This window comes from Schistocerca gregaria, chromosome 8 (assembly GCF_023897955.1).
Source record: "Schistocerca gregaria isolate iqSchGreg1 chromosome 8, iqSchGreg1.2, whole genome shotgun sequence".
Lineage (NCBI taxonomy): Eukaryota > Metazoa > Arthropoda > Insecta > Orthoptera > Acrididae > Schistocerca > Schistocerca gregaria.
The window spans coordinates 116,099,731-116,171,819 of NC_064927.1; the positions used below are offsets into that span (position 1 = coordinate 116,099,731).

General features: G+C 40.4%; 1 protein-coding gene across 1 annotated transcript; it reads right to left on the reverse strand.

Moving 5' to 3' along the window:
• Positions 1-10,192: 10,192 nt before the first annotated feature.
• On the reverse strand, positions 10,193-45,217 carry LOC126285307 (zinc finger SWIM domain-containing protein 7-like). The gene is made up of 3 exons (XM_049984603.1): positions 44,899-45,217; positions 11,989-12,116; positions 10,193-11,905 (listed from the first exon to the last, which is right to left on the reverse strand). Exons 1-3 carry the CDS (start codon positions 44,996-44,998, stop codon positions 11,681-11,683), a joined length of 453 nt encoding a protein of 150 aa, XP_049840560.1. The 5' UTR covers positions 44,999-45,217; the 3' UTR covers positions 10,193-11,680.
• Positions 45,218-72,089: the final 26,872 nt, after the last annotated feature.

A 72,089-nucleotide genomic window follows, 5' to 3' on the forward strand; every position in this document is an offset into this window, starting at 1 on the left:
GTTTTTTGTAAACCTTAACACTTTTTGTTGTGGTTGGCAGGAGAGCCAACACCGTATTGCTAAAGGAGGCCAAAATGCACACACTGCGGCCGATTTAAAGGCTACCACCTAGCAAGTGTGGTGTCTGGCGGTGACACCACACTTTTTTAAAGCATGGCAAACATTATGTGGCCTTTCCTTAACACCCATCAGACTGATAAACCAGTGTTTGCGTACATGAGTGACGATATTAAAAAAAGTGATTCTTGCATTAGTGTAAACTAAAACTGTTGGGTAATTTAACTATAGTCAGTGTAATAAAAGTTGAATTCAGTTATCTTAAGAACTGTGTGCCTACAAAAAATATTGACCTTATTTTTGTTTGTGAAAAATAGATTGAAAAACTATATTTTTCTGAAAAGGTTTCTCATGGGGAAATGCTGACATTATGTAGGTATGTAAAATACTGACGTCATGTAGGCATGTAAAATCTGTGATAATTAAAATGGTATCAGGTATAATTCCAAATTCACCATCCGTTTTCAGCATTGTAATAAATTTACCATGTTTAATACCAATAAATTCAATGGAAGAGAAAAAAAAATTATGTGAGGAAGATGACATATCTTGTACTTAGTTTACTGTGAAAATTGTAGATTGTGATGACATCCAGGCAGATTTTGTCAATGAAACTGTGTCTGATAACACTGAAGAATTTCTAAAGCTTGGTAAAGAACCTAGGAAATTTGACAATTTCTTTTCCCCTCATTTAAAAATGAAACACACAAAAATTTGGGCATGTACCCAGAAGCTGCTTCTATTGAGCCATGGCCAAGCAGCTGTGGAAAGAAGTTTTAGCATTAACAAAAAAATAGAAGTCACAAATCTTAAAGAAGTATTTACGTAGCTTTGAGAATCATTTCTAATCATATAAGCAACTTAGATGGAGATATAACAGTAGTTGTTATTGGTAAAGATTTGTGTAATTCTCTTTTGATGAAAAGACATCATTACAATCAATATCTTCAAGATGTAAAAAACTAAGGAAACACTAAACAAAAAAAGAAGAATGGGATTGATGACCTTGATGAACATGAATTTAAAAAGCAAAGAAAATATATACAACATTGCGTAGATGACCATACTGCAGATGAAATCGCTGACCAAGCAGAGAAACAATGTGATATGACTGTTAACAAAATCAAATAGTTTGAGGATGTCTGCAAAAGGAAAAACAAATGAAATGCAGAAATTAGAAGAAAAAAATAATTTCAAAGTGACAAATTAGCTTTGATACATTGTTTTATGAAGCACATACACCACTGGTCATTAAAACTGCTACGCCACGAAGATGATGTGCTACAATGCGAAATTTAACTGACAGGAGGAAGATGCAGTGATATAAAAATGATTAGCTTTTCAGAGCATTCACACAAGGTTGACGCCGATGGTGACACCTACAACTTGCTGACATGAGGGAAGTTTCAAATTGATTTCTCATATGCAAACAGCAGTTGACCAGCATTGCCTGGTAAAATGTTGTTGTGATGCCTCATGTAAAGAGGAGAAATGCGTACCATCACATTTCCGACTTTGATAAAGGTCGGATTGTAGCCTATCGTGATTGCGGTTTATCATATCACAACATTGGTGCTCGCATTGGTCGAGCTAAAATGACTGTTAGCAGAATATGGAATCGGTGGGTTCAGGAGGGTAATACGGAACGCTGTGCTGGATCCCAACGGCCTCGTATCACTAGCAGTCAAGATGACAGGCATCTTATCCGCATGGCTGTAACGGATCGTGCAGCTACATCTCGATCCCTGCGTAAATAGGTGTGGATGTTTGCAAGACAAGAACCATCTGCACAAACAGTTCGATGACGATTGCAGCAGCATGGACTATCAGCTCGAAGACCATGGCTGCGGTTACCCTTGACGCTGTATCACAGACAGGAGCGCCTGCAATGGTGCACTCAACTATGAAACTGGGTGCACGAATGGCAAAACGTCATTTTTTCAGATGAATCCAGGTTATGTTTACAGCATCATTATGGTCGCATCCATGTTTGGCGACATCGGGGTGAACGCACATTGGAAGCGTGTATTTGTCATTGCCATACTGGCGTATCACCCGGCGTAATGGTATGCGGTGCCATTGGTTACATATCCGTCACCTCTTGTTTGCATTGACGGCACTTTGAACAATGGACATTACATTTCAGATGTGTTACGACCCGTGGCTCTACCCTTCATTCGATCCCTGCGAAACCCTACATTTCAGCAGGATAATGCACAACCGCATGTTGCAGGTCCTGTATTTGCCTTTCTGGATACAGAAAATGTTCGACTGCTGCAATGGTCAGCACATTCTCCAGATCTCTCACCAATTGAAGTGGTCAATGGTGGCCGAGCAACTGGCTCATCACAATACGCCAGTCACTACTCTTGATGAACTGTGGTATCTTGTTGAAGCTGCATGGGCAGCTGTACCTGTACACGCCATCCAAGCTCTGTTTGACTCAATGCCCAGGCGTATCAAGGCCGTTATTACGGCCAGAGGTGGTTGTTCTAGGTACTGATTTCTCAGGATCTATGCACCCAAATTGCATGAAAATGTAATCACATGTCAGTTCTAGTATATTATATTTGTCCAATGAATACCCGTTTATCATTTGCATTTCTTCTTGGTGTAGCACTTTTAATGGCCAGTAGTGTAATGCTACCCTCAAAATAGTTTTATATTAGTTTTCCAGTTATTGCTAATCTTTTATTTATATACTGATCAGCCAGAATATTATGATCACCTACCGGACAGCCAGTATGTCGACCTTTGGCATGGATAACAGCAGCGATGTGTCTTGGTATGGAAGCAATGAGGCCTTGGTAGGTCGCTGGATGGGGCTGGCACTACATCTGCAAGCACACGTCTCCTAATTCCCATAAATTCCAGAGAGTGGGGGTGATCAGCTCTGACACCACATTCAATCACAACCCAGATATCTTTGACTGAGTTAAAAGTTGGTGAATTGGAGGGCCAACACATCAATTGGAACTCACAACTGTGTCCCTCAAACCACTCCATCACACTCCTCCTTGTGACATGGTGCAATATCTTGTTGAAAAATGCCACTGCCTTCAAGACTGTCATGAAGGGGTGTAACCAGTGAATGACACTTGTTGGCCATCATGGTGCCTTGCACAGGCTCCACAGACACCCACGTGAATGTTCTCCAGAGCATAATGGAACCACCATCAGGTTGTCCCCATCCTGTAGTACAGCTATCAAGGAGCTACTCCCCTGGAAGACGACTGATTCGCGCCCTCCCGTCGGCACGATGAAGAAAGTCTCAGGATTTGTCAGACCATGCAACACTCTGATACTGCACCAACATCCAGTACAGATTGTCCCATGCCCATCATCACCTGCAGAGGTCCATCACTAGGAGTGTTTGGTGCGTTGTGTGTTCACACACACTTGTACTGTGCCTTGCATGAAAGTCTGATGTTAGTTCCAACACAGTTCACTGCCTGAACTGTTTTACCAGTCTGCCCAGCCTATGATGTCCGACATCTGAAATGAGGGGTGGAGCCTTCCCCTTTCTACACATGGACACCACGCTCCCTGATACTGCAGGCACTGGGCATCTATCTGAGTAACATTCATTCTTCACCAGGTGCTACTGCTATCTCCTTGATGGGTTTGAATCGATAGTATGTTGGCTGTCATAATGTCCTGGCTAATTGGTATCTTTATGTACATATATGATTTAACTGAACTATTCAAGAGTGGAAAATGTAGAGTCATATTTTACTTGAATAAAAGTAAGGATGCCTTTTTAATAATTTTTCTTAAGAATCCTACATCCTTCTGAATCTGTTTACTAAATTCATGCCATGGTCTCCCTGTATGATTTTTACCCTCTGCACTTCCCTCCAATACTAAACTGATGATCTCTTGACGACTCAGAACATGTCCTGGCAATCGATCCCTTCTTCTAGTAAAGTTGTGCCACAAATTCATCTTCTCCCTAATTCTATTCAGTACCCCTCATTAGTTACGTGATCTACCCATATAATCTTCAGCATTCTTCTGTAGCAGCACATTTCGAAATCTTCTATTCTCTTCTTGTCTAAACTATTTATCGTTCACGTTTCACTTCCATACATGGCTATACACAAATACTTTCAGAAAAGACTTCCCAACACTTAAATCTATACTCAGAGTTAACAAATTTCTCTCCTTCAGAAACGCTTTCCTTGCAATTGCCAGTCTACATTTTATATCCTCTCTACTTCAACCACTATCAGTTATTTTTCTCCTCAAATAGCAAAACTGATTTACTACTTTAGGTGTCTAATTTCCTAAGCATAGCATTACTTAATTCGGCTACATTCCCTTATCCTTGTTTTGCTTTTGTCGACGTTTATCTTATAGCCTCCTTTCAAGACACTGTCCATTCCGTTCAACTGCTCTTCCAGGTCCTTTGATATCTCTCTCAAAATTACAATGTCATCGGCAGACCTCAAAGTTTTTAATTCTTCTCCATGGATTTTAATTCCTACTCCAATTTTTCTTTTGTTTCCTTTACTGCTGGTTCAATATACAGATTGAATAACATCAGAGATAGGGTACAATCCTGTCTCACTCCCTATTCAACCACTGCTTCCTTTTTGTGCCACTCTACTTTTATAACTACCATCTGGTTTCTGTACAAGTTGTAAATAGCCTTTTGCTCCCTACATTTGACCCCTGCCACCTTTGGAATTTGAAATAGAGTATTCCAGTTAACATTGTCAAAAGATTTCTCTCTGTCTACAAATGCTGGAAACGTAGGTTCTCCTTTCCTTAATCTATCTTCTAAAATAAGTCGTACGGTCAGTATTGCCTCACGTGTTCCAATATTTCTATGGAATCCAAACTGATTTTCTGCAAGGTTGGCTTCCATCAGTTTTTCCACTCGTCTGTAAAGAGTAGCCTTGACTTATTAAACTGACAGTTTGGTAAGTTTCACACCTGTCAACACATGCTTTCTTTGGGATCGGAATTATTATATTCTTCTTGAAGCCTGAGGGTATCGCCTGTCTCATACATCTTGTTCACCAGATGGTAGAGTTTTGTCAGGGCTGGCTCTCACAAGGCTATCAGTAGTTCTAATGGAATTTTGTCTACTCCTGGGGCCTTGTTTCAACTTAGGTCTTTCAGTGCTCTTTCAAATTCTTCACACAGTATTGTATCTCCCATCTCATCCTCATCTATGTCCTATTCCATTTCCATAATATTGCCCTTGTATAGATCTACATGCTCCTTCCACCTTTCTGCTTCCCTTTTTTGCTTAGAACTGGTTTCCATCTGACCTCTTGATATTCATACAAGTGGTTCTCTTTTCTCAAAGGTCTCTTTAATTTTCCTGTAGGCTGTATCTATCTTACCCCTACTTATATATGCCTCTAATCCTTACATTTGTCCTCTAGCCATCCATGCGTAGCCATTTTGCACTTCCTGTTGATCTCGTTTTTGAGATGTTTGTATTCCTTTTTGCCTGCTTCATTTTTATATTTTCTCCCTTTATCAATTAAATCCAATATCTCTTGTTACTCAAGGATTTCTAGTAGCCCTCATCTTTTAATCTACTTGATCCTCTGCTGCCTTCACTATTTCATCTCTCAAAGCTACCCATTCTTCTTCTTCTTCTTCTTCTTCTTCTTCTGTATTTCTTTCCACTGTTCTTGTCAATTGTTCCGTAATGCTCTCTCTGAAACTCTCTACAGCCTCTGGTCTTTTCAGTTAATCCAGGTTCCATCTCTCTAAATTTCCATCTTTTTGCAGTTTCTTCAGTTTTAATCTACAGTTCATAACCAATAGATTGTTGTCAGAGTCCACACCTGCCCCTGGAAATGTGTTACAATTTAAGACCTGGTTCCTAAATCTCTGTCTTACCATTATATAATCCATCTGAAACCTTCGGGTTCTCCAGGCCTCTTCACATATACAACCTTCTGTCATGATTCTCAAACCAAGTGTTATCTATGATTAAGTTATGCTCTGTGCAAAATTTTATCAGGCAGCTTCCTCTTTCATTCCTTACCCCCTTTCCATATTCACCTACTACTTTTCCTTCTCTTCCTTTTCCTACTTTCACATTCCAGTCCCCCGTAACTATTAAATTTTTATCTCCCTTCACTATCTGAATAATTTTTTTTATCTCGTCACACATTTATTCAATCTCTTCATCATCTGTGGAACTAGTTGGCATATAAAATTGTACAACTGTGGTAGGCGTGTGCTTCATGTCAATCTTGGCTACAATAATGCATTCACTATGCTGTTCATAGTATCTTACCTATGTTCCTGTTTTTTTAATTTTTTTATTCATTATTAAATCTACTCCTGAATCACTCCAATTTGATTTTGTATTTATAACCCTGTATTCACCTGATAAGAAGTCTTGTTCCTCCTGCCACCAAACTTCACTAATTCCCATTGTATCTAACTTTACTCTATCCCTTTCCCTTTTTAAATTTTCTAACCTATCTGCCGAATTAGCAGATCTGACATTCGATGCTCTGATCTGTTGAACACCAGATTTCTTTCTCCTGATAGTGACATCCTCCTGAGTAGTACCCGCTCAGAGATCTGAAATAGGGACTATTTTACCTCTGGAATATTTTACCCAAGAGGATGCCATCATTGTTTAACTATACAGTAAAGCTGCATGCCCTCGGGAAAAATTACTGCTGTAGTTTCCCTTCGCTTTCAGCCATTCGCTGTACCAGCACAGTAAGGGCGTTTTGGTTAATGTCAAATGGGTCTGAGCACTATGAGACTCAACTTCTGAGGTCATTAGTCCGGTTAATGTCACAAGACCAGATCAGTCAATCATCCAGACTGTTGCCCCTCTTCACGAACCACACATTTATCTGGTCTCTCAACAGATACCCATCCATTGTGATTGCACCTACCTACCTGTATCGCCGAGGCATGCAAGCCTCCACACCAAAGGCAAGGTCTATGGTTCATGGGAGGAGGACTTTTTAAAATAGGTATTCGTAAATGGTGACTGGAAGTGTGGCAGTTTTATGAAATAGTAGAAGACCAAAAACGAGCTATGAGGATGGACATCTAATTTTCCCAAACATTTAAAACAGTGATGTCTGTGTGCGTCTTATTCAGCAAGACAGCAATTATGTATGCCTGTGAGGAAATTTTGTAGTTAAAATTTATATACAACTGGTTTGCCTGATTTTCTAGCAGTGGGCTGAACATGCAGCACCCAAATTTTCTCAACAATAAAGTCCTACTCCAAGATAGGACATACTCTATTGTGTGTTGCCATAAGATTTGAATTAGGAACAGTGTCATCACAGTCTGCACATACCAGGTATATTGGGACATATATCAAAGTTAATTTAATTTATGCTGCTCATAAAATATCTAGTGTCAACTGGCCGACAATGTACTAATTTAAGGGAAGTGCTTAAAGAGTAGTGGAACTCCTCTATAATTACTAATCTAAGACCAAATATCATTTACTTTCATTTGAAAAATTTAACTTGATACCTGTATCTTGTTGGGTAATAAAAAGGTTGTACAACCATGCTATTTGCTACGTTTTGCTGCCACTGTGACTATTCAGTACAGTGTAAATATATTACAAATATTTTTACTGTATAAAAGTGTGTCAAAGAGTGAAACAGATGGCTTACCATATATGTGGTTTTCGAGTAAGTGTTGCTAACCAAAGGTTGAGCATGGCTGCTTAAAATTCCCTTGCTGGCTGTTCAACTGAAGTAGCTCCGGAAAGGCTGATCAGATACCCTTGGCAAAGTAATATTAAGGTTCATCATTGTGTTATGAATCTCATCACAAACCAAATGGTACATTCTAACCAAATAACTTTTTGTGGATTCAAGACAATGACATCTACATAATCTACAATGACATCTACATAATATTAATTGCATAAAAAGGAAAATTCTCTCAAGAAAAATGTAAAATTGTGAACATATCTGCCAGTACACTTATAAAAGTACACACACTGCTCTAGCTTAGGTATTAGCCTGCACAGAAGTTGAATGTCCACTGGAGCAAGTGGAACTGGATGAACAATAGAGGGCGTGTCACCACAGCACTGCACTCGCCTATGAAAGTGCCACTATCTCGCCACGTGACTACACTGGCCAATATTGTCCCTCACAGCCAGCATAAACACCACCGCACCTTGATCACTCAGTCAGTCATGTACTTCGTCTAATTTTGTTCATTAATATCTCCACCATACTACTGTATCTCATCAGTGATTTCGCATTCGTATTGGTTTTTATCTTTGGTCTCAATTTGGATTCTGGCTCGTACTTGTCCTGTTGACAGTTTTGTTTCAAAGGTTTGTATCATTTCATTGTTGTATAGGTTGCTACTGACTTGCTCTTGTTGTGTCAGGTCCGACGTTCTGTCAACCCATGGAATGATCATATAAAGTTGATCGTCGGTAAAGCAGATGCCAGACTGAGATTCATTGGAAGAATCCTAAGGAAATGCAATCCGACAACATAGGAAGTAGGTTACAGTACACTTGTTAGCCCACTGCTTGAATACTGCTCAGCAGTGTGGGATCCGCACCAGATAGGGTTGATAGAAGAGATAGAGAAGATCCAACGCAGAGCAGCGCGCTTCGTTACAGGATCATTTAGTAATCGCGAAAGCGTTACGGAGATGATAGATAAACTCCAGTGGAAGACTCTGCAGGAGAGACGCTCAGTAGCCCGGTACGGGCTTTTGTTAAAGTTTCGAGAACATACCTTCACCGAAGAGTCAAGCAGTATATTGCTCCCTCCTACATATATCTCGCGAAGAGATCATGAGGATAAAATCAGAGAGATTAGAGCCCACACAGAAGCATACCGACAATCCTTCTTTCCACGTACAATACGAGACTGGAATAGAAGGGAGAACCGATAGAGGTACTCAGGGTACCCTCCGCCACACACCGTCAGGTGGCTTGCGGAGTATGGATGTAGATGTAGAACCCAGATGCTCGACTTGGGCATGGGTTTGAGTCCTTTCCACAGGCAGTCTTCATGCCTTGTGTGTCACCAATTCTCTCCTGTTTTCTGACATGTGCACCAGTATCTGGCCACTCATGGATAGCACTAGCTTTTGGAACTAATATTTCCTTCCTTCAATAAGAGACTGGAATAGATTGGGAATTGTGAAAAAGTAAGGATAACTGTCTGCCACCAGGGTAAGGGACACCCATCTGTTGTGCCATCCTCTCATATTGCAGTCTGAGTGAGTTTCCTTGCCGTATCACTTTCCCCATGTCCCTCTCTCCCCCTCTCAAGCTGCCCTTCTTTGATCTGTTTTTATGTGCTTTGTCAATCCTATCTAATAGGATTCCCATGCCACACTGCAATACTCCCAAAAGAGGATGGACAGGTCTAGAGTAAGCAGTCTCTCACTCTCATCGCTTCCCATGTGTCGTATACAACACACAGAACTGGTGATGTTTATCTGCATACAAAACCTACAGATACACCTGCCAATACTTTGCTCACCTTCAAGATGTCATTATGTACTGCAACAAGTTTCAGTTCTTTGTGCCATCAATTACATGTAATAGAAATATTAGGTGACTGACATACTTTTCTCCCAGTTGAAACTGAGGGGGTTAAGTAGGTTTGTTGTCTCTTTTAAGTGTCCTGCCAACAAAACACAGTCTTTCATTTGGCTACCTCATGACATTTTCTGTGTGACGGAGTCCCGTTTAAGCTGTTTGTAGTGGATTTAGTTCAACTGATAACTTTTTATTTGTGCAGTTCATTGTGAAACTGAAATTTATGCTTTGACAAGTCTTGTCAGTAGTGCTGATAGCAAAGTAAAGTGCGACAAAGGTTTAAATCTAACTTTCCTGATCAATGGTACTAAAATTTGTCACTTCACTGGTCTACTCTTCTGCAAATAAAAATTTTAGTAATGAATCTGCAATCAAATAGAAACAGTAAGAGAGTTCAGACTTACATTTGGTCACGACAAAAGTGAGTTAAGGATTATCCAGAGAATGAAGCCAGTTGGGACACTTCCAATACGAAGAAAACAACTGAGGACAACCAATAAAGTTTAAATACCTGGTCAGTACGACTCATTTCATTTAACATCATCCATGTTTGATTTTAGTTTAAGTTTATGATGGTTACAAAACAAATGCCAGATAAAATTCATTGCACAAAGTCTCTTCTACTATTTATTTATGCCACAAATCATTTTAGTCCCTCAACTACAGATGGACAGTTTTGTTTAATTAACAATTTAATTAACTACATCCTATCACATGTTAATGGATTATGTCACCACAAATATTACCATATGTAATTACAGCTAAAGACAGTAATACAGTTCATAACACTAGTGGCACACCAATACATTGAAGTAATTCTTAGCAGCAGGATAGATGCTCATTTAATAGGGAAAGTCACGATGAAATACTAAACAGGAAACCAACTAAATAGTGTTACATATTAGCAACGAAAACAATCAATTATTGGTAAAATCACAATAATGATGTGTTCTGCCGCTGCTTGGTGAACTGTTACACATTAAGAATGCTCAAGACGTAATGTAATATAGAAACACTGTTGTGTGCATATCACTTTCCGAAACACAGATTAACTAAGGTACAGGGTTCTGTTCTGGGGTAACATGAGCATGGCACACCAAACCTTTAAATCCCAGATGAGGTGTGTAGAAATATAAAATTTTGTCTCCAAAAGTTAATTGCATAGGAAATTGATTAAAGAACTTAAAATCTTGACTATGCCAGCATGTATGCATAGTCTCCTTGAAGTCTTATGGGATCACAGTAGTATTAAACAGTAGGATCATGAGAAACAAAGAAAATTTTTGCAGGGAAATGCACAGACATGATAAAAACATGTACTATATTAACCAAAACTTTTATCCAATATTTTGCCTCAGACTCAAGAGTATTTCAGAACTATGCAGTTTCAAAAGATAACTAAAACATGCTGATAAGTCAACATCATCTATAGCATTGATGAACTTATGAAACTTCAGTATTAAATTAAATATAATCCTTGAAATTACTAAATTAATTCTCCAGTGATATATGATAACGTGGTCTCAGCAATAGTTCATTTGGCATAATTGTATTTTGAACAATATGTATATAAATGCTAAATAAACGAAGTCTGATTAAGATTTACAAAAGAACAGAGATACAAGCTGTACAAACATGTTAAATAAGACATAAAAATTGTGTTTATTTAAACAGTGTATATTTAATAGATGTACAAATTCAGATGACATACATACAGAGCATATTGTCAATAAAAGGATAAATGAATAAACTCCATGTTATATCATATGTTGGAACAGGTTACAATCCCACTTGTGAAATGTATTTTCAGAATTAAACAATGCCCATGACATCCATGGCAACAAATTACTACAGTATGATACTTTCAACTGCACTGACAATAATAATATAAGACAGTAAACAACTTACATATAATTTTAGGACTGATGTGGAAGTGATTACACTGTAAATTATTATAGTTACAATGGCGTTCACTTTCTTTGTGAATACTACACCATATTTTGGGTGGTACTTTATACTAATGTAGGCAATCATTAAAGAATAATCTTACACTACCAAGTCTCTTTGGCAATAGCAACATTGCCAAGTCTATTTGGTGTCAAGTTTTGCTGCACTACAGAGGATTCTTATCATTTCATTTGCTGACACAACCACTTCTCTGCCTTTACCCATTATTTCACAGAGTTTTCCTGCAAGAACATGCTTGCACGTCAAGTCAGTCTGGGTTCCAGCTACATGATAACGATATGCAGGGCAAGAGCAGTAGTTAACTGATGGAAAAACGGTGTATGGTGTCCCCGAACTCCCCATTACCTGTAAAGTTTGTTTTTCTTTTTAGTACAGTAATTCTTAAAAAGCTCATATCATGGGCCCCTATTACATTACCTCACCTTTACCTGTATAACATATCTTAATTTATTTGTTGTTCGTAAAAAAACAACACAATTTTTTTCGAGGAGTTCCAAAGCTCGCTCAAATGGATTACCATATAGTGAATGAAGAGCAAGCAAGACATCATCAGTAACTGAAATAGTGAAAAAGTTTTATTTCATTACAATGATAAAATGTAACTTAACACAAAAGAAGATGCAAATTCTAATCATATACCGAGAACTAAGTTACAGCAACACTTTCAATACTGTTCGAAATGTTCAGTAATAGACAATAAACCTGTAGCACAAATAGTGCAGCACATTATGGAAAGACTTGCATGCAATGTGTAACCATACTAACAGTTTTAAGATACAGCTGTATAACAGAAAGGAATACTTTAATTAAAAAGTCATAAATGCTGGAAGTGTGAAACAAATATGAAAAGGTGGGATATCATCAATTAAACTGTACTTTGCACAGAACTGGAATTCGGCAGTTTCCATTTCTATTTTAGCCTACCAGATGTCAAATTTTTCCAGTTTTCTCTCAATCATTCTATGTGAACACAGAACAGCTCATTCCTTTCACCGTCCTCTATCCCAGCAAAACAGTCACCTACAAGGACAATTGCTCTGTTTATGGGTTGCTAAATGCTACTGCCCCACTACGTATTAAAAATATATATACAAGAGAAAGACTCGGAGCCTACCAAATAAAAACCAGGTGCACAAACTGAGATTCTAATTCAAACCGTGTTCTAGGCTGTGTGAGCACTGAAGATGTGGTCAGGATGAATGCTCTCCCATTCACTGTGTTAGCTTCTTCACTGCCAATAAGATGCTTTCTTCACACCCCATGGACTGTAGACACACTATGTCACTGTATCATTTCTGAAGCATCCGCCACCCAAGCAGCATAACAAAGGTCCAAAACAGATAACTACTCTTGACACAGACATCCCATCACACTTAATACACACACAGTTGCTGCCAGCATGAAGCCTTCATTTTCAGCAAAGGATGCCACTTTTCTATGGTTTTGTGTAATATTGGCAGGCAATTGCTAAAGTAAAATGCTATTTTCTTAAATGATTTTCATTCTGCTGACACATAAGACACTATAACAATGTGCAAGGGCAAGTTTAGGAGTGGAGGGAGGCACGCAGAACAGCTGACAGGATAGAACACCTTCTTTACTTTCCCGATTCATTACCTGCTGACTTGCTTTGAAGGACATTACACAATACCTGATTGTTCAACAGCTAGTAGAAATTATTAAAACTTCCTGGTAGATTAAAACTGTGTGCCAGACTGAGACTCAGACTCGGGACCTTTGCCTTTCACGGGCAAGTGTTCTACCAACTGAGCTACCCAAGCACAACTTGTGCCCCGTCCTCACAGCTTTACTTCTACCACTACGTCGTCTCCTACCTTTCAAACTTTACAGAAACTCGCCTGCAAACCTTGCAGCACTAGCACTTCTGAAAGAAAGGATATTGCGGAGACATGGCTTAGCCACAGCCTGGGGGATGTTTCCAGAATGAGATTTTTCACTCTGCAGCGGAATGTGTGCCGATATGAAATTTCCAGGCAGATTAAAACTGTGAGACTCGAACTCAGAACCTTTGCCTTTCGCGTGCAAGTGCTCTATCAACTGAGCTACCCAAGGATGACTCATGCCCTGTAGAAATTATTGTTGTTATTACACTGGACTCTCGCTAATCTGGTCATTTGGTGCTGGGTTAGTGGATGTTCCAGATTATTATGTCTGAAACTTAGTTTAAACACATAGAGGCTATAACTTATTAAATTCAAAGATACATTCGTTTTCATAGAAGACTTATCCTTGAGTGTGTACATACACACCAGTTCCACTCATTGTGAAACATGGCCTAAATTTTTAGTTGTTGCAATGATGATACGCAACAGTGGGATGCTTTTTCATCCAATGCTTTGCAAGTGCTATATTGATACTGCATGTACCTGGTTGTTGTATAATGAACTTCAAGAAGATGTCTGCAGCCTCTGCACCAGTAGTGTGAGAACTCTTCAAGCTCTCTCCTCGTATGTCCTTTTCTTCATCACTTTCATCATTACTTTTGTGCACACTTTTGATTATTTCTTCATATGTTGAAGTTTGGTATATCTCTCAGTTTTCCTTATTCAGCCACTCAGCAATATCATCTTCACCAGTTTCTCCTCCTCCTGGAAGCTTGTGGAGCATGTCAATGTACAAAGAGTCAACAATGGATGATTCCAAATTGACTGGCTCATTGTTGTTGCGCAGTATTGACTTTAAACCTGTATCAAAGGTTGGCTACACTTTTTTCCAACTCTTCATTATGGTAGTGTTCTGCACTTTATCCTATGCTTCTGCTGTTTAGAAAACAACATCACTTAAGTCGATTGTTTTCTATGCCTTCAACATAGCATTGGCACAGTCATTTTCACATTTGTTCAACAAAGAGACAAGATGTGCATGTTGATAATGATGTTTAATTGGTTCCAAAATTCCCTAGCTCATCGGCTGAATCATGCCTGTTACGTTGGGTGGAAAGGTGCTTGCATAACATCAGGATTTACAGCCACATCCTAAAGATGACTGGGAGCATAATCAATTATAATAGATTCCAGTGGAGCCTTTTTCTTCTCCAGCTTTCTCACAGCTGGTACAAATACTTCATGTAGCCTCCAAAAGAAAATTTTTCTGTCCATTCATGCTTTCTTATGAGCACAATATTGCCATGTAAATGTGTTTCTGTTGCTGTGTTAAAAACATCATGGATGTGTAAAACAGGGAAATAGACAGAGATGCTGAATGAAACGTGTTTGGCCATAAAAACAACAATGCGCGATGCCATCAATGACTATCATAGCAGAATATTGTCAAATGACATTTCACAAAATCCAAAGAAATTCTGGTCGTATGTAAAGACTGTTAGTGGCACCAAAGTTAGTGTCCAGTCCCTCATGAACGAGACAGGAACTGAAAATTGAGAGTGGCAAAGCCAAAGCTGAAAGCTTAACTCCCTTTTCAAATGCTGCTTTACAAAGGAAAACCCAAGAGAATTGCTCCACTTTAATCCTTGTACCACTGCAAAGATGAATGAAATACGTATTAGTGTCAGTGGTGTTGAGAAATGGATCCCTGTCAGATTCTATACTGAATTTGCAGCTGAGTTAGCTCCTCTTTTAACTAAATCTATAGTAGATCCCTTGAACAACAAACTGTGCCCAGTTCTTGGAAAAAGGCAGAAGTCACAACTGCCTACAAGAAGGGTAGTAGAAGTGACCCACAAAACTGGTGTCCAATATCCTTGACATCAATTTATTGTAGAATCTTAGAAAATATTCTGAGCTCAAACAAAATGAGGTGTCTTGAACAAGTGACCTCCTCAGTGCCAACCAACGTGGATTTCAAAAACACCGATCACGTGAAACTCAACTCTCACTTTTCTCACATGACATACGGAAAACTTTGGATCAAGACAACCATGCAGATGTAGTGTTTCTTGATTTCCAAAAAGCATTTGACTCAGTACCGCATCTACACTTATTGTCAAAGGTGCGATAGTATGGGGTTTCAAGTGAAATTTGTGACTGGATTGAAGACTTTTTGGTAGGGAGGACACAGCATGTTATCTAGGATGGAGAGTCATTGTCAGATGTAGAAATAACATCGGGTGTGCCTCAGGGTAGTGTGTCGGGATCCTTGCTGTTCATGTATATCAATGATCTTGCAGACAATATTAATAGTAACATCAGGATTTTTGCAGATGATGCAATTATCTGTAATGACATACTATCTGAGAGAAACTGCATAAATATTCAAACAATGGAAACTTCAGGTAGGAATATCAAGAACTTTGGAAAAGATAGATTGCTACTTACCGTAAAGAAGACATGTCTAGTTGCAGGTAGACAGGATTAAAAGACACTCACATACAGCCTTCATCAGTAAAACACACACACACATGACCGCCAACACCAGCATCTCAGGCCAGAACGCAACATCACATGGGATACAAGCAGCAATTTGGAGGGGGTGGGGAAGGTGAAGGGATAGTACTGTATGGGTCAGGAGGTTGTGGGGCAGGGAGATGAAGAAAAAAAGGAACAAAAAAGGAAAGGAGTGGGTAAGACAGGTGGATGCAATGGTAGAGAGCTGCAGATAAACAGGGTGGGACATGAGAATGGGGAGATGATAGGGCAGAAGTGCTGGAAACTGTTGGGTGGAGGGTGTGGGGATAGTATGTTACCAGAGGCTGAGGTAACTGCGGCTATTTGGATAGAAAGAGGCAGTCTATTCATGTATCATCACAACCCTTTAAAAATGAATGGAATGATGAGAATTCTCAATATATATTATGCAATTGCATAAGTAATGGGTACATAAAATTTGCTATCTAACAACATTATAATATGATTCAGAAGGAATTTAAACAACATAATTTAACTGGATAGATAAAAAAAATCTACTCACCAAGCAGCGACAGAACACACAAATAAAAGAGGGCTGTAATTAGGCAATTACCACCACTTGGTGAGAACCAAGGATTTGTTTGTCAAACTCTGCAGGTGGGAATTACCACTACAAAATGTCCTTTGTTCTCGCTATCCACCTGGCCTTAATTTACGTTAATTTCTTCTGTCTCATCTTTTCTTCACTGTAACTACTCTTTGCTTCACTCCGTTTTAGTTTTCTACATCTTTCATTGTCTATCCCGTCTATTTTTCACCGCCTCCTCCCACCTTCGTTACTTGCAATGCCCTTAGCTTCCCACTCTTATTAACTCATGTTTTAGTAGTAATCTCTGTCTTGCATATTACTCTGTCTTCCATCTTTAATCTCGCAGGTTTTCACATCGTATCTGAGGCAGTCCCCAACATTCATGCTTTCCTTCTCAACCCGTAAGGTAAGTCTCCCCAGACCCACAGTTCTAGGTGATTTTCCCAAAATCTACCTCTTTTCCTAGATCTCTCCAGTCCTTTTCCTTTGCCCTTCTACCTTTCCCTTCAACCCTTCTGCCTGAAGGAGGAGCCACTGGCTCTGAAAGCTTGTCAATCACAACAGCCTTTTATGTACGTGTTCTGCTGCCACTTAGTGAATAGCCTTTTTATCTACCCAATTAAATAATTTTATCAATAATTGACTGTTTTCACTGTTACATACATCTATAAATGATAACGGAAGAAATGTGCAGCATGTAAATCAATTTTGGGATCTTTTAGAATCTGAAATCTCGAACAAAACCAAAAAAAATGTTAAAATACTTCTCAGCGACTTTAAAGCACAATTTGGAAAGGAAAAGAAATTTAAGAATACAACAGGTGAAGGTCCAGCACACTTAAGAATAAACATAAATCACGAAATATCGATCGATTTGTGTAAACTGTTCCAGTTAAAACTGATGTCCACACATTTTTGCAAAATGCCAAGAAAAGCCAAAATTTCAATATCTCCAAATCTAGGAGAATTTCAATTGGATCACAAACCCATATCTAAAAAGACATATCACGGAAATTGTGAACATTGAAATTATCAGAAATGGGTAATTTGAGTGAGGTCATTATCTCTCTAAGATTAAAAAATGATTTCTACCAGCTAAAACACAAAATACAACCAAGAAAGTAATTAGATACAACACAACTACACCTAATATTATAAATGAAAATATAGAAAAAAAATTAGAGGAGATACTGAGACAACAAAACAAGTTGATTGGCATGAACTTCAGGTACAAAGTAGCAGAGAAAACTTTAGCACTTGCCAAGAATAATGGTGAAATAAAGCATGTGAAGAGGCACTAGAACAAAGAGCACAAAAATGGAGAAAATGGAGATGTGTGTTAGAGAATTCAGACAATAAGGAAAAAAATCCAAAAATCAAAAGAACATTTGAAGAAACTCAGCTTATGGGCATACAAGAAAATTTTGGCAAAAATACAAGAGATTTTTACCAGACTTTTAAATATGTATGTAAAGGGTATCGAGCTGCAGGTATCTATTTCAAAGTTGAAAATCTTAAAATAGGATTAAATAACAAAGAAAATTTGCGAAATAATAGAAATTTTTTTTGACAGGCTCTTAAACTGTCCAGTTACAAGAGTTAAGCTGGAATTTGCAGCTATATCACAAAATCTGGAGGAAGATTTTATTGATTGATTGATTTATTTATTTTTATTTGGTTCCATCTGATTACATTTTCTACAAAGTATGTACTTGTAATATAGGACAAGTCAACTTAAACCTATTTTCTTGCAATATTTAACCTATTTATATATTCATCAAAGTGGCAATACTTATAATTACGTTGCATACATTTTTCATCTGTTTTTTAGGTCCTGAAAATTATTCACATCTACATCTACATCCATACTCCGCAAGCCACCCAACGGTGTGTGGCGGAGGGCACTTTACGTGCTACTGTCATTACCTCCCTTTTCTGTTCCAGTCGGGTATGGTTCGCGGGAAGAACGACTGCCTGAAAGCCTCCGTGCGCGCTTGAATCTCTCTAATTTTACATTCGTGATCTCCACGGGAGGTATAAGTAGGAAGAAGCAGTATATTCGATACCTCATCCAGAAACGCACCCTCTCGAAACCTGGCGAGCAAGCTACACCGCGATGCAGAGCGCCTCTCATGCAGAGTCTGCCACTTGAGTTTGTTAAACATCTCCATAACACTATCAAGGTTACAAAATAACCCTGGATCTTCTCTATCTACTCCGTCAACCCGATCTGGTACGGATCCCACACTGATGAGCAATACTCAAGTATAGGTCGAACGAGTGTTTTGTAAGCCACCTCCTTTGTTGATGGACTGCATTTTCTAAGTACTCTCCCAATGAATCTCAACCTGGTACCCGCCTTACCAACAATTAATTTTATATGATCATTCCATTTCAAATTGTTCCGCACGCATACTCCCAGATATTTAACAGAAGTAACTGCTACCAGTGTTTGTTCCGCTATCATATAATCATACAATAAAGGATCCTTCTTTCTATGTATTCGCAATACATTACATTTGTCTATGTTAAGGGTCAGTTGCCACTCCCTACACCAAGTGCCTATCCGCTGCAGATCTTCCTGCATTTTGCTACAATTTTCTAATGCTGCAACTTCTCTGTATACCACAGCATCATCCGCGAAAAGCCACATGGAACTTCCGACACTATCTACTAGGTCATTTATAAATATTGTGAAAAGCAATGGTCCCATAACACTCCCCTGTGGCACGCCAGAGTTTACTTTAATGTCTGTAGACGTCTCTCCATTGATAACAACACACTTCAATCCAGCCACACAGCTGGTCTGATATTCCGTAGGCTCTTACTTTGTTTATCAGACGACAGTGCGGAACTGTATCGAACGCCTTCCGGAAGTCTGGGAAAATAGCATCTACCTGGGAGCCTGTATCTAATAATTTCTGGGTCTCATGAACAAATAAAGTGAGTTGGGTCTCACACGATTGCTGTTTCCAGAATCCATGTTGATTCCTACAGAGTAGATTCTGGGTTTCCAAAAACAACATGATACTCGAGCAAAAAACATGTCCTAAAATTCTACAACAGATCGACGTCAGAAATATAGGTCTATAGTTTTGCGCATCTGCTCGACGACCCTTTTTGAAGACTGGGACTACCTGTGCTCTTTTCCAATCATTTGGATCCTTCCGTTCCTCTAGAGACTTGCGGTACACAGCTGCTAGAAGGGGGGCAAGTTCTTTCGCGTGCTCTGTGTAGAACCGAATTGGTATTCCGTCAGGTCCAGTGGACTTTCCTCTGTTGAGTGATTTCAGTTGCTTTTCTATTCCTTGGACACTTATTTCGATGTCAGCCATTTTTTCATTTGTGCGAGGATTTAGAGAAGGAACTGCAGTGCGGTCTTCCTCTGTGAAACAGCTTTGGAAAAAGGTGTTTAGTATTTCAGCTTTACACGTGTCATCCTCTGTTTCAAAGCCATCATCATCCCGGAGTGTCTGGATATGCTGTTTCGAGCCACTTACTGGTTTAACGTAAGACCACAACTTCCTAGGATTTTCTGTCAAGTCGGTACATACAATTTTACTTTCAGATTCACTGAACGCTTCACACATAGCCCTCCTAATGCTAACTTTGACATCGTTTAAGTTCTGTTTGTCTGAGAGGTTTTGGCTGCGTTTAAACTTGGAGTGAAGCTCTCTTTGCTTCCGCAGTAGTTCCTAACTTTGTTGTTGAACCACGGTGGGTTTTTTCCGTCCCTCACAGTTTTACTCGGCACGTACCTGTCTAAAACGCATTTTACAATTGCCTTAAACTTTTTCCATAAACACTCAACATTGTCAGTGTCGGAACAGAAAGTTTCATTTTGATCTGTTAGGTAGTCTGAAATCTGCCTTCTATTACTCTTCCTAAACAGATAAACCTTCCTCCCTTTTTTTATATTCCTATTAACTTCCATATTCAGGGATGCTGCAATGGCCTTATGATCACTGATTCCCTGTTCTGCACTTAGAGTCGAAAAGTTCAGGTCTGTTTGTTATGAGTAGGTCCAAGATGTTATCTCCACGAGTCGGTTCTCTGTTTAATTGCTCGAGGTAATTTTCGGATAGTGCACTCAGTATAATGTCACTTGATGCTCTGTCCCTACCACACGTCCTAAACATCTGAGTATCCCAGTCTATATCTGATAAATTGAAATCTCCATCTAAGACTATAATATGCTGAGAAAATTTATGTGAAATGTATTCCAAATTTTCTCACAGCTGTTCTGCCACTAATGCTGCTGAGTCGGGAGGTTGGTAAAAGGAGCCAATTATTAACCTAGCTCGGTTGTTGAGTGTAACCTCCACCCATAATATTTCGCAGGAACTATCCACTTCTACTTCACTACAGGATAATCTACTACTAACAGCGACAAACACGCCACCACCGGTTGCATGCAGTCTATCCTTTCTAAAAACCGTCTGTGCCTTTGTAAAAATTTCGGCTGAATTTATCTCTGGCTTCAGCCAGCTTTCTGTACCTATAACGATTTCAGCTTCGGTGCTTTCTATCAGCGCTTGAAGTTCCGGTACTTTACCAATGCAGCTTCGACCGTTTATAATTACAATACCGATTGCTGCTTGGTCCCTGCATGTCCTGACTTTGCCCTGCACCCTTTGAAGCTGTTGCCCTTCCTGTACTTTCCAGAGGCCATCTAACCTAAAAAACCGCCCAGTCCACGCCACACAGCCCCTGCTACCCGTGTAGCTGCTATACTACATTATACTCATATTTACATTTTTCTCTCAGAATTCTCAAGTTATTTACATATCATAGTATGTTCAATTAGTTACAGTACTTCCATAACACTAATATTTTTTTATTCATTGATACACATACTCTTCTACATTATAAAATTCTTTTTCCATTAAAGAATCCTTTAAAATTTTCTGGGAAGTCTTTTTGCACACATTGTCCAGTAAACTCTTTGGAAGGCACTTTATGAGTCTCACACCTGAGTATCAAAGACCTGTTTCAACAACTAACAGTTGGTGTTGTATATTTCTCAGCTGGCCTTTATTTCTTGTTTCAGCTGTATATATATCTGAATTTCTTTCTAGTACTGCATTTCCTTTTATTAATGATATTATTATTCCGTAAATGTACAAAGATGGAAATATCAGTATTTTTAGACTATGGAAAACAGTTCTGCACGAGTCTCTTCGTTTCTTGTTAAGATGGTCCTAACAGCGTTTTTTGCAATACAAACATTCTTTTTGTATTTAAGCTGCTGGAATTTCCCCAAAAACAGTAATTCCATATTGCAGTTATGGCTCAAATGGAGCATGGTACACTTTACAGAAAAGCTCCTTGTTGGCATAATGTGCAAGCTGTTTCATAACAAATATTGCAGTGCTTAATTTACAGCAAATATTATCTATGTTGACTCCACTGGAGCTTATTGTCAACTGTTACATTTGTCTAGGTTGAGGGTCAGTTGCCACTCCCTGCACCAAGTTCCTATCCGCTGCAGATCTTCCTGCATTTCGCTACAATTTTCTAATGCTGCAACTTCTCTGTATACTACAGCATCAACCACGAAAAGCCGCATGGAACTTTCGACACTATCTACTAGGTCATTTATATATATTGTGAAAAGCAATGGTCCCTTAACACTCCCCTGTGGCGCGCCAGATGTGACTTTACGTCTGTAGACGTCTCTCCATTGAGAACAACATGCTGTGTTCTGTTTGCTAAAAACTCTTCAATCCAGCCACACAGCTGGTCTGATATTCTGTAGGCTCTTACGTTGTTTATCAGCCGACAGTGTGCAACTGTATCGAACACCTTCTGGAAGTCAAGGAAAATAGCATCTACCTGGGAGCCTGTATCTCATATTTTCTGGGTCTCATGAACAAATAAAGCGAGTTGGGTCCCACACGATCACTGTTTCCGGAATCCATGTTGATACTTACAGAGTAGATTCTGGGTTTCCAGAAACGACATGATACATGAGCAAAAAATATGTTCTAAAATTCTACAACAGATATTAGTATCATTTATTGATTTCACAAAAGCATTTGATTCCATAGACAGAGAGAAGAGCTAAAATCATTACAGAATAGAGTGTTAAAGTAAAACCAGCAAACATAATTCATGAAACTCTCACAAAGACAATACCTAAAATCAGATTTATGGGAGCACTACCTCAGCCAGCTGAAATAAAAACTGGTATTAGACAAGGGGATGGTTTATACCTTTACTGTTTAACTATGAAGCACAAAAAATTGAAAGGATCTGGAATTTGGAGCTAAAGAATCACAAAACTGAACTAATAATTTTGGGAAGGGAAACAAATGGAATTTAGGGTAACTGCCTGGTTTTTGCGGACAATTTTGCAATATTTGCAGATAATCTGACAGACACAGTTACTCAAATAAATCTTCTGGAGGAAACAACAAATAGTACTGGTCTCAAAATTTCATGACAAATACACACACCAAAAAAAGTTTTGCATCAGCTCGGTTCCAGAACCTGTACAGGAAATTGGAAGAGAGATCAACATAAACATCATTTCAGCCCTTTTTATTGCTCATGAAAACCACACACTGCATGTTGTACCATCATAAAGCGAGATCTTCAGAGGTGGTGATCCAGATTGCTGTACACACCAGTACCTCTAATACCCAGTAGCATGTTCTCTTGCATTGATGCATACCTTTGTTCATCGTGGCACACAATCCACAAGTTCACCAAGGCACTTTTGGTCCAGATTTTCCCACTCCTTGTGGGAGATGCTTCAGAGTAGATGGTGGATCACGTCATCCATAAAAAGCCCTTTTCAATCCCAGCCATGTTCGATAGGGTTCATGTCTGGAGAACATGGTGGCCACTCTAGTCGAGTGATATCATTATCCTGAAGCAAGTCATTCACAAGATATGCATGATAGGGACACGAATTTTCATCCATGAAGACTAATGCCTTGTCAATATGCTGCCAATATGGTTGCACTATCAGTCGGAAGATGGCATTCACGTATTGCACAGCCATTACGGTGCCTTCCATGGCCACCAGGGGCGTACGTCAGCCCCACACAAATCCATCCCAAAACATCAGGGAACCCCCACCTTCCTGCACTCGCTGGACAGTGTGTAAGGCATTCAGCCTGACCGGGTTGCCTCCAAACACGTCTCTGATGAATGTCTGCTTGAAGGCACATGCGACACTCATTGGTGAAGAGAACATGATGCCAATCCTGAGCGGTCCATTTGGCAAGTTGTTGGGCTCATCTGTACCGTGCTGCATGGAAGTTGTGCATCATGCAGCCTATTGCGCACAGTTTGAGTTGTGACATGACATCCTGTGGCTGCACAAAAAGTATTATTCAACATCGTGGCATTGCTGTCAGGGTTCCTCTGAGCCATAATTCGTAGGTAGCGCTCATCCACTGCAGTAGAAGCCCTTGGACGGCCTAAGCGAGGCATGTCATTGACAGTTCCTGACACTCTATACTTCCTACAGGTCCAAACAACATTGCTTTGATTCACTCCCAGACGCCTGGACACTTCTGTTGTTGAGAGCCCTTCCTGGCACAAAGTAACAATGTGGACACGATTGAACCACGGTATTGACCATCTAGGCTTGGTTGAACTACAAACAACATGAGCTGTGTACCTCCTTTCTTTTGAATGACTGGAACTGATCGGCTGTCGGACCCTCCTCATCTAAAAGGCGTTGCTCATGCATGGTTGTTTACATCTTTGGGCAGGTTTAGTGACATCTCTGAACAGTCAAAGGGACTGTGTCTGTGATACAATATCTACAGTCAATGTCTATCATCAGGAGTTCCGGGAACCGGAGTGATGCAAAACTTTTTTTGATGTGTGTATTAAAAAAGTGCACCAAAATTCATAAAAATACAGATATGTGAAATATAGCAAGAAAGTAAATTCAAATATCTCGGAGAAAATATACAACAGAATGAACTAGAAAAATCTGCAGTAGATGTAAGAGTTAAAAGATGGAGGGAGCACACTGTTTGACAAAGAACATTTACAATAAGAAATGCTTATCTAGAAAAACCAAACGAACACACTATACCACAGTGGTACGGCCATATTGTTTATATGCATGTGAATGCCTAACAATGGCCTATAAGCTGGACAGAATAGAGGTATATGAAATATGGATAGTCAAAAAAATAATGGGTACAATACAAACTACAGATTGCTGGAAAATGAGAAGTAATGAGGTGGTCTGCAAACATATAGAGAAAATATCAGACATAATAGCTAAAAGAAGATAATCTGTTTTGAACACCATACTGAATGAATGAGAACAGGTTCACAGTACAAATATTCCTGTATTTCTGGAAGAAGAAATCGACAATAGCATGGATTACAGAAATAAGGAAATACCTAGAATGAAACAACACCAAAGAATCAGAAATAACAGACAGAAATCTTTTCAAGAATAAAATATTAAATTTAGGGGGCCTTCAATGCAAAAGAAATTAGAAATTGGGAACGACATGAATACAAGAAAGGAAAAGACAACATTGTATGCAGAAAGTAGATGGAGATAGAGTACTGGAAAAACAGAAACAAGGAAAGAAGTGAAATGAAATGGTTACGTGATCCTAGTTGGTCAATATTAAAATACAAAAACAATAATAAATAATTATTATTACATCTTGGCATGAAGTCAACACCCGGCATCAGTAGGTTCAGCTGGCCCCGAAGGCCAGATGCAGTTTCTGTTTGGTTCAAATGGCTCTGAGCACTATGGTACTTATCATCTGAGGTTATCAGTCCCCTAGAAGTTAGAACTACTTAAACCTAACTAACCTAAGGACATCACACACATCCATGCCCCCCTGAGGGTTCAGGGGTAAGAATAGGCCTGCAGTATTCCTGCCCGTCGTAAGAGGTGACTAAAAGGAGTCTCAACTGTTTCGGCCTTTAATGTGATGGTCCCCTAAGGGGTTTGACCACTCCATTTCAAAATTTTCCATTAGTGCGTACCATTTGGGGAAGGACGCCTTATGTGGTGCATTATATATCCATCTTGCCCTAAGACCTGGCATATTCGCTACTGTCATGGAGTTGGATTTACACTGCGCTTCCGGCCGCATCGGCTGCAGTGTGTTCCGGGTAGCCTACATTCCCTCCACTGTGCACTTTCATCTTTACTCCCTTTAATATGGATATTCGACACCCGACAACCAGCACGGTAGCCAGTCCGTTGTGGTGGGATCGTCATGTACCCTCTTGGTGGTAGCCCCCCTGACTACACAGGGATCGCACTGCTGATGCCTGAGCTGCTACCTCCCCATGTATGCCGAGGAATAGACGACTATCCCTCTGGGGCATCAGGACTCCCAGCAAAGGCCATCGTGCCAGGTGGTCTTTGCTGTGGCTGAGTGGCGCCCGTGGGGAGAGCCCCTGGTCGGAGTGGGTGGCATCAGGGCGGATGACCCACAATGAAGTGTGGTACATCATCTCTCACTGGTGGGCCTCCACCAGCAGTCTCTAAGTGATCGAGGTCTAACCTCAATGGAAAGAAATTTGATCATAGATCATTTACCTCCATGGGAGGAACGTCTGGCTAACGAAGGCAGTGGAGATTATTCACCTCGGTACCTCATGTGTACGCGAGTTGATGGGGAAACATTTATGTCAACCAAGCCCCAGTTTTTTGTGGAGCATTTAGAGGACAAGTGCAGGGAGGTGGAGGGCTTGTCCAAAATGCGCTCTGGGTCAGTTCTCATCAAAATAGCATCCTCTGCCCAGTCACGGAGGCTGCTCACATGTGACAAGTCGGGGGACGTTTCCGTCACCATCATTCCCCATAAGAGTTTAAACATAGTCCAGGGTATTACATTCCACTGGGATCTTCTTCTGCAGCCCGACGATGAACTACGCGCCAATCTCGAACGACGAGGTGTTCACTTCATCCAGCGCGTCCATCGAGGTCCGAGGGATAATCAGGTAGCCACTGGTGCCTTCATCTTGATGTTTTACCCTAAAAGGTCAAGATGATGGTTTACTGCTGTGATGTGAAGCCATATATCCCTCTTCCGATGCGGTGTTTTAAATGCTGGAAGTTTGGGCATATGTCATCCCGATGTACTTCCAGCGTCACGTGTCGGAATTGTGGACGTCATTCGCATCCCCACACTCCATGTGCTCCGCCTTCCATCTGTGTTAACTGCGGAGAACACCATTCCCCCTTCGCCGGACTGTAGGATATTCCAGAAAGAACGAAAGATAATGGAATATAAGACCCTGGACCGCCTGACCTACACCGAGGCTAAACGGAAGTATGAGAGGCTCCATCCTGTGGCAATGACATCGACCTACACCACTGCTGCAACAACGGTTCTCCCATCGTCACATATCATTGGTTCTAAGATAGGTCAGAATCCACCGGTCCCCTTGGTTGAGGGGGGCACTTCACTCCCTGTTGCTCCTGCTCCATCTCCTTCAGGAGCAACATCCCCCCCAAACATCGGGGCATCAGTTCCCCCTTCCCAGCCAGAGAAGAGTAAGACTTCTCCGGCTACTCTCGCCAGGAATGGGTCCCTTGGGGACCTCCCTTAGCAAGTTCCGACCAGCGGAAAAGCGGACACCCACAAGTGGCTGAAACAACTACCAGTCCCTGGTCGTAGGGCCTCACGGTCATCGTCTGTCACTGAGACTGACCCAGTGAAGCCCTCTAAGCCTGAACCACCGAAAGCACAGCGAGAGAAGCAGAAGAAGAAAGTCCCCAAGACTAACGACATTGCGGTGTCACCCGTCCCACCGCTTCCTACAAGCTCTGCAGCTGAGGATGAGGTGGAGATTCTGGCATCCGCTGAGGACCTTGACCTCGCCGGTCCCTCAGACACCATGGATAGCACTAGCACAGGTGCTCCATCGGAGGCAACAGGTGACCCAGTGGCGTAATCTGCCTTCCAAGTCCCTTCACGCCTTTCTCAGCCATGGACAATATCATCCTCCAGTGGAACTGCAGCGGTTTCTTCCACCATCTAGCTGCGCTCCGACAACTTATCAGCCTTCAGCCTTTCTTCTGCATTGCTCTTCAGGGAATTTGGTTTCCCTCAATGCAAACCCCCGCCCTCCGTGGCTATCGGAGTTATTATAAGAACCAAGCAGCTTATGAAAGGGTGTCTGGTGGCATCTGCATCTATGTCCTTAACTCTCTTCACAGCAAGTGCGTCTCTCTCCAAACACCTTTAAAGGCTGTCGCTGTTCGGGTGTGGACACCACAGGCTGTTGCCGTTTGCAGTTTTTACCTTCCACCGGGTGGTGATGTCACACAGCATGTCCTTGGTGTGCTGATAGCCCAACTGCCGCCACCTTTCTTGTTACTGGGCGACTTCAACGCCCATAACCCTCTGTGGGGTGGTTCAGTGGCAACAGGTCGAGGTGCCACAGTTGAGCATTTATTGGCACAGATCGATCTTTCACTTTTAAATGATGGTGCCTTCACACACTTCAGAGTCCAGATGCCCCAGGGGGGATGGTAATGTACCCCTTAGCATATGTGGGGAGTTAACAGAGCAGGCATCAGCAGAGTGATCCCCATGTGGTCATGGGACTACAACCAACAGGGTACATGGCGGCCACACTACAATAGACTGGCTACCGTGCTGGGTATCAGATGCAAAGAAGTCCATGGTCATTATCAATGCAGAAATTGACACTGCATAGTGCATGGTGGAAACCGCACCCAGGAAGGTGTCCTTGCTCAAGAGGTGGAGAATGGGCAGGACTGCAGTGCGACAACGAGGAAAGTGGGCTAAAGATCTCAATGCACGATGGACCTTGTAAGGCGCCCTTCCTCAATTGACTCGCTATTCAGGAAAATTTTTGAAGAATGGAGGGTCGAACCCTACAGGGGACCATCACATTAAAGCCTAAATGTGTGAAACTGCTTTTAGTTGCCTTGTATGACAGGCAGGAATACCTTGGGCCTATTCTAATCCCCAGACCCACAGGGGGAGGAGGGCAGAGTGAAGGAAATGCAGCCAGGGAAGGAAGAACTGGTCACAATAGCGTGGGGCCCAATGTGTGACACGCACCAACTCGTGAAAGAACTGCGAGCCTCTGGGGGGGGGGATGTTATGTCCCTTGATTCAGCGTGTAGAATGACCTTTTTCTCTCTAGGGAGATAATCTTACCTTTTCCCCTTTCTGTGTAAGAATTTTTGATAATTCTAGAAGCTAGAGACTTAGCAATCCTTTTAGAAGTGTGTGTGTGTGTGTGTGTGTGTGTCTCTCTTGCTTTTTGTTTCTCTTACGTAGACTCTTTCCACCAGAATTATTTTTCAAATTTATTTTTGCTTCAATTTTTATAGAAAATAAGCTCTTTGATGAGAAGTGGGGCCACTATTCTAAAGTTAATTTAATCCCTTCTTTATCTTCAATACACCCCATTATTCCTGTTCAGTATTGGCCAACACACTTGAGCAATATTCTGGGATTGGTTGCATAAGTGTTTAAGAATTTGCTTTTGTAAACTACTTGCATTTTCCCAGCATCCTACCAATGAACCAAAGTTTGCCTCCTGCTTTACCTACAATCGAGTCTTTAAGATCATTTTATTTGATATCCATACAAATGGTTACATTCAGGTAATGGGCAGCCTACTTTTCAACAAGCTACCTCAATCATTTAGAAATAAAAGCAATACCTTCAGAAAGAAAATTAAGGGTTTATTAATGAAACATACTTTTTAGACTGTCAATGAGCAGCTGAAGGCAAACTTGCATTATCGAAACTTTATTTTTTTTTTAATCCTAAAAATATCATGTACACAGTTGTCAACAGTGCTTATAATTACTTTCTATGCTTGCATTCATATGTAACATGATCTATTAAGATATTACCATTTATTTTCTATAATTTTGTATACTGAAAAAGGGAAGATGATTGTATACTGAAATAGACACAGTCTTGTGATTTCTATATCTTGGCCACTACTGTATTTTGCACAGTATGTGTGCTGAATTTTCATGTATGCTTTAGTTTATTTAGCTGCTTATGAAAAATCTTAGGTTACTGCTGCAATTGCTTAATGCTTCTGCTGTAAAAGTAACATGTGAAAAAGCATTTAACATTTTGTCATCAACCCCATATCTTTGTGATTACACAGTATATGATTTATGAGTTTCAAACAAATCAGGTCATTAATATAAATGAACACTGCACCATGGCATATCTGTAGTAGTTTCTACATCTATCAGTAACTCTCCATCAAAGAAAAAGTACTGCATCCTTAACAGGAAATACTCAAACAAGTCAAATTTCATTTGATATTCCATATGATAGTACACACATGTTCAGAAAAAAAAAAAAACAGAACACCTTGAATGACTAGAAATAGGATGTTCATATTCATAAGGACATGTGTATTAGTATGTTCTGTTGAAACAATTAGCATCTGAAACATGTCAGCTCACACATTCAAGGTCAACGTCAATATTGTGGCGCAACACCACCTACCAGTAATATTTGTCTGCACCTCTCATTGTCACTATAAAATGAAGGTAATGGATTGGTGTGACTCGAAGAAGATGTGCATCATGCTTTGCAAATGTACACGCATACTGTACCCTCAAATCAGTGAGTTTGAAAGAGGGTGCATTATTGGCATGAGAGAATGTGATGATGCATTCATCGAGGAAATTGCTGCTCATATGGGACAAAATGTTTCGGCAGTGCAATGGGTGCATGCAGAATGGCTCATGGAAAATCATGCAGCACACTATGGTTAAAAGAGCTGCTAATTCTGTATAGAATCTAATAATGATCCCATCAGGATCTGGGCCTACTTTAGTTTTAAAGATTTCAGCTGTTAGTCAGTGATATTGATACTAATATTGTACAACTCGCATCTGCAGTGGTGTAAGACAAGCCAGGAAATTAATCCTGGATCTTCCTTTGTAAAGGAACATACAACAATGAAGATCAAGTTCTTTGGTATCCTTAATTTCAGCACCTGTTTCGTACTTGTGTTTGGACATCTTTGGTTTGAATTTCAGCTGTTACATTTGATTATTCTTTCTTTGGGTTTTACGACTGACTTCCTGAATGAACTTTCTCTTTGCAGTGGAGTGTGCACCGATTTGAAACTTCCTGGGAGATTAAAACTATGTCAAGCCTGGGACAACAGGCAGACAAAGGCAAAGATCCGAGGTTTGAGTCATAGTCTGACATACAAACTGGGCCTGCCAGGAAGAACCAAATCTGTAAAAGATCTTTCAATAAAATTCTGAACGGATATTCTCTCTCTATAGCCCTAAGTTTTGTGTTACATTGGACTATACACCATGGATAGTCCCTCCCACCATGAACTGTCCTCCTAGATAAACATCTACACAGCACCTAATCAACTCCTAGAATTGAGCCAAATTTTTTCTGCATACTTCTTTTCAGAGCTTAATGTTTGTTTATTTAGTCATCCAGGGATTATCTTATCATTACACAGGATTTAGTCACCATAATGAATATAAAACACTCAAATATACAGACACACACAATATGTACGTTTTTATGAGAATAAGTGACAGACTGTGGCTTTTCTGAAGAAACCATCCTAGTGTTATCTGAAATGAATCAGGTACACCTACTTCAAGATAGCTAAAAAGAGTGAACTCCATCCTTCAGAATGTTCAGATCACGTTTTAACAACTGCACTGCCTCTTTTGGTTGCCCCTATAGTATAATGTTCATACACAATATAAAAATAGTTTCGCTGTTTTTGCATCTTTCTACACTATTACTGCGCAGTGTGGAGTCCACGACCACAAACATGTCCCTGCTATATCCCTTCCACTCTAATGAGTCGGCCCAGAGAAATGACTTCAGAATCACGAATATGCTACAATGTTCCATCCACATTTCTATTTCCTTCTTTCAGTCCATCTAGAAAACAGAGTCAACATCCACCCACAATTAGTGAGATGTTGAGCTCATGAAAATGACAAGATATTAGTATTATACACTATAGACCCTGGCATACAATTTTATTGTAACAAACTTTACGTTGTGGTCATTATTAACCACTACTCCGAGTAGGCTAAGTAATCTTTACTATGTACACTTTCTATAGAATGTTATTCCTTGATAGAAAATGCTGCTTTGAGATTTTAGTTTGTTTTTTCTTAGTTAATCCAAGTCCAACGCAGGTGTTGTTCCATGAGTAAAAATGGGAACTATTGGTGAATTTCTTACAAATGTTTTTCCTGATATGCAAAATATATTTGTTGATGTACTCACTTGGCACAATAAGGATGCCTAGTTCTTTTTTAGATAGTTGTTTATAATGAGCCTATCACTAGTTTTAGTTACTATTATTAAGTCTTTTCTGCAGTATGACAAGTGTGTCATGTTTTATGCCTTTAATAATAAAAAAATAATAATAATCCAATAGTTTAGAGGTGAGTGTCCACAGAAAGAGTTACTCACTGATGATAGAACTCTAAGAGCATATAGTGCTGACAACATTCTTTTTGCCAGTATCTTTGTATCTTCCTTTCATTTTAATTGACAATCAATGCTAATTCCTAAAACCTTCAAATGCATTTGTTATACAGTCTAGAGGCTTGCCATCCAAGCTTAATGTGACAGAGTTCTTTTCCCTCTTTATGCTGAAAAGCATTTTTTAGTTTAATTTATGCTCAATGTAAATTTATTAGCCTAGATACTGCACAATTGTAAACATCCCTGAGGGTTTTATTCGCCTTTTCCATTGAGAGTTCTGGCGTTTTTACAGTGACTATGATGTTGGTATCAGCAAAGAGAACTTTTTCTCCCTGCCTTATGCTGCCTGGAAAGTCATTAATATAATTATATTAATAACATAATATGACCCAATACATTACCTTGAATGCACTATGTTCATATGTTTCTTGCATGACAATTATTTTACTAACAATTTATTCATCAGCAGTTATGTGAACTACTCAATCTTTTGCACCCCCATTCACCAGGTAAGAACTGGAGCCACTTGTTTGCTATTCCTCCTAATGTTTCTAGTTTGTTTAGCAGTATTTTATGGCCAACAGTGTTAAAGTTTATGACAAATCAAATAATATGTCTGTAACAAAGTCATAGTTGAGAGCTTTATGTACCACTTTTGTGAATTCTGTAATGGTCGATATTGTACTTCAACTACAGAAAACAAACTTTACTTTGTAAAGAAGGTTGTTTTTGTTCAGATAACTCATTAGTTTATCTTTTATGATTAATTCATTTATTTTTTAGAACATAGACAATACTGGAACTGGCTTGTAGTTTACTACACTATCGGCATTATCTTTCTGTAGTAAGGGCACAACTAGTACATGATTTAGGTACTCTGGAAATACACCTGAGCTAGACTCATATATTTTGTTTGTTAATGGGGTTTGTGAACTGTCTATGCACACTTTCAGAACTGACACTGGAATTACATCTATGATTGCTTACTTATTCTTAAATTTCTGCACTTTTTCCTGACTTCAAGTTTTGTTGAGGAACTCATCATCATTGTGCTTGTTGTTCAATTCGTTGTGGGCCCTACAAATGTTTTTGGGAGATTTTGTTGCAGTTTATCAAAAACACCACAAAATAATCATTCAAAAAATTTGCCAATTCCTGTGGATTTTCTATTACTTTACTTTCAGCTTTAATTTATACAATGTCATCCTTGTGCCCATCTTTTCCAGTTTCAAGTCTATGCATACTACTTTGCTTTTCTTTCCTCCAGCACATATTTTGTTTGTTTTTCACAGCTAGTGCTACCCCACTGCACATCTCTTCATACCTGTGACAGCGGTCTAGGAGCTGTGGATCATGTAGTGCTGTTATAAAGAAATGAGAAATTTAAGTGTCTGCGAGGACTTTCAAATACCTGAATTTATCCATCTAGTTTCTGCTGCTGCTGAAGTGGCTACTTTTGGAAATGTAACCTCAGAAATTAATTTAAATAATGTTCTGAATTTAGATAACACAGCATCCACATTGTTTTTGTTAAACATTTCTTCTCATGTTTAATTTGCATAATGCCCTAGAAAAGATATGTATTTTACATCAAGAGAAAATCATTTTGTAGGCCTGCAATTTTATGGGTTTTACCAAACCTGTCTTTAACTTTATTACCTGATGATATTGATGAGACGGGTCATAATCTTTTTATAACACTTGAAAATTTTCCTCGATAATACCTGAGAGAACTAGGTCTAAGACTGATGACCTTTTTGAAACCTTAGTAGTGATGTTTGCTATCAGTGCTAGACCAAAAGTGTTAAAAATATCAATTTCCTTCCACACACTCTGTATCTCCTCTTCCCCCTCTCTCTGACCTTGATGGGGTCATTAATACAAGGAGCACAGGAGAGATCTCTCCAGGTGCCGGGCCTATGAGGATGTTAGCTTCAATATCAGTATTTCTCACAGTTTTAATATGTGAACATGTAGGACTGCAAAGTTTCGGATGATTAGGATTCCATAGTAGTATTCTAATCATAAGTCAGTCTGCCATAGATACGAAATTCTTCTTTTGTATTAAAAGTGACTGTGACATAGAAAACAAAACAGCACACTGTTGTATATAAAATTTCTGTTTAAGATTATATATAAGGAGGGAGAATAGATATAAAGGAAACAATATATCCAAAGGTTTAAATGCCCTAATATCTTAGTTCAAACTGACTACTGGGAAGAAAATTAAATTTTACATTTCCACAGCACAGCAATTTCTTTCTTGCAACTGATTTGAGCACAAAATCTGTACATTGTTGTTTAAAAACACACACAGTTTATGCCCGTATGAATGTTTATTAGAGTTTTGTGGAATAATACGAAGTAAAACAGTCAATGACTTTCCAAGTTTTGCTAATATTTCCCCTTTATATACTAAAGATGTATTTACATATTGAATACATTTAAAAATATACAGCCAATGTCTGTCCAAATGTTTATTACAGCCTTGTGCAAATTTTGAAATAAATTGATCAAGAAGTTTCCAACATTATTTCCTGACAATGTTTCCCCTTTATGTATTAGATATACAGGGTGCACATAAAGTACGGGAACAGTTTCAATTATTTATTGCACAAGAAACAAACATTATACAGATATACATATGTCATTTTGAAGAGACACCATGAAAGTTTTTTTTTTTTTCATGTATACCACCACAGCATAGTTTGGCAATTTGTCGATAGTCAGTGCTACTCGCAAATATGGTGTGGGGCGAGCTTTCTGTGTGTTGGAGTTCGACAAAAACAAGTGTGCTAAGGCTGTTCAACGGATGAGTCCCTTTAGTCAGCCATAGTGCCAGTAGTGTCAGTGTCGCCCTAACTGCCGTCTGCTTCATGTCTGCTATGCAGCGAGCTACCTTAATTTAAGTATTAACTGTATTTTTCTTACTTGTCACTTCTTCTTCGGTGTGTTTTTGCTTTAGGAAGCTTTAATTGTCGAGTGCTACTAATAGTGTTCCATAGATTTCGTGTTAGTTTTGAATACAGTCAGAAAAGTCCCTTTAGCCAACCATAGTGTCAGTAGTGTTAGTGTTTGTTTTCAATACAATCCAGAGACAGGTAGTGCTATTTTCATTGTTTTCTACAAGAAGTGGTTAGAAATCACAGTTTAGTCAATAATCAGCTGCCTTTAGTGAATTAGCAGTCTAGTTAAAAGTTGATTAAGTCTCTTCAGTAAATTGATTCCTTAGAATGGATACGATGTGTGACTGCTGTGTACGGACGAAGGAGGAGCTGGCCACTCTTTGCGGACAGCTGAGCGTGTCTGCTTGCCGGGGGGTCTCATCCAAGATGTGGAGGAGGCCCTACTGGCGGCGATAGAGAGCACTGGGTGCACCCGACTGCAAATTGTTGCTCATGTCGGCACCAATGACTTCTGCCGTCTGGGTTCAGAGGTCATCCTCAGTTCGTACAGGCGGTCGGCGGAGTTGGTGAAGGTGGAAAGCCTCGCTCGCGGGGTGGAATCAGAGCTAACTATTTGTAGTATCGTTCCCAGAACCGATCGCGGTCCTCTGGTTTGGAGCCGAGTGGAAGGCTTAAACCAGAGGCTCAGACGATTCTGCTGAGAGCTGGGGTGCAAATTTCTCGACCTCCGCTATCGGATGGAGAAATGTAGGGTCCCCCAGAATAGGTCAGGCGTGCACTACAGGCCAGAAGTGGCTACGAGGGTAGCGGAGTACGTGTGGAGTGCACATGGGTTTTTTTTTAGGTTAGAGAATTCCCTCCCTAGGCCCGACAAGACACCTCCTGAGACGCGGCAAGGCAAAATGCAACAGGGAATAACAATATTAATGTGCTAATAGTAAACTGCAGGAGCGTCTATAGAAAGGTCCCAGAACTGCTCTCATTAATAAACGGTCACAATGCCCATATAGTACTAGGGACAGAAAGTTGGCTGAAACCACATGTAAACAGTAATGAAATCCTAAACTCTGATTGGAATGTATACTGCAGAGACAGGCTGGACAGTGAAGGAAGAGGCGTGTTTATAGCGATAAGAAGTGCAATAGTATCGAAGGAAATTGACGGAGATTCGAATTGTGAAATGATTTGGGTGAAGGTCACGGTTAAAGCAGGCTCAGACACGGTAATTGGATGTCTCTATAGGCCCCCGGGCTCAGCAGCTGTTGTGGCTCAGCACCTGAAGAATAATTTGGAAAATATTTCGAGTAGATTTCCCCACCATGTTATAGTTCTGGGTGGAGATTTTAATTTGCCGGATATAGACTGGGAGACTCAAACGTTCATCACGGGTGGCAGGGACAAAGAATCCAGTGAAATATTTTTAAGTGCTTTATCTGAAAACTACCTTGAGCAGTTAAACAGAGAACCGACTCGTGGCGATAACATATTAGACCTTCTGGTGACAAACAGACCCGAACTATTTGAATCAGTTAATGCAGAACAGGGAATCAGCGATCATAAAGCGGTTACTGCATCGATGATTTCAGCCGTAAATAGAAATATTAAAAAAGGTAGGAAGATTTTTCTGTTTAGCAAAAGTGACAAAAAGTAGATTACAGAGTACCTGACGGCTCAACACAAAAGTTTTGTCTCAAGTACAGATAGTGTTGAGGATCAGTGGTCAAAGTTCAAAACCATCGTACAATATGCGTTAGATGAGTATGTGCCAAGCAAGATCGTAAGAGATGGGAAAGAGCCACCGTGGTACAACAACCGAGATAGAAAACTGCTGCAGAAGCAAAGGGAACTTCACAGCAAACATAAACGTACCCAAAGCCTTGCAGACAAACAAAAATTACGCGAAGCGAAATGTAGTGTGAGGAGGGCTATGCAAGAGGCTTTCAATGAATTCAAAAGTAATGTTCCATGTACTGACTTGGCAGAAAATCCTAAGAAATTTTGGTCCTATGTCAAAGCAATAGGTGGATCAAAACAAAATGTCCAGACACTCTGTGACCAAAATGGTACTGAAACAGAGGATGACAGACTAAAGGCCGAAATACTAAATGTCTTCTTCCAAAGCTGTTTCACAGAGGAAGACTGCACTGTGCTTCCTTCTCTAGATCGTCGCACAGTTGACAAAATGGTACATATCGAAATAGACGACAGAGGGATAGAGAAACAATTAAAATCACTCAAAAGAGGAAAGGCCACTGGTCCTGATGGGATACCAGTTCGATTTTACACAGAGTACGTGAAGGAACTTGCCCCCCTTCTTGCAGCGGTGTACCGTAGCTCTCTAGAAGAGCGAAGAGTTCCAAAGGATTGGAAAAGAGACATCGAACAGATGTGCAGAACTACAGACTTATATCTCTAACGTCGATCAGTTGTAGAATTTTGGAACACGTATTATGTTCGAGTATAATGTCTTTTCTGGAGACTAGAAATCTACTCTGTAGGAATCAGCATGGGTTTTGAAAAAGACGGTCGTGTGAAACCCAGCTCGCTCTATTCGTCCACGAGACTCAGAGGGCCTTAGACACGGGTTTATCAGGTAGATGCCGTGTTTCTTGACTTCCGCAAGGCGTTCGATACAGTTCCCCACAGTCGTTTAATGAACAAAGTAAGAGCATACGGACTATAAGATCAATTGTGTGATTGGATTGAGGAGTTCCTAGATAACAGAACGCAGCATGTCATTCTCAATGGAGAGAAGTCTTCCGAAGTAAGAGTGATTTCAGGTGTGCCGCAGGGGAGTGTCATAGAACCATTGCTATTCACAATATACATAAATGACCTGGTGGATGACATCGGAAGTTCACTGAGGGTTTTTGCAGATGATGCTGTGGTGTATCGAGAGGTTGCAACAATGGAAAATTGTACTGAAATGCAGGAGGATCTGCAGCGAATTGACGCATGGTGCACGGAATGGCAATTGAATCTCAATGTAGACAAGTGTAATATGATGCGAATACATAGAAAGATAGGTCCCTTATCATTTAGCTACAAAATAGCAGGTCAGCAACTGGAAGCAGTTAATTCCATAAATTATCTGGGAGTACGCATTAGGAGTGATTTAAAATGGAATGATCATATGAAGTTGATCGTCGGTAAAGCAGATGCCAGACTGAGATTCATTGGAAGAATACTAAGGAAATGCAATCCGACAACAAAGGAAGTAGGTTACAGTATGCTTGTTCGCCCACTGCTTGAATACTGCTCAGCAGTGTGGGATCCGCACCAGATAGGGTTGATAGAAGAGATAGAGAAGATCCAACGCAGAGCAGTGCGCTTCGTTACAGGATCATTTAGTAATCGCAAAAGCGTTACGGAGATGATAGATAAACTCCAGTGGAAGACTCTGCAGGAGAGACGCTCAGTAGCCCGGTACGGGCTTTTGTTAAAGTTTCGAGAACATACCTTCACCGAAGAGTCAAGCAGTATATTGCTCCCTCCTACATATATCTCGCGAAGAGACCATGAGGAAAAAATCAGAGAGATTAGAGCCCAGACAGAAGCATAGTGACAATACTTCTTTCCACGAACAATACGAGACTGGAATAGAAGGGAGAACCGATAGAGGTACTCAGGGTACCCTCCGCCACACACCGTCAGGTGGCTTGCGGAGTATGGATGTAGATGTTTAGAACCAAGTATGGCATTTACCATTGGCACAACAAATTCATTACGACAGGTTGCTTGTGCCTGGCAAAGAGAAGTAGATGTCCCAGTGTGAGTGAAGTGAATGTGGAGTGCGTATGAGACACATTCGCAAGGAGTCCAAAGAAATCAGTATGTCGTGCATCCCGTGAACTCGAAATAGCTCCAATGACTGTGTGGAAAGTCCTGTGACAGAAGCTAAATGATGATGACAAAGACAAGTGTTTTGAGTTTTGTTCGCAGTTGCAACAATTGGATAAGTATGTGGATGGCTGTCTTGATGGCTTAATTTTTAGTGACAAAGCCACTTTTCACACTAATGGGAAAGTGAACAGGCATAATTGTCGAATCTGGGGTACAAAGCATCCACACCGCTGCATTGAATTTGAGTGCGATACCCCAAAGGTAAATGTGTTTTGTGCCTCGTCATGTTGAAAACTGTAAGGGCCATTTTCCATGTCGGGTACACTATCACTGGATATTCCTACTTTGACATGTTGCGGCAATGGCTGATGCCTCAAATGCACATGGACTCTCCATTCATCTTTCAGCAGGATGGGGCTCCACCCCATTTTCATTGCGAAGTCTGTGGGTACCTGAACATGGAGCAGCAGCATCGATGGATCGGCCATGCTACAGAAGGAGACAGCTGTTTCATGAAATGGCCTCCCAGATCTCACACTGTGTGACTCTTTTCTGTGGGGACACATTAAAGATCTGGTGTATGTACCGCCCCTACCACATGATGTAGCAGGGCTCCAGGAGAGAATACGGAAGTGACTGCCACAGTTGGCGATGCCATGCTGGGACGGGTATGGCAAGAATTCGATTAGCATATTGACGTCTGCTGGGTCACTCATGGTTCACATGTCGAATGTTTGTAAAAAAATAAATAAATAAATAAAATCTTTTAGAGTTTCTCTTCAAAATGCAATAAGTATGACATCTGTACAAAGTTTAGTTCTTGTGCAATAAATAATTCAAAGTGTTCCCAGACTTTATGTATACCCTGTATATTTATGTAGCTTATGACCATCCAAAAGTTTGGGTATCATATAAAAATGAGAAATAATCCAGTCAAGAAGTTTTCTGTGTTTTTTACTGACAATGTTTCACCTTTATGTATTACATGTATATTTATATACGACATATATTAAAAAATCTGTGGTTAATGCCTGTCTGAAAGTTTATTAGAGTAAACTGTACAAACTGAAAAATCTGTCAAGAGCTTTGAGATATTTACAATGTTTAATAGAGTATTGTGTAAGAATTTGCGTAAAAGTGTCAAGAACTTTCAGATTTTTGGTAACAATGTTAAAATACAACTTGCCTTCATACAGCAGTATAGATTTCCTTCTCAGTACCTGTGTTTGTATTCATGTTCCACATGTTATACGATAGTTTTTGGACTGAGACTACAATTTCTTGAGGAAAATGCCTACTTTACTACTACATTAAAAGTACACACACAGAACTATTAACTTTTTATTGATGTCTAACTTTGCTAGTTCAGTGGCTGCCAATTCAAAATATTTATCTAAACCCGTTGTGATCAGATCTCCAGCTATACAATGTGTGTCCCTTCTGATGTAAATCCACAATCCCCCACATTTTAACCCTCTTGTAACACCCAGTCACATTTATGTAACAAAGTTTATTGGGATGTTGGCTCATTCCGCATGAAATGAGTCAAGTGCTCATTTTTTGAAAATCAGTGCAGTAAAGATTTAGGCATGGTAATACACTGACAAAATATCACATTTAATGATTTGAAACTCATTTTTATTGTATTCAAGATATTTAGTTATGAATTGTCATCCCAAAGATTGTAGTTGACTATACTCCATAAACACCAAAAAAACTTCATTATATTGATTGAACTGATACGTTGTCTGTGAAACGGTGATGCAACAATAAGCACCTTACTGTTTAACAAAAGGTTTCCTTTATATCCTGCACTGACTTTTTTTTTCTGGTAAGCTTTTTTTTAATTTTTTTCTCTTTTTGAAAGTGACAGGGATTACTGTCACACCCGTGACAAAAAAGGATATACAGTTTTCTTCTTGTTTGAACAAATACTTCAAAATATTTCATATACTAGGAGAGTGAGGTTACGAAAATATATTAACTTCTAAACCTATTAAGTTTTGGAAATAACTTTATTTTATCCAAAAATGTTGTCACAGGTGTGACAATATGCAAACATTTTTCACGGCATTCCAGCATAATGAAATACCAGTATATAAATTTTAAAACGAGCTGTTTCTGTCCATGTGAAATCTTATACTGGTGAGATTTCAAATAAATACAGGTCTACTGACATTACAAATAAATGTAAATAATGTATCTTGCATTTCCAGATGATGACTTCATCAACAGAAAGAATGAGAAAGCTGCGGGATAAAATGAAGGAAGATCCACTGGAACATGAACACTTAAAGGAGAGAGAAAGGGACAAAATGAAAAGAATGAAGAACAGAGAGCAACTGCTGATGAACCAACGCAGTCTACTAAAAAAGAGAGAGAATGATAAAACTAGACAAATGATGTGTAGAGAAAGGAAACGTAAAAAATATGGCAGAAACAATCCATACCAGTGAATTAGGATCTTACAAATGTTCCAGGCATTAGGCAAAGCTGTACATAAGGCAAAAAAATCACTTCCAAACAGACCAAGGAAACGACTGCTGTTGTCAGAAAACTGATTAAGGGGCTTGATCTCGCTGACACTAAAAGAAATGTTAAGATATCCTCAAAAGGGTCAAGAAGTTTGCCAACTGAAAAGAGAAAAGTAGTTGAGTATTTTTGCTAAGATGATGTTAGTTGATACTCATGGTATTCATGATGTAAAATATGTTAAAGACCGTAGAAGTGGAAAACAAGAACATGTCCAGAAGCGGTATATGATTATGACTGTGAGGCCTATGAGGAATTTAAGAATTCAAACCATGATACTTCATTAGGAAAGTCAACATTTTATTAACAAAGGTCAAGTCATGTACTACCAGTTTCAGAAACACCTCAATGTGTGTGTGTGTGTATGCAAATACCATACAAATTTTAAATTTCTAAATGAGAGCATTTCACATGTGGTTCCAGATTTTCCTATTTCTACTAAAGAGTTGCTTCAGAAAATTACTTGTGATGTAGAAAATGAGGATTGTATGACACAAAAATGCAGAAAGTGCAAACATGACCTGTCATCACGGTTCAATGATGAAAATTAATATAAAATTCTGTCCTGGAAGCAGTGGAAGGACTATGATGATGTGCCAAAGTTGGTGGAAAATACATCAACACTGAAAGCAGCCACTGAAGAGGACCAGATGTCAACATTTAAAAAGCACTTCTGGATAAGAGAAAAACAAGCCAAATATTTTGAATCTTGTAAGAAAGACCTTGCAAAGAATGATGTTGCCATGCAAGTTGACTTCGCCGAGAACTTTTCTTTAATGTCACAAGATGAAATTCAGTCTGCACACTGGAGCCATAAACAAGTAACATTATTTACGTGCTGTGCATGCGATAGTCTAAAGACATTTGAAGTTTGGTGCTTTCTTGAAAAAATTATACCACATCTAAAACAGCAGAATCAAAATTTACAAAAAGTTCATGTGTTTTCGGACAACTGCACTGCACAGTTTAAAAATAAATTTACATTGTCCTGCCTCTGCTGTACCAAATGCTGTTTGGGAGTTGAAATTGAGTGGAACTTCTTTACCGCTTCGCACGGCAAAGGGGCTGCTGATGGGATAGGGGGAACAGTGAAGACAACTGTTTAGAAAGGAATCAGAAATCGGACAGTGGTGGCGAATAATGCAAAGGAATTTTCAGATTATGCGAGTGGTAAATTGAATGAAGTTCATGTTCTCTTCGTTTCAAGCAGTGATGTAGGCAAGAAAAAGGAGCGGCAGTCAGGGCTTCGGGAAGATTTCATTTAAAGTGCTTTCTAACCATTATTTTCGCAACTATGACAGTCACCATATTTTAGCTACAGAAACATCTGACAGTGAAATGACAAGATATGAAATCTTTCGAGAGATCCCTAAATCCAAGAAGCAACTGAAATTTTCTGAGTTTTATTCATATTATGAAGTGTCTAATGTTCAAGATAACCAAGCAACATCAGAAAATGAAGTAAGGTAACCATAAATCCAACTAAGGAAATTAAAGCTGGAACCTTTTTGATCATCAAGCTACAGAGTGAGAGGGGAAATGTATAGAATTTTGTTGGTGTTTGCCAATCAGTGTGTGTGGCCGATGAAATCAAGGACGTGCTTTTAAAACCATATGAGTAAGAAAACAAACTCTTTTGTGCTAATGAAAATGAGATTTCAATTGTTTGTTTACAAAAGAATGTTGTTAAAATTTTGAGTCATCCAGCAATTCAAATGAAAGGAAATTGAGTTTTTTTTATTGCTTTCATGAAGCTATTTAAGCATGTGTTTCTGTGTATATTTCTTTAGTTAGCTAGTTGAGCATTCTTTTATTTCTTTTGAACATGACAATGCTTCATTCTCTATATTGTAAATTATATTGAGCTAACAGAGTGTTTCAGTTGAATATGAGCTGTCTGTTAATCTCTATTAAAGAAATGCATTTTTTTAAATTAATTTAACACCAACACCACGTTATTTTTTTGTACTGCAAAAAATGTAATGAATCCATTAACATCCTTTTATTCTCTGAAATATTGAGAGAAATTTGTACATGTCACACCCGTGACATAATTATGTCACACTCATGACAACAAAAATTACATTATTACTTTGAAAATAATGTAATTTTCTTTCTGATATTTTCATGGCTAATGCAGTAAGTTTTTAGTATTATACAGTTATTAATTTGTTTACATACAATCATTCAATTCACAGATTTTTCCCTGTAATGGTGAATGTGCTACATTGCACTTCTGAATTTTGTCACACCTGTGGCATGTGATTTTTGTTTAATAACAGAGGTTTCCATCAATTGCCAAAAGAAAATTATATTCAGACTTAGTAATGTAATCAATTTCCTTTTAAATGTTATATATTGAAAGAGGAACCTTTAATATGGGACATTTTAAAATTATTATACACCTGTGGCTATGGAATCAGTCTGTTACTGATCTGGAGTCTGTGGTAGTTCACCAATGTCCATTGATACACATTTGTACAAACATCACATTCTATAACATGTACTAGGAACAATTGTACAAATATTATCTTTGGCCACGTTTGTAGCTTTTTAGGTGCACCAGTGAAGTTGGTTGCCATCTGCTGCACAAGGTATGTAAGATCCTTTGTTTATGTAAATAACTTTGTTACACAACTGAATGCACTTTAGTAATAAACCAATTCAGAAAGCAGAACTTTGGGGTTATACATTTATATTACTAATGCCAATACCAGCTGTTACACTCTGCTAATAACACATTACAATAAATAATAACTGTTGAGGACACTTTAACGTTACATTAGTTGTATGTACAGCAACTTGCTCATTCACATGACGATACCACTATATATGCTGTATTTCAGTGCCTCTATGCTAGTGCTCTGTAACAGATGCTGCAGTGCTGTTCAAAGACTGTAATTCAGCTCTGAGCTGGCGTACTGTATTAATTATTCTTAACAGGGTGATTATCTTAATGAAGAATAATTTTTGGCAAATTTTTGGGGTGTTTGCCCTGATTTCATTTTCTCTCTTGATAAATTACGAGTGCACAGTCCTGTATGGCACATTCTATCTTCCACATGCACTTTTATGAAATCTCCAAAACAAGTTGAGACAGTTTACAGAGAGGAGAACTTGATAACAGTTATTCTAAAAAAAGTCCTGGTCCTCAAGTAACTCCTCAAACTTTGACACTATTGTCTTTATATAGTTTGCTGAACTTTTAAATCTTTCTACTTGTTTTAACTGCCATCGTATATGGTTAATGTTCATAAAATTGCCCCACCGTCTCAGCAGGTTCAACGTGGACATTCACAAAATTATATCTGTGCACCTTGTAACGTACAACTGCGCTACATCTGGCTCTATTTCGACTTCAGTTTTACTCGCCAGCAAACAAATTTTAAACAAACATAACTGCTGATTTCTAAAAAGGGTTTTCGTACTGTCAGTTCTGTCTCGTGGATCATAATGGCGGTACTCCGTTTCTGTCCAAAACACATGCAAATCGTTTATATACATATTGCTTATACTGTTTGTGTGCCTACGTGTCAGTTGCAGCAATCTGTACAGGTACATGATTTCTGGGGCTGATGCATTATTAAATACCGTAATACGAGTAACTGGTTAGTGTGTGACCATACAAGTACCAATTAGCATTCGTTACGAGCATTATGCTGTAAACATGTACATGTAATGCTGATCAATGACTTACAGTCACCGTGCTTTCTGAATATATCCTCAGCTTCACGTAACAATTCTTCATTAATCTGTGGCAACAACGCTATGGCTTTATTCTCTGTTTCTACCTGCATTTTTTATCTAGTAGGTTATATCGGCAATTGTTAATATCACAACATCCCTAAACGCAAATCAGTTCGCCTTACAGCGGAACTTATCACACATAAGTAGATCACGTACTCTTTTACAACAATTCCTGTTCTGACTACTGACGCTAGCATCTGATTCTGATCCAAGTTTCGCAGTTCGCGCCGCCAACGATTAACATTTGCGCCCTACGGTATACAAAGAGTTTCGTTCACGAATATATGGAAAACAAAAGTTACATCCTCTGCGAAGCTGATCTTTGGGAAATGAGAACGGTACAACTGGCGTTCGACTCAAATCGGTGACTTGCCGGTGGTGACAGATTGGTCTTGAAAGGGGAGCATGGGGGTATCGCCGCTTACACCGAGGGCTACGTTAGTTTGAAAGGTGATAATTTGGTTGAAAGTGACGGGTAAAAGATTGTAGCCTCAAATTAAAAACTAAAACGCCTACATCTGACTCCAATGAAATTAAGTATGAATGAGAAAACATTGATAACAACAGACGACAGCTAATAACGAAAAACTAGAATGGCATTCTGCTTGAAAATTATCATGCTGGTACTGAAAATAGATTTATATTATTCATCAGTGTGCTGCAAGATACATTCAAAACTTGTTCCCCTAAGGTAATGAGAAAAAAAATAGGGAATTTCCAGGGACATGGTCTGCGAATAATTGGCTCACACCTGATCTTCAAAGACTTGTATCTCTGTTAATGATTTTCTATGACAAATAAAAAAATAATGAAGTAGAAAAACCAAACTACATAAGCTTCAAGAACTAATACAACGTAGAAAATATATAAATCAAGTGCAAGGTGAATGATGATTATATTAATAAGTCATAAAATAAATGTAAAGCAGCTTGGACTATTGTCAAAACTCATCTGAGGAGAGGTAAAGATATTATCAAAAACAACTGCTGTGATTCAAGTGTCAACTGATTCTTCATTCATCCAGGCAATGTAAATAACACTACTGCAACTGGACATTTTAATAGCTGTAAATATGTCAACATCCCTAATGTAAATCATGAAAACTCCTCCTCACAAAATATTGAAGATTAAGTTCCTGTCTGTAAAGTAGCAATATTAAGTTACTCAAAGTTGGAACATATTTGTGGTTTCTCCAGTTTTGCGATTAAAGAAATTGTGAATGTAATAGCACACCTGTTGCATTCTCTTACATACCAGATGTTCGTCAGTGGTTGTTTACCTTCACAATTAAAATTGATAAACATTACTTCCCTGCACAAAAAGGCGAAAATCTGCCCATAAATGGGTAACACATGCCTAAAGCAGCAGATCGACATCATAGTTTCTAGACTTGAAGAAAACTCAAGACAGTCACAAATATATTGAGGAAAAACTGTTTGACATGTTGCCTGTACAGACAACAGTGTATCACTATGTATGTTTAAAAATGTCACCCAGAAATGGCTTAGAAGAAAAGCATTTGGTACAATACAAGAGTTCAATATGTGTCCTAAAGATAATCTTGAGTACTAATAGAGTTTCATTTAAGTTAATGTTAGATACATGAATATATTGAATATATATTGAATGCAGTACAGTGAAGAACTTAGCATCTTGATAGACAGTAATGAACTAAAATGCCTTTTATGACTATATGTTGATTTATGTAATTGTATATGTAAATGTGTATATATACAAAAGACAACATCAATTGCTTCTTTAATGCTTAAAGATGGATAGTAAATAAATAAATGAAATAATGTAAACATTTGTGCCGTATTTAAACAGTCGATTTCATCAGAACACCAGTTGTACTGTAGTCAATTTAGTTGCTCATACGTGGGTACAAGCACAGAATAAGTTATGGTACAGGGTGCCCTGTTTCATGTTTTAGTGGTGTTGCATACTGAGTGTGGGTTTTGTCTGTGATTGCACAAAATGGTTCATTATAATGGATTTAGCAGTCTGGCCATTGTGAGAGGGAGACCTGATCTGGCTATGATGTTAAAAATCGGCTGGTCAATATTAACGACTCCCACATGACAAACACACGGAGTCCAACATTCAACTACCAGCTATCCCACCAGATTGCTACCTACCTGACTCTGATTGAGCTTCTTTGCCCCACTCTGACTTGTAACTTACCCACTGTGTGACTGCGACTGTCTCAGAGTGGCCATCTCCTGAGTTTTTTTTCCACATTTTCCCTTCGACTCTGCCAGCTATTGCCATGGGTCACTTTGAAGGGCTGCCACCACCTTAAGGGCTCTGCTTATACTTTTTCTACAGCAGTTCTTCAGAGACTGGGTGGAGGGAAGAGGTCCCTCTCTTAATACAGACACACACTGCACCCTTATCTGGCTTCTCACGATGTAGCATTGTCACCATCAAGGGCCCTCTCTCTTTCTCCCTCTTGTCCTATATTTCTCTGTCTAGCAAGGAGTGCCAGTCACACTATTTTACTATCATCATATGTGCTGAGCGCACTTTGATTAGATGCCTATAAATGGACCACTGTCCAGTAATGCCCTGATCACTTTGTGTGCTCATAGATGATATTTTTATCGTGTCTAGCCGGCGGACTGGGGTCTGTCAACTAGAATCACTTCCCAGTGGCTTCTTTTGCCATGTCCTAGAATTTAACTTTAATCTTACTGGCTTCTTCATGTGGACATAAGAGCATACCTTCTGCAAAGAGAGACATTTCGGAAACTGCAAGAATCAGCATATATTCTATGTTGAAAAATACTTTTAAAACAGATTCAGTAAGCAAAATTTCCACATTCCATGGGCAACAAAACCAGCTCATACACTCCTGGAAATGGAAAAAAGAACACATTGACACCGGTGTGTCAGACCCACCATACTTGCTCCGGACATTGCGAGAGGGCTGTACAAGCAATGATCACACGCACGGCACAGCGGACACACCAGGAACCGCGGTGTTGGCCGTCGAATGGCGCTAGCTGCGCAGCATTTGTGCACTGCCGCCGTCAGTGTCAGCCAGTTTGCCGTGGCATACGGAGCACCATCGCAGTCTTTAACACTGGTAGCATGCCGCGACAGCATGGACGTGAACCGTATGTGCAGTTGACGGACTTTGAGCGAGGGCGTATAGTGGGCATGCGGGAGGCCGGGTGGACGTACCGCCGAATTGCTCAACACGTGGGGCATGAGGTCTCCACTGTACATCGATGTTGTCGCCAGGGGTCGGCGGAAGGTGCACATGCCCATCGACCTGGGACCGGACCGCAGCGACGCACGGATGCACGCCAAGACCGTAGGATCCTACGCAGTGCCGTAGGGGACCGCACCGCCACTTCCCAGCAAATTAGGGACACTGTTGCTCCTGGGGTATCGGCGAGGTCCATTCGCAACCGACTCCATGAAGCTGGGCTACGGTCCCGCACACCGTTAGGCCGTCTTCCGCTCACGCCCCAACATCGTGCAGCCCGCCTCCAGTGGTGTCGTGACAGGCGTGAATGGAGGGACGAATGGAGACGTATCGTCTTCAGCGATGAGAGTCGCTTCTGCCTTGGTGCCAATGATGGTCGTATGCGTGTTTTGCGCCGTGCAGGTGAGCGCCACAATCAGGACTGCATACGACCGAGGCACACAGGGCCAACACCCGGCATCATGGTGTGGGGAGCGATCTCCTACACTGGCCGTATACCTCTGGTGATCGTCGAGGGGACACTGAATAGTGCACGGTACATCCAAACCGTCATCGAACCCACCGTTCTATCATTCCTAGACCGGCAAGGGAACTTGCTGTTCCAACAGGACAATGCGCATCCGCATGTATCCCGTGCCACCCAACGTGCTCTAGAAGGTGTAAGTCAACTACCCTGGGCAGCAAGATCTCCAGATCTGTCCCCCATTGAGCATGTTTGGGACTGGATGAAGCGTCGTCTCACGGGGTCTGCACGTCCAGCACGAACGCTGGTCCAACTGAGGCGCCAGGTGGAAATGGCATGGCAAGCCGTTCCACAGGACTACATCCAGCATCTCTACGATCGTCTCCATGGGAGAATAGCAGCCTGCATTGCTGCGAAAGGTGGATATACACTGTACTAGTGCCGACATTGTGTATGCTCTGTTGCCTGTGTCTTTGTGCCTGTGGTTCTGTCAGTGTGATCATGTGATGTATCTAACCCCAGGAATGTGTCAATAAAGTTTCCCCTTCCTGGGACAATGAATTCACGATGTTCTTATTTCAATTTCCAGGAGTGTATTTATATATCGAACCGAAATATAAACCTGCAAATACTGTTCACGTAGTACAATGATGTTATTTCAACCAGAGAGCATGAAGTCAAATAAAACTGCAGAAAATGTAAAACTAAAATTTCAGTAGGCTTAGATGTGTGCTGAAACAATGCACACAGCATACAAGCAATGCATACAAGCTCTCTCAAGAATCATAATAACGAGTCATTTACATCAGAATTCTTCCTGTAGTATTTTAAACAGACAAGAGTTATGTTTCTGGTCAAGAAAGGTAATGTAGAAGGCTTGGAGAAACTACCAAACCAATTCCCTCCTATCATCATTCTTAGAAATTAATAACCCAATTAAGAAAGACATATCAGTGAGTTAGTTCAATAAATACAACCTTGCAAGCGAATTACAATTTGGGTTCTAAAATGGTAGAAGCAGAGAATCAGCTTTAGTAAAATTCACGAAAGCGGTTCTTTGTGCATGTGACAAGGATGGATTTATCATAGACACATTCTTAGAAGTTTCTAAGGTTCTTGATACTGTTGAACATAAGATGCTACTAAATAAGCTAGATTCAGTAGAATTAAGAAGTATGGCTAATGACTGATTCTGATAATACCTAGCACATAGGATACAAAGAGCAGAGATTTTAATGAAAAACTTACAGAACCAAAATATATTAATATAGAAGTTCCTAAGAGTAATTTATCAGAACCCGTATTGTTCCTGATAAACATCAGTACTTTCCCAGTAGTGTTAGTCACAGGGAAAAATTCTCTTTGCTGATGAAAGCAGTTTTATAGTCATTGAAAAAACAGGAGAACTGCTTGCTGAGAAAGCAAATGAAACCCTAAAAGAAGTTCACATTTTATTAATAAGCAATGAAGTGACACTGAACACAAAGAAAATATATGCCATGAGTTTGAGTTTGAAGAGAGTAAATAACACTGTTAAATTAAATATAGATGGAAATCTGTAGAGTTTGAAGAGGGTAAACAACACTGTTAAATTAAATATAGAAGGCATCTCTATAGATTGCGTAGCAATTGTAAAATTTCTAGGACTGAATATTGTTTCTCAGCTAAAGTGGGATCAACACAGAAAGATACTTCCAAACAGAATGTCCCTTGAATGTTATACCTCAAATGTCCTGTGATGAGTGTGTAATGCCAGCATCTTTTAGCTATACATTATTCATATGTACACTCAATTCTTGGCTATTGAACTCTTTACTACAGAACAAATACACAAAATATAAACACATATTCCAAACCACAGAAAAGGTCCATAAGAATAATAATCAAAAGCAGTTGTCGAGCTCTTTGTAAAGATATGTTCAAAACACTGGGAATTTTAGCTACACCATTTGAATATATTTAAAAGTCAGTTTCGCACATCAAAAACGACATTGATAATTCCATGGAGTTTCAGGCTTCCAGTGGAATTATATTGACACCTTGCTACTATATCTGATATGAATTCAACCATCTTCTGGTGAGTTTCATATCACATAACACCTCTGTCCATCATTATGGCACAAAATCTACACTGAACTTACAATTACCAAGAAAGAATAAATATAAAATTCAAAACAGCTTTATCTACCAACTAATAAAAGGGTACAACAAATTGTCCATTGAGATTAAAGAGATTTCTAAAACGAACTTATGAGGTGTGATAAAAAAGTATTGCAAATTTTGGCTTTCATTAAAGGACCTTTATTATTCATCAAAATCTACTTTGTCCACTAGAACGTAATTTGACCCAGTTACAATACACTTTTGACAACGGTTTTTACAATATTGGAAGCTCTTCTGGAACTCCTATGCTATGCTGTTCAGCTCATTCAGTGAATAGAATGAATAGAACGTGAATAGAAAGAAATCGCAGGGGACTATGTTCGGCGAATACAGTGGCTGATGCAACGGTTTTGTTTTTTTGCCAAAAACTCAAGAATGAGCATTCAGGTGTGAGTGGGAGCATTATCGTGATGCAGTTTCAATTAGAGTTTTTGCCATAAGTTTGGTCATTTTCTTTTAATTGCTTCAAGCATACAGCACACGACTTGACCATATGTTTCATGCCCAAAATATCTGAAAAAATTGCTTGGCATGAGCCAAAGAATATAACCACATTCTTAAAACCTTGGCTATTTTCCAGAATTATTTTCTTTACTTCTTTCACATTGTATTCAGTAATTGATGTGCTAGGGTGCCAGGGCGATCGTCATCTTCAATGTCTTATCGACACTCTTTGGAACGTTTAAACCACTCACAAACTCTTGTCGTACTCATAGGAGATTCACCAAACGCCACAGTCAACATTTTGAATGCGGTGTTGCACTTTATTTCATTTTCAAGCAAAATTTAACGCTAATCCTATGATATATGTATTTCGAAAATAAGAATTCGCCGAGCGCTATAAAACATCTATAATATTTCCGACTGCCAACAATAAACAGAATACTGGAAACACACGAAAATGCAAACATAAATCAGGAATATAAGTACCAACAAGAATTGTTCTTTACTCCCCATTAAAGTTTGACCATGCCTCGTCTATAGGCTATTAAAAATACCATAAAGTAATACATTCTGTATAGTGAACGATTAGTTACATAACACAGAGTAGGCCTAGTAGTTTGGTAAAAAATTGATAATAATTATAATAATGTTGATGTTGGGTCTTCAGTCTGAAGACTAATTTGATGCAGTTTTTCACACAAGTCTATTCTGTTCAAGACTCTTCATCTTCACACAACAAACGCAAGCTACACTTATTTGAAGTTGCTTACTATATTCAAGTTTTGATTTGTTCACGCTCCACAAGTTCAGAATTTTTTTAAGGAAGCGGAAGGAAAGCGGCTGTGTCGCTTCAAAGGAACCAGGGGTGATTTAGGGAAATCATGAAAAACCTAAATCTGGATGGCCAGATGTGGATTTGAACTACTATTAACTATAATACCATAACATGTCCAATATCCTTGTAAAAGTGACCCAAGGAAGAATAAAACAAGAAGTACTACTAACTTGTATAGCCTACCCTATACAAGCAAGCACCTTCAGTATGGAAACAGCTGTAAATTTGCTAAAAAACGATGCTTGCTGCATGTCTTTAAAGGTTGACAACTAGAGAAAAAAGCAAAATGAGAGCTGTCTTCCATGAAACAGGTGTATTATCTGTACCTGTGGCTTGCATGCAAGAATAAAATAGCAAAAAATCATGTTATTTAATCACTGTGTGTTTTGTAATATCAAATAAATTGAATATAGCATAGAGTTGCAAAAAAATGTAAAAACAGTGAATGCAAACACGTAAAAATGTGATAAAATCAATAAACAAACATCATAAGAACAATCAAGAATGGTGAAAAAAATGTGACACACAAGAGAAAAGGAAGAAATGACAGCAACAGAACAGCAAGGTGAAATATTACACAGCAAGAACAATTGACAATAAAAGCAAACCTGCATGTTTTTTGCAGGGAAACTTTCTGATCTATGTACTGTAAACTTAAAGAAATATTCCTGTACAAAAGAGACACTTCACGAGGAACACAGCACTTACATCAACAATTTAATAGTTTAAAATACAATAAAACTAAAGACTTGTTAGTAACGTAACTGCTCTACAGAATGTAGTGTTTGAATTCAATCATTTCCAGACAAAAAGATGTCAGACGCTATCATCATTCCCAAGAAACTGCCTATTATGCCAGAAGAATTGAAACATTTTTCTCCAGCATGAGATTCATCATACACAATTGAGAAGATTATGGAAAATCTAATGGAAAGGCTCATAGAAGAAGAGGAATGACTGAAATGAAATAATCAAGGAGATAGCAATGCGGCCACAGGTTTTCATTTCAGGAGGGGCAAAACAATTTCCCCATACATGTAACTTAGAAATTTTGAGGAGACTATTATTTGCTTCTTATTTTTTGCTATTTGTTTTTGCAGAGCACTTAATACCTGGTCATTGTTATAAATATAAATAAGCTGACAGTATAATTACAGTAAAACCTGTTTCTACATCCCCAGATTTTACATTTTATAGCCATTTATGTGTGTCTTGTTGTAAGCTCTATTTGTTAAGTGTTTAATTGTTTTCCAGTCACTGAAAATTTCGTATTGATAACATTCCCATATTTTGCGTTCTCTCTTACTGCACATTATTGTCATTGTGTCACTAATACTGTCAGATAAGACTTTCTTGGATTAGTATCACTAGCAACAATGTACATGATATTGTTCTGCACCTGCAATCTTCATTGTCTTGTCTGCCAAAATCGAAAATGATTCAATATTAGTGATGCTGCCAATCAAATAATTTATTAGTACTTTAGAGCATTTATCAACTAATTTATTTTTGATTCTATAAGAAATATTGGTGACACGTTCAGAGGCACTTTCATAATCTTTCCACAATGTTCAGTCACTTGACTACTCTAAACTGCAATAAATAATCAAAAGCAGTATTTGATACTAATTTCACAAGATTCTCACTAGTCAGATGTTGAGTGGAGCACAAGTAAGACCCACTACGAATTATGTGATGGAATTATGTCCAGAGTTTCATTGTTTGTTGTTGTGGTCTTCAGTCCTGAGACTGGTTTGATGCAGCTCTCCATGCTACTCTGTCCTGTGCAAGCTTCTTCATCTCCCAGTACTTACTGCAACCTACATCCTTCTGAATCTGCTTAGTGTATTCATCTCTTGGTCTCCCTCTACGATTTTTACCCTCCACGCTGCCCTCAAATGCTAAATGTGTGACCCCTTGATGCCTCAAAACATGTCCTACCAACCGATCCCTTCTTCTAGTCAAGTTGTGCCACAAACTGCTCTTCTCCCCAATCCTATTCAATAGCTCCTCATTAGTTACGTGATCTGTCCACCTTATCTTCAGCATTCTTCTGTAACACCACATTTTGAAAGCTTCTGTTCTCTTCTTGTCCAAACTAGTTATCATCTATGTTTCACTTCCATACATGGCTACACTCCAAACAAATACTTTCAGAAACGACTTCCTGATACATAAATCTATACTTGATGTTAACAAATTTCTCTTCTTCAGAAACGCTTTCCTTGCCATTGCCAGTCTACATTTTATATCCTCTCTACTTCGACCAGCATCAGTTATTTTACTTCCTAAATAGCAAAACTCCTTTACTACTTTAAGTGTCTCATTTCCTAATCTAATTCCCTCAGCATCACCTGATTTAATTTGACTACATTCCATTATCCTCGTTTTGCTTTTGTTGATGTTCATCTTATACCCTCCTTTCAAAACACTGTCCATTCCGTTCAACTGCTCTTCCAGGTCCTTTGCTGTCTCTGACAGAATTACAATGCATCGGCGAACCTCAAAGTTTTTATTTCTTCTCCATGAATTTTAATATCTACTCCGAATTTTTCTTTTGTTTCCTTTACTGCTTGCTCAATATACAGATTGAATAACATCGGGGAGAGACTACAACCCTGTCTCGCTCCTTTCCCAACCACTGCTTCCCTTTCATGCCCCTCCACTCTTATGACTGCCATCTGGTTTCTGTACAAATTGTAAATAGCCTTTCGCTCCCTGTACTTTGCCCCTGCCACCTTCAGAATTTGAAAGAGAGTATTCCAGTCAACATTGTCAAAAGCTTTCTCCGAGTCTACAAATACTAGAAACGTAGGTTTCCCTTTTCTTAATCTTTCTTCTAAGATAAGTTGTAAGGTCAGTATTGCCTCACGTGTTCCAATATTTCTACGGAATGCAAACTGATCCTCCCCGAGGTCCGCATCTACCAGTTTTTCCATTCGTCTGTAAAGAATTCATGTTACTATTTTACAGCTGTGACTTATTAAACTGATAGTTCGGTAATTTTCACATCTGTCAGCACTTGCTTTCTTTGGGATTGGAATTATTATATTCTTCTTGAAGTCTGAGGGTATTTCGCCTGTCTCATACATCTTGCTCACCAGCTGGTAGAGTTTTGTCAGGACTGGTTGTCCCAAGGCTGTCAGTAGTTCTAATGGAATGTTGTCTACTCCCGGGGCCTTGTTCCGACTCAGGTCTTTCAGTGCTCTGTTAAACTCTTCACGCAGTATCTTATCTCCCATTTCGTCTTCATCTACATCCTCATCCCTTTCAATAATATTGTCCTCAAATACATCGCCCTTGTATAAACCCTCTATATACTCCTTCCACCTTTCTCCCTTCCCTTCTTTGCTTAGAACTGGGTTGCCATCTGAGCTCTTGATATTCATGCAAGTGGTTCTCTTCTGTCCAAAGGTCTCTTTAATTTTCCTGTTGGCAGTATCTATCCTACCCCTAGTGAGATAAGCTTCTATATCCTTACATTTGTCCTCTAGCCATCCCTGCTTAGCCATTTTGCACTTCCTGTCGATCTCATTTTTGAGACGTTTGTATTCCTTTTTGCCTGCTTCATTTACTGCATTTTTATATTTTCTCCTTTCATCAATTAAATTCAATATTTATTCTGTTACTCAAGGATTCGTAGCAGCCCTCGTCTTTTTACCTACTTTATCCTCTGCTGCCTTCACTACTTCATCCCTCAGAGCTACCCATTCTTCTTCTACTGTGTTTCTTTCCCCCATTCCTGTCAATTGTTCCCTTATGCTCTCCTTGAAATTCTGTCCAACCTCTGGCTCTTTCAGCTTGTCTAGATCCCATGTCCTTAAATTTGCACCTTTTTGCAGTTTCTTCAGTTTTAATCTACAGATCATAACCAATAGACTGTGGTCTGCCCCTGGAAATGTCCTACAATTTAAAACCTAATTCCTAAATCTCTGTCTTAACATTATATAATCTATCTGATACCTTTTAGTATCTCCAGGACTCTTCCATGTATACAGCCTTCTTTTATGATTCTTGAACCAAGTGTTAGCTATGATTAAGTTATGCTCTGTGCAAAATTCTACCAGACGGCTCCCTCTTTCATTTCTTAGCCCCAATCCATATTCACCCACTATGTTTCCTTCTCTCCCTTTTCCTACTGACGAATTCCAGTCACCCATGACTATTAAATTTTCGTCACCCTTCACTACCTGAAAAATTTCTTTTATCTCATCGTACATCTCATCAATTTCTTCATCATCTGCAGAGCTAGTTGGCATATAAACTTGTACTACTGTAGTAGGCATGGGCTTCGTATGTATCTTGGCCACAATAATGCGTTCACTATGCTGTTTGTAGTAGCTTACCCGCACTCCTATTTTTTTTATTCATTATTAAACCTACTCCTGCATTACCCCTATTTGATTTTGTATTTATAACCCTGTATTCACCTGACCAAAAGTCTTGTTCCTCCTGCCACCGAACTTCACTAATTCCCACTATATCTAACTTTAACCTATCCATTTCCCTTTTTAAATTTTCTAACCTACCTGCCCGATTAAGGGATCTGACATTCCACGCTCCGATCTGTAGAACGCCAGTTTTCTTTCTCATGATAACGACGTCCTCCTGAGTAGTCCTCGCCCAGAGATCCGAATGGGGGACTATTTTACCTCCGGAATATTTTACCCAAGAGGACGCCATCATCATTTAATCATACAGTAAAGCTGCAAGTCCTCGGGAAAAATTATGGCTGTAGTTTCCCCTTGCTTTCAGCCGTTCGCAGTACCAGCACAGCAAGGCCGTTTTGGTTAATGTTGCAAGGCCAGATCAGTCAATCATCCAGACTGTTGCCCCTTCAACTACTGAAAAGGCTGCTGCCCTTCTTCAGGAACCACACGTTTGTCTGGCCTCTCAACAGATACCCCTCCGTTGTGGTTGCACCTACGGTACGGCCATCTGTATCACTGAGGCACGCAAGCCTCCCCACCAACGGCAAGGTCCATGGTTATGGGGGGCAGAGTTTCATAGCCAAACAAAAAAATCCGAAATGGACATATGAGTATCAATTGACCAGTATGAAGTCTAGTTTTGAGAAAAATATTTAATTTATTTAAAGTGATTATGGAAAAATCAGTTATTGATTTCAGGAAAAACTGTAATATTTTACCAACAGCTGTGGCTAACTATGTAAATGAAATGTTGAAAAGTTAATCTCTTCAAGGCCTAGCTATTTTGCATGTAAAAAGATACATTGATGTAGAAATTGTGGAATACTTTCTTTCCTTTTAAAAATGAGATAAATATCAAAGTGAAGTATAAATTGAAACTTGTGTGCATTCTCTTGACCCTCATACTCTTAACAATAACGGAATATGGGTTGCTATGTAAATATATTTCATACTTTCTCAGAAAAACTTGAAAATAAAAAGAGAACTGAAAAATGGTCAAATTTTTTGTGAAATGATTTGTCTAAAACTAGGAAATGAAATAGATTACAGAAATATTTTATGCGCCTCATTTGCTCTACACGATTTCAAGCATGATATAAAGGTGTGTCAAATGTTTCTGTAATATATTTTGTCTCTTTCTGTTTTTTTTTTGTTATGAGTTCATCTACACTTTTAGTTTTGTTTGTCATAGCGTTAACAAAACTACTTAACTTTTCATCTGCATTTTTTCCCATTTGAAATTCTGAAGTATTTCTGCCGATTCATGTAACTTTTTGAAATTGATGAATGGGTAGCTTATGAATGCGTCATGATGGCTGTCATATCTTATAAATGACTGGAAAACCACCATGTATATAATGACAGCCTGACCAGTCGAAATATTCTCTTTATGCAATCCACATCAGTTTTGAAATTATAAATTTGTCAGCTTGTTACGGATTCAATAAAACTTCATACTTATGGAATCATCAGTCTCCTTGTTCTCAACATAACTTCTGGCATCGTGTGTACTGGATCAAGAATCTACTAACCTTCTCATCAAAGTACTTGAGGCCAGCAGACATATTGACTAAGCTCACATTTTTTCCATCAGCACAATCATAGGAATTTTTAGTAGAGATATCTGAGTTTGTTTCACACTTTCCTTGTGATATTTAATCTCAGGTAGTATATTTTTCGATTCTTTCAGTTTCATTTTCGGTTTTCATTCGCTTATGAGGTACAAAAAATTATGAAAATCCTAAATTTTACTCTCTATTCACTGTGCTTTTACATCTCACAACACAAACAATTTTAAGGAAACAACTTTCATATTTTACTGCCCACAACTCATTGCCGACTATGGAAAAACTAAGAGATAACTTTATTCATTGCCCATAACAATCTCACGCCTCACTAATCAGCTGTATTTCGTGATAATGCCTTGCAGACAGGTTCATGCTCAGATACATGGCAATGAGCTGGGGGTAGAGAGGATAGAAGACACCAGGGGGTGCGGATCAAGTCTGCAGACGATGTACAGGGCGAAAATGTGTTCATCTCCATCTATATCTACGTGATTACTCTACTATTCATAATAAAGTGCCAGGCAGAGGGTTCAATGAACCACCTTCATGCTGTCTCTCTGCCGTTCCACTCTCGAAAGGCACGCGGAAAAAACGAGCACTTAAATTTTTGGTGCGAGCCCTGATTTCTCTTATTTTATCATGATGATCATTTCTCCCCATATAGGTGGGTGCCAACAGAATGTTTTCGTAATCGGAGGAGAAAACTGGTGATTGAAATTACATGAGAAGATCCTGTCGCAACGAAAAACGCCTTTGTTTTAATGATTGCCACTCCAATTCACGTATCATGTCTGTGACACTATCTCTCCTATTTCGCGATAATACAAAACGAGCTGCCCTTCTTTGTACAAGACGGTAAATGACAGCATCATTGGCAAACAATCTAAGACGGCAGCTCAAATTGTCTCCTACGTCGTTAATATACATCAGGAACAGTAAAGGGCCTATTACGCTTCCTTGGGGGCCGCCAGATATTACTTGTTTTACTTGATGATTTTCCGTCTATTACTGCGAACTGTGACCTTTCTGACAGGAAATCACAAATCCAGTTGCACAACTGAGGCGATACTCCATAGGCACGCAGTTTGATTAGAAGACGCTTGTGACGAATGGTGTAAAAACCCTTCTGGAAATCTAAAAATATGGAATGAATTTCACATCCCTGTCAATAGCACTTATTACTTCATGAGTATAAAGAACTAGTTATATTTCACAAGAACAATATTTTTTGAATCCGTGCTGACTATATGTCAATAAATCGTTTTCTTTGAGGTACTTCATAATGTTTGAATACAGTATATGTTCTAAAACCCTACTGCAAATCGACGTTAGTGATATAGGTCTGTAATTCAGCGTGTTACTCCTACTTCCCTTTTTGGTTATTGGTGTGACTTGAGCAGTTTTCCTGTCTGTAGGTACCTTTCTTTATGTGAGCGAGTAGTTGTATATAATTGCTAAATATGGAACTATTTTATCAGCATACTCTGGGAGGAACCTGACTGGTATACAATCTGGACCAGAGGCCTTACCTTTATTAAGTGATTTAAGCTGCTTTGTTACACCGAGAATATCTACTTCTATGTTTCTCGTCTTGGCAGTTGTTCTTGATTGGAATTCAGAAATATTTACTTCGTCTTCTTTGGCGAAGGAGTTTCGGAAAACCGTGTTTAATAACTCTGCTTTAGTAGCGCTGTCATCAATGACTTCACCGTTGTTATTGCGCAGCTGAGATATTGATTGTGTCTTGCCACTGGTATGATTTATGTATGACCAGAATCTCTTTGGGTTTCCTGCCAGATTTTTAGACAGAATTTCGTTGTGGAAAATATTAAAAGCATCTCGCATTGATGTACGCACCATATTTCGAACCTCTGTAAAACTCTGCCAATCTGTGGGATTTTGCGTTCTTTTAAATTTGGCATGCTTTTTTCGTTGCTTCTGCAACAACGATCTGACCCATTTACACATCAGTACCATCACTTATTAATTTATGTGGTATGTATCTCTCAATTGCTGTTGATACTATCTCTTTGAAAACATTCCACAACTTTTCTACACTTACATGATCAGATCGGAAGGAGTGAAGACAGTCTCTTAGAAAGGCATTAAGTTCATTTTTATCAGGTTTTTTTGAATAGATGTACTTTGCGTTTCTTTTTGATAGTTGTAGGTGTTACGGTATTCTGCCTAGCAGCAACTGCCTTGTGGTCGCTAATCCCTGTATTCATCACAACACTCACTATTTGTGCAAGATTATTTGTTGCTAAAAGGTCAAATATGCTTTAGCAACCATTTACACTTCGAGTGGGCTCATGAACCAATTGTTCAAAATAATTTTCTGAGAAAGCATTCAGCACAATTTCAGATGATGTTTTATGCCTGCCACCGGCTTTAAACGTATAATTTTTCCAGCATATTGAGGGTAGATTGAAGTCACCACCGACTATAACTGTATGGGCGAGGTACTTGAAATGAGACTCAAGTTTTCTTTGAACTGTTCAGCAACTATGTCGTCTGAGTCGGGGGGTCGGTAAAACGATCCAATTAATATTTTTGTCCGACTGTCAGGTATAACCTCTACCCATACTATTTCACATGAACTACCTACTTCAATTTCGCTACAAGGCAAACTACCTCTGACAGCAATAAATACCCCACCACCAATTGTATTTAATCATTCCTTTCGGAACAGTGCAGATCGTTTGAAAAATTTTTGGCTGAACTTATTTCTGGCTCTCTGTACCTACAACTATTTGAGATTCAGTGCTTTCTATTAGGGCTTGAAGCTCTGGTTCTTTCCCAACACAGCTACGACAATTTACAACTACAAGACCAATCGTTTCTAAAACTACCTTACTGTGTTTTACCTGCCCACTTTCTGTGGTTCCCTGAGACCCTCTTACCTAAAAAACTGCCCAGTCCCTTTCACAGAGCCCCCACTACCCGTGTAGCCACCTCCTGTGTGTAGTGGACTCCTGACCTATTAAGCAGAAGCCGGAAACCCACCACTCGATGGGGCAAGTCAAGGAATCTGCAGCTTACACAGTCACAGAATCGCCTGAGCCTCTGGTTCAGGCCATCCACTCGGCTCTGCACCAAAGGACCACAGTCGGTTCTATAGACGATGCTGCAGATGGTGAGCTCCGCCTTAATATTGGAAGCAAGACTGGCAGTCTTTATCATATCCGCTAGCGGCCCGAAACCAGACAGAATCTGCTCTGATCCAAAGCGACACACGTCATTGGTACTGACATGAGCCACCACCTGCAGTTGACTGCACCCTGTACTCTTCATGGCATCCGGAAGCACCCTTTCCACATCCAGAATGACTCCCCCAGAATGCACACAGAGTGCACACTGGCTTCCTTCCCCTCCTTGGCAGCCATGTTCCTAAGCGGCCCTATTACGTGCCTAACATTGGAGCTTCCAACTACCAGCAAACCCACCCTCTGTGAATGCCCAGACCTTGCGGGCCGAGAAGCTTCCTCTGGAATGGGGTAGACGACTGCATCCAGCTGAGAGACATCATCAGTCACAGATAATGCGCGAAACTTCTTCGTCAAACGAACCGGGGAAGCCCTACGATCGGCCCCACGGAAAGTTTTTCGCTGCCTGCCAGACTTTGGAATGATCTCCCACTCGACCACGAGTGAGGGGTCAACCGCAGTGCAGGCAGTACCCGGGAAGGTCACAGCTGTGGACCGATCGGAGGACACGTGCGACGTGCTCGACGTCCCTCGCATACCCGCGTCCGACCCCCCACAGTGACGCCCTCTCCCGTCCCCCACACGGACCCTCTACGACCTCATCTACTTCCAACATCTTTTCCTTTTCCTCGAACAGTGTCAGTTAGACCGTCAATGAGAGCGCATCGCTAGTTCCTCCTACTACTAAGGCTAGTACACCCCTCGCTTTTTACATATTTTTACGAGCTTCAAACAGGAGCGACTTATTTTCAGTTATCTGTTTAATTATTTAGTTTAGTTTTGTAATTTCTTGCGTGTTCGAGTGCGTACTAGGCACAATCTTTGATTTCAATAACAATGTAGTGTATAGTACCGCCGTTGCCATCGACCGTTGTATCGACTCTCGTATCGTGCAGGCTTTTGTTTTTGCTTTGCTAGAACAACTCAGTGTCAGTTAGACCGTCAGCGAGAGCGCACCGCTAATTCCTGCTGCTACTAAGGCGAATACACCGTTCGCTTGTTACATATTTTTACGAGCTTCAAACAGTAGTCCAGATGCGAGCTGAGCTGGCAACCCTTCGCTCACAGCTTCACGTTGCGTTGGCTTCCGTCACACAGCCTGACAGCAGCCTCAGGCTGTGTGACGGAAGCCAACGCAACGTGAAGCTGTGAGCGAAGGGTTGCCAGCTCAGCTCGCATCTGGACTACTGTTTGAAGCTCGTAAAAATATGTAACAAGCGAACGGTGTATTCGCCTTAGTAGCAGCAGGAATTAGCGGTGCGCTCTCGCTGACGGTGTAACTGACACTGAGTTGTTCTAGCAAAACAAACAAAAGCCTGCACGATACGAGAGTCGATACAACGGTCGATGGCAACGGCGGTACTATACACTACATTGTTATTGAAATCAAAGATTGTGCCTAGTACGCACTCGAACACGCAAGAAATTACAAAACTAAACTAAATAATTACACAGATAACTGAAAATAAGTCGCTCCTGTTTGAAGCTCGTAAAAATATGTAAAAAGCGAGGGGTGTACTAGCCTTAGTAGTAGGAGGAACTAGCGATGCGCTCTCATTGACGGTCTAACTGGCACTGTTCGAGGAAAAGGAAAAGATGTTGGAAGTAGATGAGGTCGTAGAGGGTCCGTGTGGGGGACGGAAGGGGTATACAGAAGGCGAGGGCAGAGTGCATGGCATTCGAGGATTTGGAGGGCTTTATAGGATCTGGGAGGGTGGAAATCCAGGCGACGCAGCATGTCATTCTAAATGGAGAGAAGTCTTCCGAAGTAAGAGTGATTTCAGGTGTGCCGCAGGGGAGTGTCATAGGACCGTTGCTATTCACAATATACATAAATGACCTGGTGGATAACATCGGAAGTTCACTGAGGCTCTTTGCAGATGATGCTGTGATGTATCGAGAGGTTGCAACAATGAAAAATTGTACTGAAATGCAGGAGGATCTGCAGCGAATTGACGCATGGTGCAGGGAATGACAATTCAGTCTCAATGTAGACAAGTGTAATGTGCTGCGAATACATAGAAATATAGATCCCTTATCATTTAGCTCCAAAATAGCAGGTCAGCAACTGGAAGCAGTTAATTCCATAAATTATCTGGGAGTACGCATTAGGCGTGATTTAAAATGGAATGATCATATAAAGTTGATTGTCGGTAAAGCAGATGCCAGACTAAGATTCATTGGAAGAATCCTAAGGAAATGCAATCCGACAACAAAGGAAGTAGGTTACAGTACGCCTGTTCGCCCACTTCTTGAATGCTGCTCAACAGTGTGGGATCCGTACCAGATAGGGTTGATAGAAGAGATAGAGAAGATCCAACGTCGAGCAGCGCGCTTCGTTACAGGATCATTTAGTAATCGCGAAAGCGTTACGGAGATGATAGATAAACTCCAGTGGAAGTCTCTGCAGGAGAGACGCTCAGTAGCTCGGTACGGGCTTTTGTTAAAGTTTCGAGAACATACCTTCACCGAAGAGTCAAGCAGTATATTGTTCCCTCCTACGTATATCTCGCGAAGATACCATGAGGAAAAAGTCAGAGAGATTAGAGCCCACACAGAAGCATACCGACAATCCTTCTTTCCACGAACAATACGAGACTGGAATAGAAGGGAGAACCGATAGAGGTACTCAGGGTACCCTCCGCCACACACCGTCAGGTGGCTTGCGGAGTTTGGATGTAGATGTAGATGTAGATGACAAAGCATGGGGTGGATCAAGGACTTGTAGGTGTGAAGGATGGTGGAAGGATGCAGTCCTCATGTCCGTGGGCTATGTTTTGGACCGTAAGGAGATGCGGAGCGCAGGTGAGGTGGTGGTCGAGGGTGATGCCGAGGGATTTTAGGGTAGGAATGAAGTGGATAGGACGGCCATAACGGTGAGGTTAAATCGTGGAGCCGGAAGGAGCATGTGGCACTACCTGTGATGATTGACATCTTGGAAAGGTTGATGTAAAGGAGCCACTGATTGTACCAGGCGGTGAAAGACTGCAGGTTCGCATCGTCGGCTTCATAGCAAAAGTTGGCGCGAAAACGCATGCGCATTGGCGGCCGCCACAGGAGCGTCGTCTATCGAAATTCCCGCCCTCTGCAAATATTGTTCTATCTATTGGGCGCAGGCGCATTCGTAAAGGTGAAACTGCATGTCCGTCCTCTGTCGGAATGCACGCTTGCGTTGCTAAAACCAGACGTCAGATATTACCAGACGTGACATTATGAATGAACTGTTTTTTCTCAGCAGAAATTAGAGAGATCAACGTGTCCCAAGCCTTGTCCAGTTGAAAACCGCCGTCACGATTTAAAAGATTTTGTGCCAGTCGTATTTCCACAGATTCTGTAATTACTGATTCCCAAACCTCGCTCGGGCCAAGATTTTTGTGGCAGAAAAATCCATAGAGTGTCAATAAAATGGTCAGATGCGGCTGCGAAAGGCGAGTGTGGCGCTTATATTCAACGCACTTTTCATGCATTGTGAATGTCGTCTGTCCGATGTAGGCCTTGCCACACTGGCAACGAATTTTGTGGATCCCAGCTTTCCATAGATACAGTTCGTCTTTTACCGAACCGAGAAGGGCACTAATCTTCGCTGGTGGCCGAATGATTACTTTAACTTGATTTTTCCCGAGGATCCTGCTTACTTTAGATCAAAGGCTGCCGCCGTATGGAAGGAACGCCCTGGACTTGAACAGCTGTTTATCTTCTTCATGTTGTGAGTGGTCACGTTTCTTCCTACTTAGTGCTTCGCTGATCTGATGTGGAGAGTAACCATTATCTTAGAACATCGACTGTAGATGTTCTAGCTCCTTTGTAAGGCTGTCACCATCAGAAACAAGACGTTCTAAGGACGCCTGTAGTTGTTGAAGGGCAGTGGCAGCTCGACCCTTGCAGATAAACGTTTATATGAGTGTGCTTACGATACACAGAATGCCCTAATGACATATCCACTCTCCTATTAATCAAGACGTTCAAAGCTGGTAAGCAACCATCCTTATTTACTTCCATAATAAACTGGATGTTCTTGTGGACTGTATTCAGATTGTACAAGAAACGTAACAGTTCTTGTTCACCACGGGGCTGCACAACATGAGTGTCATCTACATTCGCCAGAAGACTCTCGGTTTAAGTTCTGCCGAATCAAGTGCCCTTTCCTCAAAGTCTTCCATAAAAAGTTTGCTACCAAAGTGGAGAGAGGACTGCCCATGGCAATACCGTCAGTCAGCTCAAAATATTCGTTGTTAAATAAAAGAGTATATCGAGGAAAGGACATGATAAAAAAGTGCTCTTATATCGGCCGTTAACTTATTGCTGATGAGTGCCAAAGAGACCATAAGATAAACTTTAGTGAAAAGTGAGATGACATCGAAGCTCACTAATAAGTCAGTTTCACTGAATTGAAATGATTTCAGTGACGCTGGGAACTTGCAGTCTCCAGTGGCGGACACTCAGCTGAAGATGGCTTGACGACTGCCAGCCGAAATATCGTGGTAAGGCGTCAACATGATCCGGCACCAATCCTGAAACCTCATCGAATATTCAATACCTTGGGAAAACTGCAAGAATCACAAAAAAGGTTGCTTAACAATGTCATAATAGATGAAACACTGAATGCTTTAATTCATCGTTGATCGTATTTTTCAAGCAAAGTTGTACTACGGTATTTAATGTTCAGTGGCACAGCAGGGGGGGGGGGGAGGGGGGAAGTGAGGCAGGGAGGTGTGTGGGTGGGCAGGTTGCAGGCGGCACTAGGTACCCAGGTCCGTGGGTGTGACTAAATTTGCCAAGTTCGGTGACACGAGTTGTTAAAATATTTGTTTTTTTTTCTTTTCATCCCTGACACTTACGGGAGTGGGGAGGGGGGGGCGGGAGGGGGGCAAGCGCAGCGCTTCTGGACTGCACCTGGGCCTTCTGCCCTCATACTCGTATTTCACCGCTAAAATAGAATTTAAACAAAATATTCTCACCCAGAGTTTGAGACAGTGATGTCCATGTCTTAATTCGATGATCATTTACTTCGTTCGCAAGGCATTGTTAACACAGTCACTAAACTGCTTTTATGATTTAGTTGTGCTGTGAAGTTTTTCGAGGAGTTATTATCTTGTGATAAGTAGAGATTACATCTACATCTACATCTACATGGATACTCTGCAAATCACATTTAAGTGCCTGCCAGAGGGTTCATAGAACCACCTTCACAATTTTCTACACTCCTGGAAATGGAAAAAAGAACACATTGACACCGGTGTGTCAGACCCACCATACTTGCTCCGGACACTGCGAGAGGGCTGTACAAGCAATGATCACACGCACGGCACAGCGGACACACCAGGAATCGCGGTGTTGGCCGTCGAATGGCGCTAGCTGCGCAGCATTTGTGCACCGCCGCCGTCAGTGTCAGCCAGTTTGCCGTGGCATACGGAGCTCCATCGCAGTCTTTAACACTGGTAGCACGCCGCGACAGCGTGGACGTGAACCGTATGTGCAGTTGACGGACTTTGAGCGAGGGCGTATAGTGGGCATGCGGGAGGCCGGGTGGACGTACCGCCGAATTGTTCAACACGTGGGGCGTGAGGTCTCCACAGTACATCGATGTTGTCGCCAGTGGTCAGCGGAAGGTGCACGTGCCCGTCGACCTGGGACCGGACCGCAGCGACGCACGGATGCACGCCAAGACCGTAGGATCCTACGCAGTGCCGTAGGGGACCGCACCGCCACTTCCCAGCAAATTAGGGACACTGTTGCTCCTGGGGTATCGGCGAGGACCATTCGCAACCGTCTCCATGAAGCTGGGCTACGGTCCCGCACACCGTTAGGCCGTCTTCCGCTCACGCCCCAACATCGTGCAGCCCGCCTCCAGTGGTGTCGCGACAGGCGTGAATGGAGGGACGAATGGAGACGTGTCGTCTTCAGCGATGAGAGTCGCTTCTGCCTTGGTGCCAATGATGGTCGTATGCGTGTTTGGCGCCGTGCAGGTGAGCGCCACAATCAGGACTGCATACGACCGAGGAACACAGGGCCAACACCCGGCATCATGGTGTGGGGAGCGATCTCCTACACTGGCCGTACACCTCTGGTGATCGTCGAGGGGACACTGAATAGTGCTCGGTACATCCAAACCGTCATCGAACCCATCGTTCTACCATTCCTAGACCGGCAAGGGAACTTGCTGTTCCAACAGGACAATGCACGTCCGCATGTATCCCGTGCCACCCAACGTGCTCTAGAAGGTGTAAGTCAACTACTCTGGCCAGCAAGATCTCCGGATCTGTCCCCCATTGAACATGTTTGGGACTGGATGAAGCGTCGTCTCACGGGGTCTGCACGTCCAGCACGAACGCTGGTCCAACTGAGGCGCCAGATGGAAATGGCATGGCAAGCCGTTCCACAGGACTACATCCAGCATCTATAAGATCGTCTCCATGTTAGAATAGCAGCCTGCATTGCTGCGAAAGGTGGATATACACTGTACTAGTGCTGACATTGTGCATGCTCTGTTGCCTGTGTCTATGTGCCTGTGGTTCTGTCAGTGTGATCATGTGATGTATCTGACCCCAGGAATGTGTCAATAAAGTTTCCCCTTCCTGGGACAATGAATTCACGGTGTTCTTATTTCAATTTCCAGGAGTGTATTATTCAAACCTCGTACAGCGCGCGGAAAGAATGAACACCTATATCTTTCGGTACGAGCTCTGATTTCCCTTATTTTATCGTGGTGATCGTTCCGCCCTATGTAGATCGGTGTCAACAAAATATTTTCGCATTCGGAGGAGTAAGTTGGTGATTGGAATTTCGTGAGAAGATTCCGTCGCAACGAGAAACACTTTTCTCTTAATGATTTCCAGCCCAAATCCTGTATCATTTATGTGACACTCTCTCCCGTATTTCGCTGTAATACAAAACTTGCTGCCTTTCTTTGAACTTTTTCAATGTACTCCGTCAGTTCTACCTGGTAAGGATTACACACCGCGCAACAATATTGTAAAAGAGGACAGCAAGTGTAGTGTAGGCTGTCTCCTTAGTAGGTCTGTTACATTTTCTAAGTGTCCTGCCAATAAAACGCAATCTTTGGTTAGCCTTCCTCACAACTTTTGCTGTGTGTTCCTTCCAGTTTAAGTTGTTCGTAATTGTAATACCTAGGTATTTAGTTGAATTTACGGCTTCTAGATTGGACTGATTTATCGTGTAACCGAAGTTTAACGAGTTCCTTTTAGCACTCATGTGGATGACCTCACACTTTTCGTTATTTAGGGTCAATTGCCACTTTTCGTACAATTCAGGCATCTTTTTCTAAATCAACTGGAGACGGCTGCTCAGATTGTCTACCAAATCGTTTATATAGATAAGGAACAGCAAAGGGCCTGTAACACTACCTTGGGGAACGCCTGAAATCACTTCTGTTTTGCTCGATCGCTTTCCGCAAGTTACTACGAACTGTGACCTCTCTGACAGGAAATCGCAAATCCAGTCGCACAACTGAGACGATTTCCATAAGCACGCAATTTTACTATGAGCAGCTTCTGTGGTACAGTGTCAAAAGTCGGAAATCCAAGAATACGGAATCGATCTGAAATCCCCTGTCAATAGCACTCAGCACTTCATTTGAATAAAGAGCTAGTTGTGTTTCACAGGAACGATGTATTGCAAACCCATGTTGACTCTGTGTCAATAGACCGTTTCCTTCGAGGTGAAATGAAATGAAATGTGTGACGAGGGCCTCCCGTCGGGTAGACCGTTCGCCTGGTGCAAGTCTTTCGATTTGAGAGGTAATTCATAATGTTCGAACACGATATATGTTCTAAAGTCCTGCTGCATATCGACGTTAACGATATGGGCCTGTAATTTAGTGGATTAGTCCTATTACCTTTCTTGAATATTGGTCTGACCTCTGCAACTTTCCAGTCTTTGGCTACGGATCTTTCGTCGAGCGAACGGTTGTATATGATTGTTAAGTATGGAGCGAATGCATCAGCATATTCCGAAAGGAATCTAATTGGTATACAGCCTGGACCAGAAGACTTGCTTTTATTAAGTGATTTAAGTTGCTTCACTACTCCAAGGATATTTACTTCTACGTTACTCATGTTGGCAGCTGTTCTCGATTCGAATTCTGGAATATTTACTTCGTCTTCTTTTGTGAAGGCATTTCGGAAGGCTGTGTTTAGTAAATCTGCTTTGGCAGCACTGTCTTCGATATTATCCCCATTGCTATCGCGAAGAGAAGGCCTTGATTGTTTCTTGCCGCTAATATACTCCACATACGACCAGAATCTCTTTAAATTTTCTGCCAGGTTTCGAGACAAAGTTGTGGAAACTGTTATAAGCGTCTCGAATTGAACTCCGCGCTAAGTTTCGAGCTTCTATAAAGGATCACCGATCTTGGGGATTTTGCGTCTGTTTAAATTTGGCCTGTTTGTTTCATTGTTTCTGCAACAGTGTTCCAACCCGTTTTGTGTACCAAGGAGGATCAGCTCCGTCGTTTGTTAGTTTATTTGGTATAAACCTTTCAATTGCTGCCGATACTATTTCTTTGAATTTAAGCCACATCTGGTCTACACTTATATTATTAATTTGGAATGAGCGTAGATTATCTCTCAGGAAGGCGTCAAGTGAGTTTCTATCTGCTTTTTTGAATAGGTGTATTTTTCGCTTATTTTTGAGGATTTGGGGATTACAATATTCAATCTCACTACGACAACCCTGTGTTCACTAATCCCTACATCAGTTTTGATGCTGATTATTAACTCAGTATTATTTGTTGCTAAGACAAAGAAAACCAGTCGTTTACTAGCGAAAGTACTATGATCGTAAAAAACTGAGGTTATGCGTGGAGGAGATATCCGGATTAGGACCTTCTGGATTCAAAACAGTGTTTTCCGCGAAACAGTAGGTTGTGGATAAGTTCGTAGCGTTTTTGTTTTGCATTTTGGTATTACTGTTGCTGTGGGATTATTTATTGATTGTTGTTCTTTATTTGTAGGTCACTGTTACTATTTGAGTTTCCATATTGTCATTTTGTCATTTGGTGATCGTGGGTGGAGCTATGGGCGGTAGACAAAGGAGAGTCAAGGGGAGAAATCAGAACATTTCCGAAATATTCTTCTGGTTTTAGTTCAATAGAGGTATGACAACAGCGGAGGCAGGAGGAACATTTATGCCGTGTGTGGGGACAATGCCACTGGTCAGAGCACGGCAAGGATATCATTTTCTCGTTTTAAGGAGGACCTCTCAGGAAGACCTTCGGGGATTGATGAACATCGTTTAAACACGTTAGCCGTCCGGTGTGGCCGAGCGGTTCTAGGCGCTTCAATCTGGAACCGCGAGACCTCTACGGTCAAAGGTTCGAATCTTGCCTCGGGCGTGGATGTGTGTGATGTCCTTACGTTAGTTAGGTTTAAGTAGTTCTAGGGGACTGATGACCTTAGATGTTAAGTCCCATAGTGCTCAGGGCCATTTGAACCATTTTTTAAACACGTTAATCCACAATGATCCACGTCAGTGTAACCGAGGACTGACAATTGCGATGAACTGTGACCATTCCACCGTCGTGTGACATTTGCATGCAATGGGGAAGGTTCAAACATCGGGCGTTTGGGTATCGTGTGCTCCAAGCCAAAATCACAAAAATCAGCGGGTGGCCATATGTGCATCTCTGAGTGCTCGTCATCAATCGGGTCGTGAAGGATACTGACAATTTCTATCCTGTATCGTTAGTGGTGACGTGACGAGAGATGTTGTCTTTTTGCTAACATAAGGAAAAGATAGGAATCGCTGATCCCGAACAAAGCAGCAACTCCCAGTACAAAGACATACGGATATCCACGAAAGATCGTGTTATACATCTGGTGGAATAGAGACGGTGTGGTGTACTACGAATTGCTTCCCCGAAGTGTAATCATCACTGCTGATATTTACTGTCAACAAGTGTGACATCTTGCAGACGCAATCTAAGAACAACGACCAGGCAGACTGCGTGAAGTGATGTTACTCCACAGATACGACAGTCTGCATTTTGCTAGACTTACAAAAAACACTAAACAGGAGCTGATTTTTCTCGATTCAAAAAATGGACCTACAGAGACTGAATAAAGGAGTTAAACTGGGAAGTCATACCGCTTATTCATTTGATCTTATGCCTTCAGCTCTTAGCTTTTTCCGCTCTCTGTCGAATAATCGTCAAGGAGTCTCCTTTCCTGATGAAAGTGCTCTTCGAACACGGCTCGACGAGTTCTTCACTTCAAAACCACGTGATTTCAACAGCTGCAGAATCGAAAAGTTAACCCAGCGTTGGCCGACTGTTATAAATAGTGAAGGATAATATACATACATCAAAAAAAGTTTCGCAACACCCCAGTTCCCAGAACTCCTGAAGATAGACGTTGACTGTGGGTATTGTATCACAGACACAGTCCCTTTGACTGTTCAGAGATCTCACTAATGCCGCCCAAAGAGGTTAACAACCGTGCATGAGCAGCCCCTATTAGGCGTAGGGGGTCCGACAGCCGATCAGTTCCAGTCATACCACCAGGAAGTATGTACACGGCTCGTGTTGTCTATCGTTCAACCATGTCTAGACGGTTCGATCGCGTCCGCATTGTTACTTTGTGTTAGGAAGGGCTCTCAACAAGGAAAGTGTCCAGGCGTCTCGGAGTGAATCAAAGCGATGTTGTTCGGACATGGAGGAGATACAGAGAGATAGGAACTGTCGATGACATGCCTCGCTCAGGCCATCCAAGGGCTACTACTGCAGTGGATGACCGCTACCTACTGATTATGGCTCGGAGGAACCCCGACAGCAACGCCCTCACGTTGAATAATGCTTTTCAT

Coding starts and splice junctions, on each gene's coding strand:
- LOC126285307 (XM_049984603.1), bottom strand. CDS start 44,998: ATGCAGGTAGAAACAGAGAATAAAGCCATAGCGTTGTTGCCACAGATT. Junction 12,117..44,898: donor ATTCAGAAAGCACGGTGACT/GTAAGTCATTGA, acceptor TCACTATTTCAG/TTACTGATGATGTCTTGCTT. Junction 11,906..11,988: donor AATTAAGATATGTTATACAG/GTAAAGGTGAGG, acceptor CAAACTTTACAG/GTAATGGGGAGTTCGGGGAC.